The sequence below is a fragment of the Diplotaxodon limnothrissa genome, linkage group LG23 (assembly GCF_057381915.1).
Source record: "Diplotaxodon limnothrissa isolate DT_005_m linkage group LG23, D_limnothrissa_male_GT1.1, whole genome shotgun sequence".
NCBI lineage: Eukaryota > Metazoa > Chordata > Actinopteri > Cichliformes > Cichlidae > Diplotaxodon > Diplotaxodon limnothrissa.
In genome coordinates, this window is record NC_140617.1 from 28,609 (window position 1) to 89,883 (window position 61,275).

Genomic DNA, 61,275 nt, shown 5'->3' on the forward strand with positions numbered 1-61,275 from the left:
CTACTGATGATGTGTCCTAAATATTACTTTAAAATCAAATTAATGAGACTATAAAAAGATAATACAATAAAAAGCCGTGGGGGACCTTGCCGCCTGGGACGGGAGCAGGCATGGCCAGTGCATTGGAGCCCGGCCCCCTTCGGGGACCGGACTCCCAACTTATTTCTCCCCTATCCAGCCCGTGCCGCCTGTCCACCCACCTGGGTAGCGTGAGGTTCCCTGGGGGCTTTCTTCACTGGGCTGGGGGTGTCCCGACCCCCTCCCAATCCTAAACCTAACCACTTACAAAGAAAACCAAAAAAGGAATGTGAGATGGGGGTGCCATTAAAACAATAAAAACAATAAAAACAAAGAAAGCTAGAGTGCTAAGCCAGTGCTAACAAGAAAGCCAAGGTGCTTAGCTGATGCTGGAAAGGAAATATGATGAGGGGGTGCCATTGAAACAATAACAACAAAGAAAGCTAGAGTGCTAAGCCAGTGCTAACAAGAAAGCCAAGGCGCTTAGCTGATGCTGGAAAGGAAATATGATGAGGGGGTGCCATTAAAACAATAAAAACAAAGAAAACCAAAAAAGGAATGTGAGAAGGGGGTGCCATTAAAACAATAAAAACAAAGAAAACTAAAATGCTAAACTAATGCTAACAAGAAAGCATATTGAGTTTCATGGATGCTAATATGGAAGCTAACATTATGCTATGGCTAAAGCTAATGATGACAGTTCAAGGACACAACAGTGGTTGCCCTGGAGATCGATCAAGTGCATGATGGGAACCAGGAAGTCAGACCAGGCAGAGCACATGGAGCACAGGGAGCAGGTGGCAGACAGACCAGGGAGGAAACCTCATTCGAAGGACAAGGTGCAGGTATGTGAGAATACATGATTACAAATATAGGAAACGACTGAAGGAGAAGCATTTATGAGATGATATTAATACTCTAAACTTACAGAAGCTAAAAGTCAATAATTGTGAGTTAATGAGTGAAATTTTCAAAGTCACGGACATACGTTAAATTTCCATAAACCCAAATAGGGCCTCATTAGCTCTCTAAAATGCGATTGAACCTGATGATATTAGTACTTTAAACCTGCAGAAGCTAAAAGCTAATAATTGTGAGTTGAGCAGGACTTATGGATCATGCAATCAATCGGAGACCTCCGCGTCTCCGTGGCTGGGGTAGTCGCAGGCGGCCTTCGGGCACTGCCTTCGTCCCCCCAAGTGCAGACATGCAATCAATCGGAGACCTCCACGTCTCCGCGGCTGGGGCATTCGCAGGCGACCTTTGGACACTGCCTTCGTCCCCCCAAGCGCAGACCGCCCGGGGTGGCTCTTGAGTGAAATCCTCAAAGTCACGGACATACGTTAGATTGCCATGAACCCAAATAGGGCCTAATTAACTCTCTAAAAGGCGATTGAACCTGACAGGGCCCGATTGGCCTCCTGGAAACTTTAAAAATTAAAGCCCAGAAAGGCATTACTTAATTACTATTAGGAAACTTTAAAAATTAAAGCCCAGAAAGGCATTAATTAATGACTATTGTCTTATTTAATTGATGACACACTCCAAGGCGTGATCAACCTTGGCAGGGCCTTCCTTGGAGGAGGATGTCTAGTGATAATGGCCGAAACATCCAATGATTCCAGGGTCCACTACTGATGATGTGTCCTAAATATTACTTTAAAATCAAATTAATGAGACTATAAAAAGATAATACAATAAAAAGCCGTGGGGGACCTTGCCGCCTGGGACGGGAGCAGGCATGGCCAGTGCATTGGAGCCCGGCCCCCTTCGGGGACCGGACTCCCAACTTATTTCTCCCCTATCCAGCCCGTGCCGCCTGTCCACCCACCTGGGTAGCGTGAGGTTCCCTGGGGGCTTTCTTCACTGGGCTGGGGGTGTCCCGACCCCCTCCCAATCCTAAACCTAACCACTTACAAAGAAAACCAAAAAAGGAATGTGAGATGGGGGTGCCATTAAAACAATAAAAACAATAAAAACAAAGAAAGCTAGAGTGCTAAGCCAGTGCTAACAAGAAAGCCAAGGTGCTTAGCTGATGCTGGAAAGGAAATATGATGAGGGGGTGCCATTGAAACAATAACAACAAAGAAAGCTAGAGTGCTAAGCCAGTGCTAACAAGAAAGCCAAGGCGCTTAGCTGATGCTGGAAAGGAAATATGATGAGGGGGTGCCATTAAAACAATAAAAACAAAGAAAACCAAAAAAGGAATGTGAGAAGGGGGTGCCATTAAAACAATAAAAACAAAGAAAACTAAAATGCTAAACTAATGCTAACAAGAAAGCATATTGAGTTTCATGGATGCTAATATGGAAGCTAACATTATGCTATGGCTAAAGCTAATGATGACAGTTCAAGGACACAACAGTGGTTGCCCTGGAGATCGATCAAGTGCATGATGGGAACCAGGAAGTCAGACCAGGCAGAGCACATGGAGCACAGGGAGCAGGTGGCAGACAGACCAGGGAGGAAACCTCATTCGAAGGACAAGGTGCAGGTATGTGAGAATACATGATTACAAATATAGGAAACGACTGAAGGAGAAGCATTTATGAGATGATATTAATACTCTAAACTTACAGAAGCTAAAAGTCAATAATTGTGAGTTAATGAGTGAAATTTTCAAAGTCACGGACATACGTTAAATTTCCATAAACCCAAATAGGGCCTCATTAGCTCTCTAAAATGCGATTGAACCTGATGATATTAGTACTTTAAACCTGCAGAAGCTAAAAGCTAATAATTGTGAGTTGAGCAGGACTTATGGATCATGCAATCAATCGGAGACCTCCGCGTCTCCGTGGCTGGGGTAGTCGCAGGCGGCCTTCGGGCACTGCCTTCGTCCCCCCAAGTGCAGACATGCAATCAATCGGAGACCTCCACGTCTCCGCGGCTGGGGCATTCGCAGGCGACCTTTGGACACTGCCTTCGTCCCCCCAAGCGCAGACCGCCCGGGGTGGCTCTTGAGTGAAATCCTCAAAGTCACGGACATACGTTAGATTGCCATGAACCCAAATAGGGCCTAATTAACTCTCTAAAAGGCGATTGAACCTGACAGGGCCCGATTGGCCTCCTGGAAACTTTAAAAATTAAAGCCCAGAAAGGCATTACTTAATTACTATTAGGAAACTTTAAAAATTAAAGCCCAGAAAGGCATTAATTAATGACTATTGTCTTATTTAATTGATGACACACTCCAAGGCGTGATCAACCTTGGCAGGGCCTTCCTTGGAGGAGGATGTCTAGTGATAATGGCCGAAACATCCAATGATTCCAGGGTCCACTACTGATGATGTGTCCTAAATATTACTTTAAAATCAAATTAATGAGACTATAAAAAGATAATACAATAAAAAGCCGTGGGGGACCTTGCCGCCTGGGACGGGAGCAGGCATGGCCAGTGCATTGGAGCCCGGCCCCCTTCGGGGACCGGACTCCCAACTTATTTCTCCCCTATCCAGCCCGTGCCGCCTGTCCACCCACCTGGGTAGCGTGAGGTTCCCTGGGGGCTTTCTTCACTGGGCTGGGGGTGTCCCGACCCCCTCCCAATCCTAAACCTAACCACTTACAAAGAAAACCAAAAAAGGAATGTGAGATGGGGGTGCCATTAAAACAATAAAAACAATAAAAACAAAGAAAGCTAGAGTGCTAAGCCAGTGCTAACAAGAAAGCCAAGGTGCTTAGCTGATGCTGGAAAGGAAATATGATGAGGGGGTGCCATTGAAACAATAACAACAAAGAAAGCTAGAGTGCTAAGCCAGTGCTAACAAGAAAGCCAAGGCGCTTAGCTGATGCTGGAAAGGAAATATGATGAGGGGGTGCCATTAAAACAATAAAAACAAAGAAAACCAAAAAAGGAATGTGAGAAGGGGGTGCCATTAAAACAATAAAAACAAAGAAAACTAAAATGCTAAACTAATGCTAACAAGAAAGCATATTGAGTTTCATGGATGCTAATATGGAAGCTAACATTATGCTATGGCTAAAGCTAATGATGACAGTTCAAGGACACAACAGTGGTTGCCCTGGAGATCGATCAAGTGCATGATGGGAACCAGGAAGTCAGACCAGGCAGAGCACATGGAGCACAGGGAGCAGGTGGCAGACAGACCAGGGAGGAAACCTCATTCGAAGGACAAGGTGCAGGTATGTGAGAATACATGATTACAAATATAGGAAACGACTGAAGGAGAAGCATTTATGAGATGATATTAATACTCTAAACTTACAGAAGCTAAAAGTCAATAATTGTGAGTTAATGAGTGAAATTTTCAAAGTCACGGACATACGTTAAATTTCCATAAACCCAAATAGGGCCTCATTAGCTCTCTAAAATGCGATTGAACCTGATGATATTAGTACTTTAAACCTGCAGAAGCTAAAAGCTAATAATTGTGAGTTGAGCAGGACTTATGGATCATGCAATCAATCGGAGACCTCCGCGTCTCCGTGGCTGGGGTAGTCGCAGGCGGCCTTCGGGCACTGCCTTCGTCCCCCCAAGTGCAGACATGCAATCAATCGGAGACCTCCACGTCTCCGCGGCTGGGGCATTCGCAGGCGACCTTTGGACACTGCCTTCGTCCCCCCAAGCGCAGACCGCCCGGGGTGGCTCTTGAGTGAAATCCTCAAAGTCACGGACATACGTTAGATTGCCATGAACCCAAATAGGGCCTAATTAACTCTCTAAAAGGCGATTGAACCTGACAGGGCCCGATTGGCCTCCTGGAAACTTTAAAAATTAAAGCCCAGAAAGGCATTACTTAATTACTATTAGGAAACTTTAAAAATTAAAGCCCAGAAAGGCATTAATTAATGACTATTGTCTTATTTAATTGATGACACACTCCAAGGCGTGATCAACCTTGGCAGGGCCTTCCTTGGAGGAGGATGTCTAGTGATAATGGCCGAAACATCCAATGATTCCAGGGTCCACTACTGATGATGTGTCCTAAATATTACTTTAAAATCAAATTAATGAGACTATAAAAAGATAATACAATAAAAAGCCGTGGGGGACCTTGCCGCCTGGGACGGGAGCAGGCATGGCCAGTGCATTGGAGCCCGGCCCCCTTCGGGGACCGGACTCCCAACTTATTTCTCCCCTATCCAGCCCGTGCCGCCTGTCCACCCACCTGGGTAGCGTGAGGTTCCCTGGGGGCTTTCTTCACTGGGCTGGGGGTGTCCCGACCCCCTCCCAATCCTAAACCTAACCACTTACAAAGAAAACCAAAAAAGGAATGTGAGATGGGGGTGCCATTAAAACAATAAAAACAATAAAAACAAAGAAAGCTAGAGTGCTAAGCCAGTGCTAACAAGAAAGCCAAGGTGCTTAGCTGATGCTGGAAAGGAAATATGATGAGGGGGTGCCATTGAAACAATAACAACAAAGAAAGCTAGAGTGCTAAGCCAGTGCTAACAAGAAAGCCAAGGCGCTTAGCTGATGCTGGAAAGGAAATATGATGAGGGGGTGCCATTAAAACAATAAAAACAAAGAAAACCAAAAAAGGAATGTGAGAAGGGGGTGCCATTAAAACAATAAAAACAAAGAAAACTAAAATGCTAAACTAATGCTAACAAGAAAGCATATTGAGTTTCATGGATGCTAATATGGAAGCTAACATTATGCTATGGCTAAAGCTAATGATGACAGTTCAAGGACACAACAGTGGTTGCCCTGGAGATCGATCAAGTGCATGATGGGAACCAGGAAGTCAGACCAGGCAGAGCACATGGAGCACAGGGAGCAGGTGGCAGACAGACCAGGGAGGAAACCTCATTCGAAGGACAAGGTGCAGGTATGTGAGAATACATGATTACAAATATAGGAAACGACTGAAGGAGAAGCATTTATGAGATGATATTAATACTCTAAACTTACAGAAGCTAAAAGTCAATAATTGTGAGTTAATGAGTGAAATTTTCAAAGTCACGGACATACGTTAAATTTCCATAAACCCAAATAGGGCCTCATTAGCTCTCTAAAATGCGATTGAACCTGATGATATTAGTACTTTAAACCTGCAGAAGCTAAAAGCTAATAATTGTGAGTTGAGCAGGACTTATGGATCATGCAATCAATCGGAGACCTCCGCGTCTCCGTGGCTGGGGTAGTCGCAGGCGGCCTTCGGGCACTGCCTTCGTCCCCCCAAGTGCAGACATGCAATCAATCGGAGACCTCCACGTCTCCGCGGCTGGGGCATTCGCAGGCGACCTTTGGACACTGCCTTCGTCCCCCCAAGCGCAGACCGCCCGGGGTGGCTCTTGAGTGAAATCCTCAAAGTCACGGACATACGTTAGATTGCCATGAACCCAAATAGGGCCTAATTAACTCTCTAAAAGGCGATTGAACCTGACAGGGCCCGATTGGCCTCCTGGAAACTTTAAAAATTAAAGCCCAGAAAGGCATTACTTAATTACTATTAGGAAACTTTAAAAATTAAAGCCCAGAAAGGCATTAATTAATGACTATTGTCTTATTTAATTGATGACACACTCCAAGGCGTGATCAACCTTGGCAGGGCCTTCCTTGGAGGAGGATGTCTAGTGATAATGGCCGAAACATCCAATGATTCCAGGGTCCACTACTGATGATGTGTCCTAAATATTACTTTAAAATCAAATTAATGAGACTATAAAAAGATAATACAATAAAAAGCCGTGGGGGACCTTGCCGCCTGGGACGGGAGCAGGCATGGCCAGTGCATTGGAGCCCGGCCCCCTTCGGGGACCGGACTCCCAACTTATTTCTCCCCTATCCAGCCCGTGCCGCCTGTCCACCCACCTGGGTAGCGTGAGGTTCCCTGGGGGCTTTCTTCACTGGGCTGGGGGTGTCCCGACCCCCTCCCAATCCTAAACCTAACCACTTACAAAGAAAACCAAAAAAGGAATGTGAGATGGGGGTGCCATTAAAACAATAAAAACAATAAAAACAAAGAAAGCTAGAGTGCTAAGCCAGTGCTAACAAGAAAGCCAAGGTGCTTAGCTGATGCTGGAAAGGAAATATGATGAGGGGGTGCCATTGAAACAATAACAACAAAGAAAGCTAGAGTGCTAAGCCAGTGCTAACAAGAAAGCCAAGGCGCTTAGCTGATGCTGGAAAGGAAATATGATGAGGGGGTGCCATTAAAACAATAAAAACAAAGAAAACCAAAAAAGGAATGTGAGAAGGGGGTGCCATTAAAACAATAAAAACAAAGAAAACTAAAATGCTAAACTAATGCTAACAAGAAAGCATATTGAGTTTCATGGATGCTAATATGGAAGCTAACATTATGCTATGGCTAAAGCTAATGATGACAGTTCAAGGACACAACAGTGGTTGCCCTGGAGATCGATCAAGTGCATGATGGGAACCAGGAAGTCAGACCAGGCAGAGCACATGGAGCACAGGGAGCAGGTGGCAGACAGACCAGGGAGGAAACCTCATTCGAAGGACAAGGTGCAGGTATGTGAGAATACATGATTACAAATATAGGAAACGACTGAAGGAGAAGCATTTATGAGATGATATTAATACTCTAAACTTACAGAAGCTAAAAGTCAATAATTGTGAGTTAATGAGTGAAATTTTCAAAGTCACGGACATACGTTAAATTTCCATAAACCCAAATAGGGCCTCATTAGCTCTCTAAAATGCGATTGAACCTGATGATATTAGTACTTTAAACCTGCAGAAGCTAAAAGCTAATAATTGTGAGTTGAGCAGGACTTATGGATCATGCAATCAATCGGAGACCTCCGCGTCTCCGTGGCTGGGGTAGTCGCAGGCGGCCTTCGGGCACTGCCTTCGTCCCCCCAAGTGCAGACATGCAATCAATCGGAGACCTCCACGTCTCCGCGGCTGGGGCATTCGCAGGCGACCTTTGGACACTGCCTTCGTCCCCCCAAGCGCAGACCGCCCGGGGTGGCTCTTGAGTGAAATCCTCAAAGTCACGGACATACGTTAGATTGCCATGAACCCAAATAGGGCCTAATTAACTCTCTAAAAGGCGATTGAACCTGACAGGGCCCGATTGGCCTCCTGGAAACTTTAAAAATTAAAGCCCAGAAAGGCATTACTTAATTACTATTAGGAAACTTTAAAAATTAAAGCCCAGAAAGGCATTAATTAATGACTATTGTCTTATTTAATTGATGACACACTCCAAGGCGTGATCAACCTTGGCAGGGCCTTCCTTGGAGGAGGATGTCTAGTGATAATGGCCGAAACATCCAATGATTCCAGGGTCCACTACTGATGATGTGTCCTAAATATTACTTTAAAATCAAATTAATGAGACTATAAAAAGATAATACAATAAAAAGCCGTGGGGGACCTTGCCGCCTGGGACGGGAGCAGGCATGGCCAGTGCATTGGAGCCCGGCCCCCTTCGGGGACCGGACTCCCAACTTATTTCTCCCCTATCCAGCCCGTGCCGCCTGTCCACCCACCTGGGTAGCGTGAGGTTCCCTGGGGGCTTTCTTCACTGGGCTGGGGGTGTCCCGACCCCCTCCCAATCCTAAACCTAACCACTTACAAAGAAAACCAAAAAAGGAATGTGAGATGGGGGTGCCATTAAAACAATAAAAACAATAAAAACAAAGAAAGCTAGAGTGCTAAGCCAGTGCTAACAAGAAAGCCAAGGTGCTTAGCTGATGCTGGAAAGGAAATATGATGAGGGGGTGCCATTGAAACAATAACAACAAAGAAAGCTAGAGTGCTAAGCCAGTGCTAACAAGAAAGCCAAGGCGCTTAGCTGATGCTGGAAAGGAAATATGATGAGGGGGTGCCATTAAAACAATAAAAACAAAGAAAACCAAAAAAGGAATGTGAGAAGGGGGTGCCATTAAAACAATAAAAACAAAGAAAACTAAAATGCTAAACTAATGCTAACAAGAAAGCATATTGAGTTTCATGGATGCTAATATGGAAGCTAACATTATGCTATGGCTAAAGCTAATGATGACAGTTCAAGGACACAACAGTGGTTGCCCTGGAGATCGATCAAGTGCATGATGGGAACCAGGAAGTCAGACCAGGCAGAGCACATGGAGCACAGGGAGCAGGTGGCAGACAGACCAGGGAGGAAACCTCATTCGAAGGACAAGGTGCAGGTATGTGAGAATACATGATTACAAATATAGGAAACGACTGAAGGAGAAGCATTTATGAGATGATATTAATACTCTAAACTTACAGAAGCTAAAAGTCAATAATTGTGAGTTAATGAGTGAAATTTTCAAAGTCACGGACATACGTTAAATTTCCATAAACCCAAATAGGGCCTCATTAGCTCTCTAAAATGCGATTGAACCTGATGATATTAGTACTTTAAACCTGCAGAAGCTAAAAGCTAATAATTGTGAGTTGAGCAGGACTTATGGATCATGCAATCAATCGGAGACCTCCGCGTCTCCGTGGCTGGGGTAGTCGCAGGCGGCCTTCGGGCACTGCCTTCGTCCCCCCAAGTGCAGACATGCAATCAATCGGAGACCTCCACGTCTCCGCGGCTGGGGCATTCGCAGGCGACCTTTGGACACTGCCTTCGTCCCCCCAAGCGCAGACCGCCCGGGGTGGCTCTTGAGTGAAATCCTCAAAGTCACGGACATACGTTAGATTGCCATGAACCCAAATAGGGCCTAATTAACTCTCTAAAAGGCGATTGAACCTGACAGGGCCCGATTGGCCTCCTGGAAACTTTAAAAATTAAAGCCCAGAAAGGCATTACTTAATTACTATTAGGAAACTTTAAAAATTAAAGCCCAGAAAGGCATTAATTAATGACTATTGTCTTATTTAATTGATGACACACTCCAAGGCGTGATCAACCTTGGCAGGGCCTTCCTTGGAGGAGGATGTCTAGTGATAATGGCCGAAACATCCAATGATTCCAGGGTCCACTACTGATGATGTGTCCTAAATATTACTTTAAAATCAAATTAATGAGACTATAAAAAGATAATACAATAAAAAGCCGTGGGGGACCTTGCCGCCTGGGACGGGAGCAGGCATGGCCAGTGCATTGGAGCCCGGCCCCCTTCGGGGACCGGACTCCCAACTTATTTCTCCCCTATCCAGCCCGTGCCGCCTGTCCACCCACCTGGGTAGCGTGAGGTTCCCTGGGGGCTTTCTTCACTGGGCTGGGGGTGTCCCGACCCCCTCCCAATCCTAAACCTAACCACTTACAAAGAAAACCAAAAAAGGAATGTGAGATGGGGGTGCCATTAAAACAATAAAAACAATAAAAACAAAGAAAGCTAGAGTGCTAAGCCAGTGCTAACAAGAAAGCCAAGGTGCTTAGCTGATGCTGGAAAGGAAATATGATGAGGGGGTGCCATTGAAACAATAACAACAAAGAAAGCTAGAGTGCTAAGCCAGTGCTAACAAGAAAGCCAAGGCGCTTAGCTGATGCTGGAAAGGAAATATGATGAGGGGGTGCCATTAAAACAATAAAAACAAAGAAAACCAAAAAAGGAATGTGAGAAGGGGGTGCCATTAAAACAATAAAAACAAAGAAAACTAAAATGCTAAACTAATGCTAACAAGAAAGCATATTGAGTTTCATGGATGCTAATATGGAAGCTAACATTATGCTATGGCTAAAGCTAATGATGACAGTTCAAGGACACAACAGTGGTTGCCCTGGAGATCGATCAAGTGCATGATGGGAACCAGGAAGTCAGACCAGGCAGAGCACATGGAGCACAGGGAGCAGGTGGCAGACAGACCAGGGAGGAAACCTCATTCGAAGGACAAGGTGCAGGTATGTGAGAATACATGATTACAAATATAGGAAACGACTGAAGGAGAAGCATTTATGAGATGATATTAATACTCTAAACTTACAGAAGCTAAAAGTCAATAATTGTGAGTTAATGAGTGAAATTTTCAAAGTCACGGACATACGTTAAATTTCCATAAACCCAAATAGGGCCTCATTAGCTCTCTAAAATGCGATTGAACCTGATGATATTAGTACTTTAAACCTGCAGAAGCTAAAAGCTAATAATTGTGAGTTGAGCAGGACTTATGGATCATGCAATCAATCGGAGACCTCCGCGTCTCCGTGGCTGGGGTAGTCGCAGGCGGCCTTCGGGCACTGCCTTCGTCCCCCCAAGTGCAGACATGCAATCAATCGGAGACCTCCACGTCTCCGCGGCTGGGGCATTCGCAGGCGACCTTTGGACACTGCCTTCGTCCCCCCAAGCGCAGACCGCCCGGGGTGGCTCTTGAGTGAAATCCTCAAAGTCACGGACATACGTTAGATTGCCATGAACCCAAATAGGGCCTAATTAACTCTCTAAAAGGCGATTGAACCTGACAGGGCCCGATTGGCCTCCTGGAAACTTTAAAAATTAAAGCCCAGAAAGGCATTACTTAATTACTATTAGGAAACTTTAAAAATTAAAGCCCAGAAAGGCATTAATTAATGACTATTGTCTTATTTAATTGATGACACACTCCAAGGCGTGATCAACCTTGGCAGGGCCTTCCTTGGAGGAGGATGTCTAGTGATAATGGCCGAAACATCCAATGATTCCAGGGTCCACTACTGATGATGTGTCCTAAATATTACTTTAAAATCAAATTAATGAGACTATAAAAAGATAATACAATAAAAAGCCGTGGGGGACCTTGCCGCCTGGGACGGGAGCAGGCATGGCCAGTGCATTGGAGCCCGGCCCCCTTCGGGGACCGGACTCCCAACTTATTTCTCCCCTATCCAGCCCGTGCCGCCTGTCCACCCACCTGGGTAGCGTGAGGTTCCCTGGGGGCTTTCTTCACTGGGCTGGGGGTGTCCCGACCCCCTCCCAATCCTAAACCTAACCACTTACAAAGAAAACCAAAAAAGGAATGTGAGATGGGGGTGCCATTAAAACAATAAAAACAATAAAAACAAAGAAAGCTAGAGTGCTAAGCCAGTGCTAACAAGAAAGCCAAGGTGCTTAGCTGATGCTGGAAAGGAAATATGATGAGGGGGTGCCATTGAAACAATAACAACAAAGAAAGCTAGAGTGCTAAGCCAGTGCTAACAAGAAAGCCAAGGCGCTTAGCTGATGCTGGAAAGGAAATATGATGAGGGGGTGCCATTAAAACAATAAAAACAAAGAAAACCAAAAAAGGAATGTGAGAAGGGGGTGCCATTAAAACAATAAAAACAAAGAAAACTAAAATGCTAAACTAATGCTAACAAGAAAGCATATTGAGTTTCATGGATGCTAATATGGAAGCTAACATTATGCTATGGCTAAAGCTAATGATGACAGTTCAAGGACACAACAGTGGTTGCCCTGGAGATCGATCAAGTGCATGATGGGAACCAGGAAGTCAGACCAGGCAGAGCACATGGAGCACAGGGAGCAGGTGGCAGACAGACCAGGGAGGAAACCTCATTCGAAGGACAAGGTGCAGGTATGTGAGAATACATGATTACAAATATAGGAAACGACTGAAGGAGAAGCATTTATGAGATGATATTAATACTCTAAACTTACAGAAGCTAAAAGTCAATAATTGTGAGTTAATGAGTGAAATTTTCAAAGTCACGGACATACGTTAAATTTCCATAAACCCAAATAGGGCCTCATTAGCTCTCTAAAATGCGATTGAACCTGATGATATTAGTACTTTAAACCTGCAGAAGCTAAAAGCTAATAATTGTGAGTTGAGCAGGACTTATGGATCATGCAATCAATCGGAGACCTCCGCGTCTCCGTGGCTGGGGTAGTCGCAGGCGGCCTTCGGGCACTGCCTTCGTCCCCCCAAGTGCAGACATGCAATCAATCGGAGACCTCCACGTCTCCGCGGCTGGGGCATTCGCAGGCGACCTTTGGACACTGCCTTCGTCCCCCCAAGCGCAGACCGCCCGGGGTGGCTCTTGAGTGAAATCCTCAAAGTCACGGACATACGTTAGATTGCCATGAACCCAAATAGGGCCTAATTAACTCTCTAAAAGGCGATTGAACCTGACAGGGCCCGATTGGCCTCCTGGAAACTTTAAAAATTAAAGCCCAGAAAGGCATTACTTAATTACTATTAGGAAACTTTAAAAATTAAAGCCCAGAAAGGCATTAATTAATGACTATTGTCTTATTTAATTGATGACACACTCCAAGGCGTGATCAACCTTGGCAGGGCCTTCCTTGGAGGAGGATGTCTAGTGATAATGGCCGAAACATCCAATGATTCCAGGGTCCACTACTGATGATGTGTCCTAAATATTACTTTAAAATCAAATTAATGAGACTATAAAAAGATAATACAATAAAAAGCCGTGGGGGACCTTGCCGCCTGGGACGGGAGCAGGCATGGCCAGTGCATTGGAGCCCGGCCCCCTTCGGGGACCGGACTCCCAACTTATTTCTCCCCTAACCCAATCTGAATATAAACAATTGGACATTATACAAAAATCAATAAAGACAAACACATAATTAGGACTAAACAATTTAAGGAGGAATTGGAGGACACAAACCAATTGGACATAATACAAAGGTCAATAGGACAAACACGTAATTAGGACAAAACAATAAAAGGAGGACGTGGAGGACACAAAACAATTGGACAAAACACAAAAGTCAATAGAGACATACATATAATTAGGACAAGAAATTAAAAGGAGGATTTGGAGGATACAAAACAATTGGACAAGCCAAAACGGGAAACACATAATCGGGACAGAAAAATATAAGGAGGACTTGGAGGACATAAAACAATTGGACATCACACAAAAGGTCACAGAGGAGGACATAACAAGGACAAAGGAAGGTGGGACAGGATGGTTACAAAGAAAGGAATAAAATCATAAAGTCACGTAAAAACCAAAGGAAAGGACAAATAAGAAGGGGGTGCCATAAATAACGTAAGACAAACACTGGAAAGGACATTTAAGAAGGGGGTGCCATTTAAAAACATAAAAACAAAGAAAGCCAAAGAAAAGAAAGGACAAAAACATTAAGAATATTACACAGAAAAATAATGAAACGGAAAACCCAAGAGTGGGAGGAGACAGCACACTATAAAAGCCAAGAGAGGCACACAGACACAACACACAGACACACACGTTGGGCCAGCCTGAGGAAGGCCTAAACCGGCCGAAACGTCGCGACGGCCCAATGACACAGAACCACATTATTGACACACAAAACAACAAAAAAACAATAATAATTATAATAATAACCTACTTACGGGTTGGAAACGGGACAAGGACATCATACCAGTCCGTTGGACGATCATAGCCTCTTGGGGCATGCTATGGGGGACCTTGACGCCCGGGATGGGAACAGGTATGGACAGTGCATTGGAGCCCGGCCCCCTTCGGGGACCGGACTCCCAACTTGATCTCCCCTACCCGCCAGTGCCGCCTGTCCGCCCGCTTGGGTAGCGCGGGGTTCCCTGAGGGCTCCCTCAGGAGGTTCTTTGGCCACTGGGCTGGGGTTATCCCGACCCCCTCACCAATCCTAACCCTAAGGACACAGAAAAACAATTGGACACAACACATCCTGACCCTAACCACATACAATCTGAATATAAACAATTGGACATTATACAAAAATCAATAAAGACAAACACATAATTAGGACTAAACAATTTAAGGAGGAATTGGAGGACACAAACCAATTGGACATAATACAAAGGTCAATAGGACAAACACGTAATTAGGACAAAACAATAAAAGGAGGACGTGGAGGACACAAAACAATTGGACAAAACACAAAAGTCAATAGAGACATACATATAATTAGGACAAGAAATTAAAAGGAGGATTTGGAGGATACAAAACAATTGGACAAGCCAAAACGGGAAACACATAATCGGGACAGAAAAATATAAGGAGGACTTGGAGGACATAAAACAATTGGACATCACACAAAAGGTCACAGAGGAGGACATAACAAGGACAAAGGAAGGTGGGACAGGATGGTTACAAAGAAAGGAATAAAATCATAAAGTCACGTAAAAACCAAAGGAAAGGACAAATAAGAAGGGGGTGCCATAAATAACGTAAGACAAACACTGGAAAGGACATTTAAGAAGGGGGTGCCATTTAAAAACATAAAAACAAAGAAAGCCAAAGAAAAGAAAGGACAAAAACATTAAGAATATTACACAGAAAAATAATGAAACGGAAAACCCAAGAGTGGGAGGAGACAGCACACTATAAAAGCCAAGAGAGGCACACAGACACAACACACAGACACACACGTTGGGCCAGCCTGAGGAAGGCCTAAACCGGCCGAAACGTCGCGACGGCCCAATGACACAGAACCACATTATTGACACACAAAACAACAAAAAAACAATAATAATTATAATAATAACCTACTTACGGGTTGGAAACGGGACAAGGACATCATACCAGTCCGTTGGACGATCATAGCCTCTTGGGGCATGCTATGGGGGACCTTGACGCCCGGGATGGGAACAGGTATGGACAGTGCATTGGAGCCCGGCCCCCTTCGGGGACCGGACTCCCAACTTGATCTCCCCTACCCGCCAGTGCCGCCTGTCCGCCCGCTTGGGTAGCGCGGGGTTCCCTGAGGGCTCCCTCAGGAGGTTCTTTGGCCACTGGGCTGGGGTTATCCCGACCCCCTCACCAATCCTAACCCTAAGGACACAGAAAAACAATTGGACACAACACATCCTGACCCTAACCACATACAATCTGAATATAAACAATTGGACATTATACAAAAATCAATAAAGACAAACACATAATTAGGACTAAACAATTTAAGGAGGAATTGGAGGACACAAACCAATTGGACATAATACAAAGGTCAATAGGACAAACACGTAATTAGGACAAAACAATAAAAGGAGGACGTGGAGGACACAAAACAATTGGACAAAACACAAAAGTCAATAGAGACATACATATAATTAGGACAAGAAATTAAAAGGAGGATTTGGAGGATACAAAACAATTGGACAAGCCAAAACGGGAAACACATAATCGGGACAGAAAAATATAAGGAGGACTTGGAGGACATAAAACAATTGGACATCACACAAAAGGTCACAGAGGAGGACATAACAAGGACAAAGGAAGGTGGGACAGGATGGTTACAAAGAAAGGAATAAAATCATAAAGTCACGTAAAAACCAAAGGAAAGGACAAATAAGAAGGGGGTGCCATAAATAACGTAAGACAAACACTGGAAAGGACATTTAAGAAGGGGGTGCCATTTAAAAACATAAAAACAAAGAAAGCCAAAGAAAAGAAAGGACAAAAACATTAAGAATATTACACAGAAAAATAATGAAACGGAAAACCCAAGAGTGGGAGGAGACAGCACACTATAAAAGCCAAGAGAGGCACACAGACACAACACACAGACACACACGTTGGGCCAGCCTGAGGAAGGCCTAAACCGGCCGAAACGTCGCGACGGCCCAATGACACAGAACCACATTATTGACACACAAAACAACAAAAAAACAATAATAATTATAATAATAACCTACTTACGGGTTGGAAACGGGACAAGGACATCATACCAGTCCGTTGGACGATCATAGCCTCTTGGGGCATGCTATGGGGGACCTTGACGCCCGGGATGGGAACAGGTATGGACAGTGCATTGGAGCCCGGCCCCCTTCGGGGACCGGACTCCCAACTTGATCTCCCCTACCCGCCAGTGCCGCCTGTCCGCCCGCTTGGGTAGCGCGGGGTTCCCTGAGGGCTCCCTCAGGAGGTTCTTTGGCCACTGGGCTGGGGTTATCCCGACCCCCTCACCAATCCTAACCCTAAGGACACAGAAAAACAATTGGACACAACACATCCTGACCCTAACCACATACAATCTGAATATAAACAATTGGACATTATACAAAAATCAATAAAGACAAACACATAATTAGGACTAAACAATTTAAGGAGGAATTGGAGGACACAAACCAATTGGACATAATACAAAGGTCAATAGGACAAACACGTAATTAGGACAAAACAATAAAAGGAGGACGTGGAGGACACAAAACAATTGGACAAAACACAAAAGTCAATAGAGACATACATATAATTAGGACAAGAAATTAAAAGGAGGATTTGGAGGATACAAAACAATTGGACAAGCCAAAACGGGAAACACATAATCGGGACAGAAAAATATAAGGAGGACTTGGAGGACATAAAACAATTGGACATCACACAAAAGGTCACAGAGGAGGACATAACAAGGACAAAGGAAGGTGGGACAGGATGGTTACAAAGAAAGGAATAAAATCATAAAGTCACGTAAAAACCAAAGGAAAGGACAAATAAGAAGGGGGTGCCATAAATAACGTAAGACAAACACTGGAAAGGACATTTAAGAAGGGGGTGCCATTTAAAAACATAAAAACAAAGAAAGCCAAAGAAAAGAAAGGACAAAAACATTAAGAATATTACACAGAAAAATAATGAAACGGAAAACCCAAGAGTGGGAGGAGACAGCACACTATAAAAGCCAAGAGAGGCACACAGACACAACACACAGACACACACGTTGGGCCAGCCTGAGGAAGGCCTAAACCGGCCGAAACGTCGCGACGGCCCAATGACACAGAACCACATTATTGACACACAAAACAACAAAAAAACAATAATAATTATAATAATAACCTACTTACGGGTTGGAAACGGGACAAGGACATCATACCAGTCCGTTGGACGATCATAGCCTCTTGGGGCATGCTATGGGGGACCTTGACGCCCGGGATGGGAACAGGTATGGACAGTGCATTGGAGCCCGGCCCCCTTCGGGGACCGGACTCCCAACTTGATCTCCCCTAACCCTAACCCCTAACCCTACCCTAACCCTTTTCGACTCTGGACTCTGAGGAGTGACCATCAATAGCCACAGCCTTGTGCATTACAGCCTCATTTCTGTAGCTTTTTGTGTGCCAAGCGCCTGAGGAAGACCCTTACAGGGTCGAAACGTTGCGCGTACGGCACACTGTTTTTTGTAATTAATTGAATAAAACTTTTGTTTTAATTTTTCTTTCTTTTTTTTCCTTTTTTTTCTTTTTATTTTGACATTTGTATCTCGCCACATAAAAGCTCAAATAAGAGTTATAATTATTTAGATAACAAAGGCGAACCCACATTACAAGGACCACAATAATACACAAAATAGAAAACACAACAACACAAACACAACACTTTGCCAAAGACTGAGGGCCGGATGGCCTCAGCAGGTTGGACCACCGTCCGATACGGGAAAAGGCGGAGGCTTTCCCGTAATCGTGACAACCAGCAGGGTGGGTTTCCTTCGGGAGGGATGGCCCGTGCGTTTCCTGCCTCACAGAGGTGGCAGGCTCAGTCCCCTTCCCCTAACCCTAACCCTAAATGAAAAAAGTTTTTAAAGGGACATAAAGTCCACACAATGTACATAATTGTCGTTTATTAGTGTCTTGTTGTTGCTATGCTTGTTGCCAGGTTTGTCATATTCATCATCATCATTGCTGTTACCATCATTCCACCTGTCTCTGTATATGTTTGCTGAAGCACCCTGACCATGAAGTTTATCCTAACCTTAACCGGTTCTAAACCTGCGCTGGATTTAACCTTATCTTTGATGCCCAGCCCTGAATTCAATCCTGACCCTAACCACTTTGAACCCTATATTGGTTTGACCCTTGACCCCAAAAACTTCCCCCCCCTCCCCTCTCTCCCTCTCTCTTAAACCACCCCCCCTCCCCTCTCTCCCTCTCCCTTACCCCTTTCTTTCGCTCTCCCTCCCTCCCTCCTCCCCTCCCTCCCCATCTGGAAGCCTCATGCTCAGGATGCTAAAACAATCCCTTCTCAGGGCACCAAGTCGGGGACATGGTTCCTTGAGCCGGGAGCAAGGATGGCCTGCGCATTGGGACCCGATTGCCGAAGGCAATCGAGCCCCCACCTTACCTTCTCCTAACCGGCCCGTGCCCCTTGTCCACCCACTCCTGGAGCCCTCTGTCCTTACACAAAGCACTGTATATATGTGTGTATATTCAATAACTGTACATATCATCAACATAATTCGAATTGTGATACTGTTCTTTTAACTCTCATATGGAGAGAGACTTTATGTGGAAACTGTATATTTCTATTCACAGATTACTGTCATCCGGTGTACATATTGTTTGATTGTATATATCATCAACGCCATTTTGTTTGTGATGATTTTTATTTAACTCTCATATGGAGAGTAACGTTTTGTGAAAACTGTATTCCTCTTCACAAATTACGGTGGGCCAAAATGCTCCTGAACACTGCAAACAAGTAAGCACCCAATCAATTTGAATTTTTTAAAGGGACCTCTGACTCACGGAGCAGGTGCTCCTCTCATTGGTCGAGGAGGCCCGCAAAGTTTGAATGTGGACTTGCGCAGTGTACACACGGAACATAACTGATGTCTTGTTATGCTGTATTCATTCTTCTAGTAAGCCAGCCTGAAGAAGGTTCATGCGAACCGAAACGTCGCGTTTTTGGCTTACTTTCATGTATATTTGTTCACTTTTGAACTTTTGTACTGAGCGAAAATAAAGCTCCTAGTTACTTTACCAAGCTAAACGTGAGTGTCATCAGTTTGCGCACAGCTGCTTAACATTGCTAGCACAGTCACAAGTGACCAGTTAGTTAAGTTAAAGCCACGAGTGAGACCGCAAACATGCCCACGTTTACAGCAGAGGACCAGTGGACCACCGTCCGACGACGTGGAAACCGGAGAGGAGATCGCGGCTTTACGAGCGGCCGGAGGTCACCCCGACGGACCAGCTACCCGTCCCGCAACAGACGCCGGACCTACGCATCGGTGGTGAGAGGACGTGACTACCGGGATGAGAGAGAAATCCCGCACGTATGGCAGCACAACCAGCGGAGAGAACGGCCGACTGGGGATCGCTATGCTGCCCAACACGGAGATCGGACTGAACGAGAGCAGCGGTTTGAACGGGGGCCAGCCCAGGACAAACGAGGAGATCGCTACTTCACGAGCGACCGGAGGTCACCCCGACGGACCAGCTACCCGTCCCGCAATGGACGCCGGACCTACGCATCGGTAGTGAGAGGACGGGACCACCGGGATGAGAGAGAAATCCCGCACACATGGCAGCCAAACCAGCAGAGAAGGCGAACGACTGCGGACCGCTATACTGCCCGTCACCGAGAGCGGCGTTTTGAACAGAGACCAGCCCAGAATAGACGGTATGTGAAACACGCCAGATCCGAACGATCTGAGCCTCCCACAAACAAAATACCATCTGATGACCCGGACTTTTCTACCAAAGTGCGTATTATTCATAGACTCATCAAATCAGTCCACCACCTTAAAAATGTCTCAAGGGATGCATACCCGCCCTCTTTGAATAAAATAGCCCAGAACTTGATGACTGTTATTAAGCCGGCTGTCCCCAGTGAACGGACACAGTCTCTGATTGAGGGTAATGCTCAAAACTGGGCGCACAACGCTGTTTTAATCCTCCGTGAACATTATTCTGAGGCGATGGAGGAGGAATTAAAAAGCCTTTTTGAGTTCCCCAAGCAGGACTGGAGGGGACCCTTTGAAGTGGCGACATCCTGGGCCAAACGTAACCTGGGCCGCCGCCTCCAGCCTGAGTCGTTAGAACAGACCGAGGCAGCCATCGTGGCGAGACTGGCAGACACCAGATGGGCAGGTCGGGGCCATACAGCCGGCGAGCCGAAACGACAACCAGAGGCGAGTGAGGACCTGATACAGCTCGACCCTGTCGAACCTCCGGTGGAGGTGTTGCAGCCAGCTCCTTCCCACACGCGACCTGCCGCACCACAGCCCAGCACCAGCCGGGCCATTAAAGTTACTGCACAGATCCATGCTCCACCTGCAGCGAGCGCTGTAACCATGGTGACAGCGACGACCATGACGGACCCCATCAGAGGTGACTGGTCACCCCTCATAGAGAGGCTGGTGGAAGAGGACGGTGACCTGAGGCCCACCACCACCCCTCAGGAAGATTCTCCTGAACCAGAGCCCGAACCAATGTCACCTAAAGACCAGAGAGTGAGAAGGGTCCTCGACGCTCTCCACGTGACCTCCACTGGGGAGAAGTCACCTCCACCCACTCAGCCTCCACAGCCTTCTGAGGACATGGAGATCGAGGTAATGGACCTCACACAGGGGGAATTCACCCCCACCAAATCCAAGGGAGGCAGAAGAACAGCGCCCAAACCCCCGACAGCTTCACACTCCAGCCTGCCACGCACCACTCAGGATAGACTGAAATCCTGCGTGCAGACCCGCCTCCAAACGAGGAGAATTGAGGAATCCTCCTTGTCTCCTCCCTCTTCACCAGGTTCACCTATTCAGCAAACGCACCCTCCAACGAGACACCCGAACACGCAGAAGAAACTGCAAGACTGGAGTCTTCACATCAGAGAAACATCACTCATCATGGGTGACTCGAATGTGAGTACACTCCCATCCTTTTCAGCACCAGGAATACAAATTGACAGTTTTCCCGGGGCGAAATGGTGCCACGCACAAGCCCTTTTGGAAAAAGCGACCTGCGATGAAGATTTGGAAACACTGGTGTTATCTTTTGGCCTAAACAATAGGTCACAAAGAGACAAAGACACACCGGTCACAGAGCTGAAAAAGGCACTGCAGACAGCCCAGGAAAGATTTCCTGAGGCTGACATCTACATTCCAGCTATTAACTTCTCCTCAGCTCTGCCCCGGAATGAGCAGGAAACACTGCTGCACTTGAACACTTTTATTGCAGGTCTGGACGAACACATACCCACTCTTCCTGCTTCAATGTTCCACACAGAAAAGGACAATATCCACTGGACTGATAAGACAGCGAAGTGTATGTTGGAGCATTGGAGTAACTATGTAAATGTTGTATCCCCATGAACCCAGCTAACAGGGAGGGGGTAAGTTGTGACAATTGCAACAGTGTCATTAATTTATCTAAACACTTTCAGCCTTCCACTGCTCAGCGGACCCTTTTAAGTAGGGGCCTTAATTTTATTCCCACAAAAGGCCACAATAAAAATTTCCTATTACAATGTAGATACGACATTCAACAATATCACAGAAGGGTCAAATTGGCTATACATTATGGAGATAAGTCTGATACAGAACCCCAACCCTTCACTCCCAAATCTGATTGGTCTCCTCCCTTGGGCCAGCTTCCACATGAGGTGTCCACCTTGGTGAAAGCTGATTATGAATATTTTGATAATCATTTCCATATTGACCGCATTAAACCTAACTTAAAGGGAGAAGAAACCAAAGCTCTAAAAGAACTAAGAGAAAACAAACAAATAATTATAAAACCGGCAGACAAAGGAAGTGCTGTGGTCATCCTGGACAGAGATCAATATTTACAGGAGGGCTACAGACAACTAAATGATACAACATACTACTCAAAATTGAAGAAACCCATCTATTTGGACACACTACCTATTGTGGAGAAAATAATTAATAATCTTTATCAAAAGAAATTCATTAATATGAAACAAAAAAACTATTTATTGGGCTCCTCTGAGCCAAGAGGAAGGCTGTTTTATTTGCTACCCAAAATCCACAAAGACCCGGCAAAGTGGTCTGTACCATTCCAGGTGCCTCCCGGGCGTCCCATTGTATCTGACTGTGAAAGTGAAACATACCACACAGCAGAATACCTGGACTTTTTCCTAAACCCCTTGTCCACAAAGCATGACAGTTATATTAAAGACACATATGACTTTGTGGAGAAGGTGAAACAGGCAGAGGTACCCCCAGACTCATTTCTTTTCTCGATTGACATTGACAGCCTTTATACCAATATTGACATTAAGGAGGGAATGAACTCCATTAGGAATATTTTCCACAAATATCCAGAAAAGAAAAGGCCAGAAAAAGAATTATTACAATTATTGGAAATCAATCTGACAAGAAATGACTTTGAGTTCAACGGGGACTTCTTCTTACAAATAAAAGGGACAGCCATGGGTAAGAAATTTGCCCCAGCATACGCCAACATATTCATGGCTGAATGGGAAACTGCAGCCCTGGCAAAATGTAATAAAAAACCGTTGTATTATTACAGGTTTCTTGATGACATCTGGGGAGTATGGCCTCATTCTGAACAAGATTTTGAAACGTTTCTAACCACTCTGAATGGTCACAATGACTCAATTAAACTTAAATCCACAATTAGCGACTCCACAATTGACTTCTTGGACACAACCACCTTTAAAGGCCCAAATTTTTCACAGACCCACAAATTGGACATTAAAGTGTTTTTCAAACCCACGGACACACATGCATTGTTGTTTAAAACAAGCTTCCACCCGAAACATACCTTTGCTGGTCTAATTAAGTCCCAATTATTGCGATTCCACAGAATCTGCACCCAGCGGACTGATTTCAGAGCAGCGACCAAAATTCTATTTGCAGCTCTCGCCACTAGGGGGTACTGTCGCTCTTTCCTTAGGAAATGTTTTAAATCATTCCTACAGACCAAACCCATTGATCTGACCCCTATCCTACCAGTGATTGTCACATATGCCCCATCAACATGTAAACTGATCAGAGTGATTAAGAACAACTTTCAAGATCTTGTCCAGAAAACCCAATTACTGGGTGATCATAAGGTGATAGCGGCCTTTAGGAGGAATAAAAACCTGAGGGATTTCCTCATTAAGGCAAAACTTTCACCTCTCTCTGAGCCCAAACTCAGAGACCAGGGGCAATTTTTTAAGCACCAAACATGGTTGCGCAGCTTCTCAAATGGAAATGTATTCCACTCACAATGTAACGGTACTCCACGCTCCAGGAACTGTATTTATGTGATTACTTGCAGCGAATGTGGCATCCAATATGTTGGTGAGACAGGCAACACACTTCTGACCAGATTCACCCAGCACAGGTACAATGTGTTAAGGAAAAAGAACACACACACACATTTGGTGAAACACTTCCTGTCACATGGCTGGAAATCGGTCAGAGCAACAGTGATACAGGCAAACCCCAGATGGACAGCTCAGCAGAGGAGGAAGGCTGAAAGAGGCTGGATTGCCAAATTAGACACTGTACACCCTAAGGGGTTAAATGAAAAAAGTTTTTAAAGGGACATAAAGTCCACACAATGTACATAATTGTCGTTTATTAGTGTCTTGTTGTTGCTATGCTTGTTGCCAGATTTGTCATATTCATCATCATCATTGCTGTTACCATCATTCCACCTGTCTCTGTATATGTTTGCTGAAGCACCCTGACCATGAGCTTTTATCCTAACCTTAACCGGCTCTAAACCTGCGCTGGATTTAACCTTATCTTTGATGCCCAGCCCTGAATTCAATCCTGACCCTAACCACTTTGAACCCTATATTGGTTTGACCCTTGACCCCAAAAACTTCCCCCCCCTCCCCTCTCTCCCTCTCTCTTAAACCACCCCCCCTCCCCTCTCTCCCTCTCCCTTACCCCTTTCTTTCGCTCTCCCTCCCTCCCTCCTCCCCTCCCTCCCCATCTGGAAGCCTCATGCTCAGGATGCTAAAACAATCCCTTCTCAGGGCACCAAGTCGGGGACATGGTTCCTTGAGCCGGGAGCAAGGATGGCCTGCGCATTGGGACCCGATTGCCTTCGGCAATCGAGCCCCCACCTTACCTTCTCCCCACCTAGACAGGACACAAGGGTGGATGAATTTATGTGTTTTTTGTTACAGGAGCAGAAAGATGACAGCAACATTCGAGGTTGCATGACGATTTAATCTTTTAAATGCCATTTTCTCTGTCTGTGAATTTACTATGTGTGTGTCATTCACTAACTAGTGTTGCTCACAGACATTACTGTGAGAAAGTGTACACACCAGCGCAGCGCTAACATTTACATTTCTTTTTACAGCAGATGATTAATCATGTGTTTGATCATGTGGTTTATAAGAGGATTAGTTAATGTTTTCCTACTACAGGATTTCTGGGTTTATATGTGAAGACATTCTTTCCACGGCTGGGGATGGCTAACTTTATGGTGTTTTTATGGCACCTCTGGAATGTGCATGGCCGACGCCTGCCCACCAGGATAATCAATGTGTGTTGCTAATGTTTGTTTTTCTGAGACTGCATGTAGAGGAGTCAGCGGAAGCAGACAAGTGACATGTGAAAAATATATAAGGGATTGTTTATGGAATAGTTGAAGATGGGCTATTGAGCTCATAGTGATTGATGAGTTGAGTGACTTTACTTAAGAGAAGTCACTGATTACATTAATGTTAGCTGAGCACATGGGATGATCCATGTCTGAGGCAAATTAGGGAAATAATTGTAGTTTACTGATTTGAGAAAACCTGCACATGACACTTGTCTTGCCCGTGCTGAATGCTTATTACTCTTATGATATAATTGTTTATAAGTGTGAAGTTTGATTTTATTTCCAGATCTTGTTTTCCAGGCCATGATGGTGTGTATGCAGGCTCCTGGTGGAGCCAGTTTTTAGGACAGGGATCCAGGTTTGGTGAGTTGACGCATGAGAGTGTCCATGCGTCAAGAGGTGGGGTCCAGAATTAACATTAAACAATGTTTTCTATTATTGTTGCAGTGATTTGTGTGATTAGCCGTTTATTTACAGGTATTAAACCTATGCAAGTGGTGCATCCATGTTCAGATGAGGCTTTGATGGCCTATAAGTGAAGTTCACTGAACTAAAGAATGTTGTTTGATGATTTTTGACATGCTCTCCAAATAGAAGTTTTCCCTCCTAGCAAGGAAATACAGGTGCAGCAGTAATCTCCTGAGAAATCTTAAGAGGCCCAGTGAGAAGCAAGAACCATTCCAGGCATAGCTGACAGCCCAGGCAGTGGTTGGGGTCAAAGGTCAAGCTGGTTGGGGCCCATCATGAGATCAGACTTTGGAGCCACAGCAAGGACCATGAAACTGCGTTGGAATGAGAGCTGTGCCACGGGGGGTTTCCAGAGGCCAACAGAGGAGATTGTGGACAACGGACGGGCACCTGAAGGATGAGGGGAGCGTGCCAAGCTCCATCGACAACGCAGAGGGAGTCTAAGGATGACATCATGATTCTGTGAAAAGCACAGGAACCAGAAGCTATGGTGGTGATAACAGCAGTTTCCTATGAGGTCTGCAGCTTTGGAAATAGCTGAGACCCATGTTGACAAACAACAAAACTAACTGGTATGTTTGAATGTTTATTCTATATACATTTGGACTCTGGTCCTATGGACAGTGATGGAAACAACTGGAAGAGGCATTAATGGCGCCCTGCAGAGCTTAAACCACTCTGCAGAGAGACATGTGATGTGCACACCCGGAGGAAGCACCACCAAGCTGAGATGTTTTTGAAAATGTTACTTTCTTATTTCAACTATTACATTAACAATTTCTTTGTTTGCTCGTAGGATGCAGTTTGCCATTGGATGAGATCAATGAGGAATGGGATAACTGCTGATACATTTGTTAAACTGTGTACTTTTTCAGTAATTTAGGGTGATTTGACATATGCTGAGTATAAAAATGTTTGCATTGAAACTGTCAGACATGAAGTATTCATAACTGGGAACTTTCCAAGCATAAAGGTCAAAAAGGGGGGAAATGTTAGATTTGTATTGTTGATTGTCATTTATGCTTAGAAATATTTACTCATATATGCTTAGAAGTGTATAATCGATTGTAGATTGAAAGAATGTCTCATCCTAGGAGGTCTGTAACAGCTCTGTGTAGCATGAAGGGGGAGTGCGTTCACTCCCTCTACAGAGTGTTCTGGCGTAGATCACACCTCCTAGGAGAGGTCGTATCTTCTCTTGCTGATATATGGTATAGCAAACACACGTATATCTGTTTAAGTATAAGAGCCCTTTGTTCAGATAGATCTGCTAGACGCCTGGCACCAGCTAGCACCAGAGTCTTCACAGGGTCACACCTTGACCTCACACACACACACACACACACACATACACAGTATTCTTTGTTCACATGTATACCTATGTAGACGTCATATGTTAATGAACCTATGCATATTCATGTAACCTCAATAAAAGAACAGTGGTACGGGAGAACGGACGAGAGCAACTGGGGTCAAGCGAAGGAACGGCGCCTGTCCGGTTCTCTCCCGTGCACGAGAAACATGAAGAACTTTGCCTACTTGTGTCTTGCTTTGCAGTGTAATTATATTGTCCTCAACGTTCCAGCAGATAGGTTCAAGCTACAAACCTATCAGAGGTTACTACTAAAAGTAATATGTTAGTCTTAAATATATACAGTGCACTCACTATATTTTTTTATATATGTATATATATATATATATATATATATATATATATATATATATATATAAAAAAAAACACCCAGCACGCCCCTGCGGGCGGTTTATCCTTCAAGCTCGGGTCCTCTACCAGATGCCTGGGAGCTTGAGGGTCCTGCGCAGTATCTTAGCTGTTCCCAGGACTGCGCTCTTCTGGACAGAGATCTCCGATGTTGTTCCCGGGATCTGCTGGCGCCACTCGCCTAGCTTGGGAGTCACCGCACCTAGTGCTCCGATTACCACGGGGACCACTGTTACCATCACCCTCCACATCCTCTCGAGCTCTTCTCTGAGTCCTTGGTATTTCTCCAGCTTCTCGTGTTCTTTCTTCCTGATATTGCTGTCATTCGGAACCGCTAGATCGATCACTACGGCCGTCTTCTTCTGTTTGTCTGCCACTACTATGTCCGGTTGGTTAGCCACCACCATTTTGTCCGTCTGTATCCAGAAGTCCCACAGGATCTTAGCTCGGTCATTCTCCACCACCCTTGGGGGCATCTCCCATTTTGACCTCGGGACTTCCAGGTTATACTTGGCACTAGGGATGGGTATCGTTTAGGTTTTATCCGATACCGGTGCCAAATCGGTACTTTTGAAACGGTGCCGGTGCTCAAACGGTGCTCAAACCGGTGCTTAAAGAATGGAGAACACAAAATTGGTCCAAAAACCTCTCATGCTCAGCTGTTTTTTGTAAAAAGATAACAATGTTAGCCTTTTCTGCAGCTATGGGGCATATATGGTATCACTCTTGGCTGGAAGCAGTGCTTAAACAATGGAAAAAACACAAACTTTGTCCAAAAACCTCTCATGTTTAACTGTTTTCCACTTTTTCTTTGGTCATTTTAGCCTTTTTGGCCAGGGTGAAGGGAGTATCTGCCATCAAACAAGAAGACAGCCGCATGTAGCTATGATGATGTTTGCTAGTTCACCTTACATGCATTCATGTAATAACGTGGTTAGCCTACTCAATGTAAATTACACACGAACAACATTTAGCTACTCACGCAGAGAAGAACGGCTGCTGCTGCCATCATCATCCGTCATCATTTCTGCTACACTGGCAGGGCTAGGGGCCAGGACTCTCCTCTTCGTGTTTTTGGGGGATGTTGCATAACAGGCAACCCACCCGCAGTAGATGCGCTCGGTGTGAGGTCTCGCAGCAAGCTATCAAATACGGCGCATTTCTGGGCTTTTAAAAAAAACGCCTGGTGTGATAGACCCCAGCCTCTATGGATCTTCTACAGCTTGATGTCATCCATGTACAGGAAGTGGCTGACAACTGCTCCGTTCCGTAGTCGGTATCCGTAGCCAGTCTTGTTAATGATCTCACTGAGGGGGTTCAGGCCTATGCAGAACAGCAGTGGGGACAGAGCATCTCCTTGGTAGATCCCGCACTTGATGGTGACTTGTGCTATGGGCTTGGAGTTGGCCTCTAGTGTTGTACGCCACATCCCCATTGAGTTCCTGATGAAGGCTCTTAGGGTCCTGTTGATCTTGTACAATTCTAAGCATTCCAGTATCCAGCTGTGGGGCATTGAGTCATAGGCCTTCTTGTAATCAATCCAGGCAGTGCACAGGTTGGTCAGTCTGGTCTTGCAGTCTTCAGCCAGTAGGCGTGATGGTGCTGTCCAACTCTTCATACTGGAGACCCTTTCTTGGATATCTGCCACTGTGATGGTTACTGGACCCTGTTCAGGGAGGTCGCTATGGTCTGCCCTCAGATCCACTAGCCACTGAGCATTGCCGTTATGGGTTGCGTCCTTCTCCCATATGCTCTTCCAGTATTGCTCCGTCTCCAGCCTTGGTGGTGCTGTTCTCTTATTGTTCCCTTGCCACTGAGAGTACACCTTTGCTGGTTCTGTGGAGAACAGCTGGTTTATTCTCCTGCCTTCTATCTCTTTGGTGTACCTCCTCAAGCGTCCTGACTCCTCCTTGCCATAGCATTTAGGTTGTACCTTGTCAATCTCTAGCTGTGATAGCAGTCCCTTCTTTCGAATGTTGGAACACTGAGCTACTAGTTGTTTCGCCGTCATTGTGGATGTTGGGTATCGAAGAATCCATAGGTCCCCTCATCCTATTCATGTAGCCTCTTCCGCCAGGGTTACTTGCGTAGTAGCATTCCAACAACGCCTTGTTTTCGTCTCTTGCCCACCGATGCCTTCTTGTTCAAAATCAAACCAAATCAAATCAAATCACTTTTATTGTCACATCACATGTGCAGGTACATTGGTACAGCACATGTGAGTGAAATTCTTGTGTGCGAGCTTCACAAGCAGCAGAGTTGTGCAAAATACAATAATGTAAACAAGCAAAATACAAGAATGGCTACATCTTCCAGTAGCCCAGTTGTCGTCAGGGTGCCCTGGTTCCTCAACACCTGACGCGGACCTTGTTGATCCGGGCGACGTCCGAGCCGGCATGTCTGCGGTAGGCTCGCTTAGCATAGGGGGTCTAGCCTTAGGACACTTACTGGATACAGACGCCCCAGGCAGGAATCGAACTTGCGTGTAGTCTAACCACTACGCTATCCAGCTCTCTCTCTCTCTCTCTCTCTCTCTCTCTATATATATATATATATATATATATATATATATATATATATATATATATAAGGAAGGACAGGCCCCTGCACGGTATGTACCACCGGCAGATAGAGGAGGTGGCTGATATCCAGAAATCCTACCAGTGGCTGGACAAAGCTGGACTGAAAGACAGCACAGAGGCACTAATCATGGCAGCACAAGAACAAGCTCTGAGTACAAGATCCATAGAGGCTGGGGTCTATCACACCAGGCAAGACCCCAGGTGCAGGCTGTGGAAAGATGCCCCGGAGACAATCCAGCACATAACAGCAGGGTGCAAGTTGCTAGCAGGCAAGGCATACATGGAACGCCATAACCAAGTGGCCGGCATAGTGTACAGGAACATTGTGCGGAGTATAACCTGGAAGTCCCGAGGTCAAAATGGGAGATGCCCCCAAGGGTGGTGGAGAATGACCGAGCTAAGATCCTGTGGGACTTCCGGATACAGACGGACAAAATGGTGGTGGCTAACCAACCGGACATAGTGGTGGTAGACAAACAGAAGAAGACGGCCGTAGTGATCGATCTAGCGGTTCCGAATGACAGCAACATCAGGAAGAAGGAACACGAGAAGCTGGAGAAATACCAAGGGCTCAGAGAAGAGCTCGAGAGGATGTGGAGGGTGAAGGTAACGGTGGTCCCCGTGGTAATCGGAGCACTAGGTGCGGTGACTCCCAAGCTAGGCGAGTGGCTCCAGCAGATCCCGGGAATAACATCGGAGATCTCTGTCCAGAAGAGCGCAGTCCTGGGAACAGCTAAGATACTGCGCAGGACCCTCAAGCTCCCAGGCCTCTGGTAGAGGACCCGAGCTTGAAGGATAAACCGCCCGCAGGGGCGTGCTGGGTGTATAAAAACTCAGTCAATTACTATACATTCACTACGGCAGCTCAAGACTTTATTTATAGCCCTCTAATAAACATAAATGGCGTCTTAAACACACATTCAACGATGTTTGCAGCAGTACTTGTAAAACCAACTGTGGTTTAAACAGTTCACTGCTTACTAATTTGCATTTTCACACACCATCTAAAAATAGCAGCAGACAGTCAGTGCATTACTGACTCGACAACTCTTATTTTATATTACAAAGACGTCTTATATTTACAACCACTGTCAGATCTGTCAGCTTTAGCGCCTAAACAATTTCGACAAATTTAAGTTAACGGTCCATCCGATAAAGTCCAACTTTCTAGTGATCAATTAACCAGTATCTGTCCAACAGTTTCTGGCCTCATCTCTAAAAGCCCTAACTCAATTTAAAAGCGTCAACCAACCCAAACTTTGCCTGAAGCTCTATTTTTGGCATTTCACAGCCAAGGCTTACCCCAAAGTTTTAAGTTAAAGTTACACGCCCGAAGTCCAACTTCTGCTGGCCAAAAAAGCGCAGACTACCGTTCCAAACGGTAAGGAGACTCTAACTCCTAGTTATTCTGGAGTGCCCCAAGCTCCACAGTGACCAACTGACTATCCCTCTTCGAGGACAATGCCTAAGTGTCCTTGGCATTGGCAAGCGTTACCTCTGAGCACTACGCTTCCTATCAGTCCAACTGACGTTCTTGAATAATTTATAATACTTTGGAACAACAGTAAAACACCCAAAAAAGTGAAAGACTGAAGCAGGTCCAACCTTATAACCAATAGAGGCTCCAACCCCAAACAATAACCAAATTCCCTAATATACTAAAAGCAGTCCAACTGCTTTCCACGGTCCAACCGTATTAAATCCTTTAGCGGTCCAACCGCATTCAATCATTTAAATCCTCAGTACTCTCATGAGATTTTCATCAAAATCAAACCAGACATTCACCAGTAATTTCAGTGAGTAGACTTTAATTTGTAATGTCCAATTTGGCACACTTTGGAAATAATTCAACAGGTAGTGCCTTACCTTTGGATAAGCCGGCTTATGCCCACTCACTTCGAGCACTGGCACTCATGTCTGCCCGTCCGACCACCTCAGACCACTGAATTTCTCCATCTACACCTTCTAATTCTCTCCCTCCTCAACCACCGGACGAAGCCCCCAAATGTTAAGGTTCAAATATTGAGGAAGGAGAGTACAAACAACCAGGTCCAGAAGAGCTTGGTCAGACAATTGATTTTAATGAAATACACGCGTGGGAAGACCAGCTCCGTTTGCAGACAGGGCTGATCTCCAACTTAATCAAAGCATAAACAGATATTTTATACCATCAGGGCTTGAATTTAATGACGCCCCCTCAACGTCAGATTCATTTCATACATAGGTCAGATCAAAACCACAATGACTTTTAACACAGTTTAAAAAGAACATTGTCTTCATCTTCATGGCAGGTACTTCCTGTCACTGCCGGATGCTCGCTTATCATCTTGACACATCAGCAGCAGTTCTGCAACAAACTGCTCTTTTGCAACCCCGAGCAAAACATGATTAAACTTTCACCTATAAATGATTCTCTCTGAGTGTGTGTGTGCTAACCACAATTGTACCCTATTTCACCTCGCCGACTAGCTCCTGACCTCTCACCAGACAGAGACAGAAGCCACTCTCATATATGTAATAACCGAATTGAAACTATGTATATGTTGAATAAATGTTTTAATCAGGAACCTCTACTAAAAGCTTAATCAAAGAATATAAAAGTATAGAAGACAATTTGAATAACCTAGTTATTCACATAGCCTCGTCCAAACAGCTCCTCAGAATAACCTGCACTTAGACTCTGCTTTCGGTTTCACTTCTGTAAAAGGCACACTCTGCAAACCTGCAATTACCTGTCAGCCTGCAACTTAAGTCTTTCTGAAAGACACACACACTGTTTAAACATCTGAATGCAATATCAATACTGTAGATTATATTATTAATGCAATGGTAATGATGATGATTATTAACAATAGCAGCAAAATAATTTCCCTGATCTCCACAGCTACAAAAATATCCGTTCGGAAAGACGGAGTGCGCACGACCATACCCAGCTGATGGCACTCCCGCCCCGCCGCATCATCGGGTTAAACCAGCACCGCCGACAGAACGAGTGAGAGCGCAGCTGGCACAAAACACGGATCGCTGGATGGCCAGTTATTCATCAATAATATTTAGCAAAACCAAAATGTGTGGTAGCATTTCTTCAAAAGAATAAACATAAAAATATCGTAAAGCCCAGTAACAAACAACATTAGTAATAGTGTATTTATTTCCACATATTCAGAACTTTTTATTCCTTAAAAGTCCCCAACAGTTCCAAAAATGTGGCCTCAGTCAGGCTCTAGTTAAAAATTCAAAACATCTTTTTTAATTTGCAGCACCGACTTATTATACAGCTCGTCAAATATAGTTCCAATTTTAACAACGATTTGAAAGACACCAAAAAGCACACAGGAACACCAAACTGAGTAAACAACACTGTTCCAGCCTGGTGCTGCATGATTTCCCAAACGTTTTGCCAGCGGGAAATCAGAATTCACCAGGAAAACACAATTATCCCGAGCAGTTGTTCCTCATGGATAGCCACATACGGGTGACCGCACAGCAGCAAACAACCACACTGCGTGGTGGTAATCCCGTCATCCTGTTAATTCACTTTAACACCATCTGTAAATCTGTCAGTCAGATGTATTCATTATTTCCACCAGTCTCCTGGACGGGAGCTTTAAAATTTACAGAGCGTCGCAGTGAGGAGTCTTCAAGTGAGGCTTCTGGGCGCTGCAGAGAAACAGAACAGAAATGCATTACAAATTAATTACATATTAAAAAGTACCTTTTAGCAGCAAATAATACACTCATAAACCAAAGTTTAAAATTTAGCCATTAAGAGATTTTCAACTACATAAAGATAATAATAATCACAAAACGTTAAACACATTTGGAGTTCAAAGTTATCATTTTAGTTACCACAGCGGGTAGCTCCATGCTTAATTTGATACAGCTGTTTACCCATCAGCATCAAATGTGTCTCCTCCTTGGATCAAACCAGGGAACTTGCAAATGTGTAAACTATACTATGAAGCCACTAATTATTTGCTGCAAAACGTCCTCAAATGAAAATAACAAAACAATGTAATGAAGATACAGTCGCTGACATGCACTTTATTGCTGCGTATACTGAGAGAGCTCCATCAAGCTCACCAGGATTGAAATCCACTGTTGTTGAACAAACGTCAGTGGTGTGGTAGCAACAGAAATCTAACATATACAAGGCAGAAAAAAAAGCAGTAATGATAACGCATTACTGGCTCTACATTAACAAAACTAAGACAAACTCAGCAGGTATAAAAAATAAAAAAAAAGAAAAGAACAAAAGACAAAAATGCAGGAAAAATGAAATGTTAATGTCATTAAATACTTTGTTACCAATTTATGTTGCATGTGAATATTCACCTTCCCGTCCATGAGTGCATTAAAAAAATAAGAACAACATTAGTCTCTGTTAAAAACCACTGCTGTGTGTCTAATTTGGTTGGATGAATATTAGGGCTGCCACGATTAGTCGACTAGTCACGATTACGTCGACTATCAAAATCGTTGACGACTAATTTAATAGTCGACGCGTTGTTTGAAGCTTTGTAAGATCCCAAAAGACGCAGGAATAAGTAGTAGGATTTAAGAGTGTAATAACGGACTGAAACAGAAGATGGCAGCACTGCAAGTACAAGGATGCCAGCTGCCGTTAAACCCCGAAGAAGAAGAAACTGTGTCCCAGAATTCATAGCGCGGCCCAGCTCAGTTTCCAACAATGGCGGCAGCTACTTAGTTTTAATATTACTCTTATTATTCTTTCTGGGTCACAAAATAAACGTTTACCATATTTTCAGGCGAGAATGTAGCTGTGTAAACCTCAAATATCTGCTCAGTTTATCAAGACACCACATATTTTCAAAAGCGCTCCGACGTTTTCGGAGACATCTGTTACCCACTAGCTCGATAGCTAGCCGGGGGCAAGGCTAACTAGAGCCGTGAGAACACCAGACTCCCGGCAAATCGTTTTCAAACCCACCGCCGTCTTTTGCTACTCAGGTTAAACATGATATATGAGTCACTTTGATAACTTAAAAATGTTATTGTTTGGCTTTTTTCAGTATTTTATTTGTTCCTGAGTAAATCGGTTTGGCTGAGATTAAAGTTATAGTTTTTACACAGCTGAGTAAAGTCAAGCAGACAGCTGATTATCAGAAGTGTGAGATGCTCGAGAATATACTGCGGTGAGTTTATTAAACTCCACCGAAACAATCTACAAATTTCATTAAAATTTAATAAACTATCATCTTCTCTTTCTTTTTAGTTAGCACATACCTGAAACACTTAAAGCTGTAAGCTAATGATATATATGAGCAGATGCATGCTGGTGCAATAAGCTGCAGGTTTTACGTCCAATGGATGATGATCTGATTAGTTGACTAATCGCAAAAATAATCGGTGACTAGTCGACTATCAAAATAATCGTTTGTGGCAGCCCTAATGAATATAAACAAAAATCTAAAAAAAAAAAAAAAAAAAAAAAAAAAAAGGGGGGGGGGGGGGGGGGGCTCACCTCATTGACAGGCTGCACGTCTGGGAGCTCAGGTCTGAGCAGTGCAACATCTCTGTCTGGTTGATCTTGAGAAAGGTTCTCATTCCCTTTTGAAGTTTTATTCTTCGACTCAGACGAATCTGACCGAGCAGCTTTTGGCTCCGATTTGGCTTTGTTTTCACCAACGCTGTTATCCTTTGCTGCTGGTGGCCGTTCTTCTGCTCCCCGCTGGTTTTCTGAATCTGGCTCAACAGACGGATTCTGGTCTGCCTCAGGAACTTCCTTGGCCCGCTCAGCGTCCGGCTCATCCTCAGCAGTTCCTAGAGTCTCAACCCACTGCCTGTTGGGTCTCCTCTGATGCAAGTCATTCCTGTTTAATCTGGCTTCATCAGCTCTGTACCTTAGGGCATGTTGCTGTTGAGGTGCATCCCCTCCTGCAAAATGATTGCGGTCCTCAATCCTGAGGCGAGGTTGAGCTTGCGGTTGTTCCAGCTCTGGTGGTGGTGGATCCCTTCGAGGGCGGCGTAAAGGTGCCATGATGCCATGCTGGAAGGCTGCTTGCACACTTCCATACATGAACACCTGTAGAAGAGTCAAACATATATTTATTTATACAAAGCAAAGACATACAATGTATTGCTTTATTAATGCAAATAATGCTGTGTATACAACGCAAGCTCCATAATGTGAATTAATGTGAAAAAGGGGACAATTTGTACCACAACGGCGATCACGATAGTGAGCAGGACTGGGATCTGCAGGGTAACTGGTAGATCTTTGAGGAGCGCTCGAAGAAATTCACTGATTCCCTGTCCGAAGTGCTTCAGTGGCTCTGTGATGAAGGTCGTAATGGTAACAGAGATTGCCTAAAAAGGGAAGGATGTCTAGGTCATAACAAAGTCCAAGCGCATACCAAGGAACACAGTTTGGCATGGTAAAAATATATAGCAGTTAGAACAAGGTAGACTGGTTGCTGGGTAAAATCGGTGTAAAGAAGGTGCTGTACCAAAATCCTCCTGGTGACAACTTTGGTTTTTGCCACAGTGGCTGTTTTTTTTCACGTTTTGTCTGCAACAACTTGCCAACTAATAGCCAAGCAGTTGCACAACTTGAAAAAGTGTGACACAAACTGGACATGGAAGCAAAAGTTGTGCTTCAGTGCTGCAGCCAAGATGTTTCGAAATGCAATTTCAAAATTTGTACTTTTTACTTCACAACTGGAGGTTGTCGTATGGTCGTGGGCAGTGTGTGACTGGCAACTTGCTCGCTCACTTCTACGCTGTCAACATATTTGTCACATGTCCAAAATGGCAGCCAAATTAAAACCATGTGTTTAGTGGTGATGTGTCCGCAAAACCTCAATAACCCTTAACAGACATTCCAAAGAGTGGCCTACCTTGGTTGGAGGTACCAACAGGATGGGATTAACCATGAGAACTTCATAGTATCTCTTACAAGGGTCATCTTGAAGAGTCCAGGTGCTTCTAAACCACTCTGCAGGATACCAAATACAGGTCCAAGCTTAGGCAGACGTTATGAGCCAAATACGCTTAATATATGCAAAACAGCAATGCTGGAGTCTAAAACTGTTAAAGCAGCTGAGACTTCAGAGTTTGCACAATGACTCCACAAGGACTTAAATTCCTCTCCATCTCATGGCTGTGCAGTGAAACATATTTCAAAATGATATTTAATACGCTCTAAAAAGGAATGTTTTTCTCAGCCAGTTAATATTTTAGATGCACGAGGTTTTCACAGAATGCCGTGACTGTTCGTGCTTGGTGATCGCATACCTTTCAAACTGTCACTCCAGTCAATTTTCTTCACCCCAGTGCATTTTGCATTAAAGCCTTCCATCTTCACTATATTATTTTGATGCTCAGCAAAGGCAATCTGAACAAAATATACATATTTATTAAAAACATTGTATTTTACAATCAAAGCACTGAAATACAGCTAAACTGAAACCACTGAAAGCTGCAGGAGCTCCTATTTACCTTGTACAGGTAGAACCAGTTCCAGATAATACTAACGAAGAAGCAGACGGCAAACAGTCGTCGGAACTGCACAAACCAGGAGATCGTTGTCCACAGTTCGGTGCTGATAATGGCTACTATAATCAGGACAAATGACCCGATCTGGAGGAGAGAGCAGAGTACAGTTTGAGTGGTTACAGAAAATAGAAACCATTAAAGCACAGTAGAAGCATTAAGAAGAGTCAGAATAGAAGGAAGCCAGAGGTAAAAGCTACTAAAAACTTACTTTTAATACTGTGTCCAGCTCCACCCCAAAGGTGTCTTCAAATCGCCACTTCCAGGCCTCATAATCATGCGGTTTAAGGTCCACGAGTATCTGACTGATGGCGTTGTCCAGAGCACCTGTTCTCCACCTGTCTTCACCCTCCAGAAGTGTCTGGATCTCTGTCATGGCTTGTTTGGACAGTTTGACTTTGGCATCAAAAAAGACATCTGTGGAGTCACTGGGCTGGGGAGAAATTAGAGCAAGTGTCTTAAAATTGCAATATTTATGACACTTGGCCAATTATTGAACCAGAGAAAAATTATGGCACAATATGTTCAACTAAAATCTCATAATTCACCATAAAACATGAGATGACCACCTACCACACCCACTCTTTGTATTTCCTTCAACAGTCTGCTCAGAAATCGCTTGAACACTGGACTGCATGTTGGCTGTTGTGAGATGAGCTTGATCGTCTTCTTTTGATCTTCATTCTGAATGAAGGAAGGTGGTGTAACGATATGAAGGATATCTTCTTGGCACACTTCGCCATAATTTAAACATCTCAGCCTACCCGAGTCTTGTTGCTGACCCACTGATGGCTGTTCTAGAAGTAGTAACAAAACTCAAATCATGTATAATTGGTTTCTTGTACATTCAGTGATGATCTCAAGCCAATAGAGCACCTTTGGGATGTGGTGGAACTGAAATGTTTGCAGAACCTTGTTGAACATAAGACCGCTCTGAATGCAAAAGAGGCTCCAACACAGGACTAACAAGGTGTACCTAAGAAAACATGCACAGCGAGTGCACATGTATACATAAAATGTGATTGAATGTGATAGGCTAACTTTGTGATGACACCATAGTAACAGCCTGACTTTTACTATGGTAATTTCCTGATACTCTTGATGGTCCAGTATCTGTAAGTCTGACTCTAGTTAATAGAAAGTGAGAGGCTTAGAGTGCGGCTAGTCCTATCCCTGATCCTCAGATCATACTTTACTTTCTTTTTAGAGGCTACATTTCAAAAGTCCCTTAGAAAAAACTTTCCAGACTCCTTAAACCTTCCACACAATTCTGTTTAAAAAGGTACATGAAATTGTTTTCTAAGCTTGAACGCAGAGCTTGACTCAGGAGTGTAAAACGTGTCAACAATTGTGCTAACAATGAGAAGAAAGTAATAAGCCTGGAGCCTAAATACTGTTAGACAAATTGGAAATTGTTTTTCAGTTCTACACCTTCAATTAACTCATTCAATTTGAATGGGGGAAAACTTATATTTTGAAAATATGAATATGCATTGTGCCTGATTTATTATTCAAAACACCAACCTGTTTCTGTAAATCCTCCACTTGCTCTTTGCAGGACGTCAGCTCGGTCTGGCTAGAGTCCTGATTGTACTCTCTTCTTTTAGTGCCCACGTTGTCATAGCTTGCTGGCTGCGATGCAAATACACACTCTTAATGAAAGAGCTGGACAACACAACGTCTTCACAGTGATCAGAACCGTGACAAATGTAGCTGGGTCAGAGTAAACAATCTCCCAACCTCAGTAGGCTTCCTCATCGTTTTGGTGCTAGCATCGTAGTTGAGCATATCGTAAGGGTCGAGCCACTCGTTGTCCTCCTGCTGGCCCACGGCAGTGAGCGACAGGCTCCACAACAAAGCAATAAAGAACATCCTGGCCGGGAGAAGACAGGCTCCTAACCAGAGTTAGATCCCTGACAGTGAAAGCAAGCACAGGTGTGCACAACTTTAGCTAGCAACGTTAGCTAAGTTTAAAGCTAATTTTTAAAGCAACTTTAGACTCACTGAATAAAACGTGACGTTTAAGGTAACATGACAGGTTGAGGCGTGGGTCACATATTAAAACTAAACCGTCTATACTGAACAAAACAACTAACAGACCTTTCCGCAAAAGGAACCGCTTTACTGTACAACCGCGTGACGCAATTTAAGTTTGAAGGCTCATGGGTAATGTAGTTTTGGGAAGAAAAAAAAACAGTCCATTTTGGTAAAGCCGTAGTATTGATATTAAAAATCAGCTCAACCACACATGCAACTTCATAAGTAAACATACAGGAGCATTTTTTACAATTACACAAACTGAAATACAGATAAAGTATCAGATACTAGAAATCCTAATAAGTGCTTGAGCAGATTTGCTTTCTTACACTTGCATTGATGCACACAATTTGGTAATAGAAATTTTAAAAATGTAGTTTATTTATTTAGGTCACAGCAGCGTTAGTGTTTCTCCAGCATGACCGAGGACACTGAGCAGATGTTTCTGTGCAGGTCAGACTTCAGGAAGTACTCGCGCCTTTTTGAAATAGAAAAGACGTCATTCATCAGGTTGAGTTCGCTTCCTGCTTGGCCTGTGCAGTCTAAGACAGATGTTTTTGCACTTTTATAGCTGTGGCTGCATTAGACAAAGGATGAAATGTTTTTTTTGTAAAATGCTTGAACAACCAATCTGAACAAAAACTTTATTGCAAAGATTGGTATTTACACGAGACAAACATTTATCAATAAACTTTTACTGCATTTTACAGTTAAGCTGTTCAGTGAATCCTCTTCCTTCCAGGGGGTTCAAGGCAAATCAGCTACATCTTCGCAGAGACGTATACATAAAACCTGGATGTCATATCTCCCAGACATGTCTGAGGTCTCCAGGGCTTTAAGAAATCCAGCAAAGGTTCCAAAACAGAGACTCATGTTTATTTTGTCTGTGATACAGGAGCCAAAACTGAACCATCGTAGTTCACCAAGCTCCACAAATGCTCAGTTATAACACGAGTCCAGGGAGTTGAATAATAATAATAATAACGACAAGCAGAAACTCAAATGCATTTTCATTTTCGCCCTTTACCACTCTTCACCCCTCCTTTGCCACCCTTAGCCTGTCGTCCCTTTCCGCGCTTTCCTTTGCCTCCTTTAGCACGTTGTTCTTTTCTCTGCATTCCCCGCAAATCTTTCTTCATGCGCCCGTCCACCACCTTGAAGACTCCTTTGACACCAGGAGGCCGTCTCACCTTCTTCCCAGCGCCCTTTTTGCTCACAACGTATGTTACTTCTCTCTTTTCTTTCCCCAAGCCGGCTTTCTTGTATATACTGAAAGAAACACAAACAGTATTGAAATTTTCTCCTGGGTAAAACAGCCAGTTAGTTTTGTCTTCACAGCCCCACAGATGTGACAACATACCTCTTCAGCTGAGCCATCTTCTCCCTCTCAGAGATGTCCACTGTGTTGACAACCGCTTCTGCTTTCTTCTTGGCCTGCTCCATTTTTTTCAACGTCTTGAAAAGAAACAGCGGAATTAATACATTCAGAAATACACCGATTACTTCGAAAAGCTCCTCGGGCTACAAGTGTTTTACCCTTCTCTTCTTCCTGGCCTTGGCCTCAGCAACTCGTTTGATTGGCCGAGCATTGATCTCCTTCCATTTTTGTTTGTATTCCTCCACCATCTCCTTGGTGACCGGCACCGGCCTCTTCCGGTGTTTCCGTTCATCATCGAGGAACCACTCCGGTACTTCCCACGGTTCGTCAGAGGTGGCGAACCTGAAACGGCATACACAAGGTGTTATTCGCGATCTTCACTTATTCCAGCAGGTTTAAGCCTTATTTGTCGAAAACAAATGTTAACCCGAGTATACGCATCGTTAGATGCAATCAGCAATCTGAAAGGCAGATTCTTTTCCATTAGTACCTATTGGGATTGACTCAGCAAAGTTTTAGGTCATAGTACCTGGTACCACTGCTCGACTGGGGTTCCAAGCAATCCGAGCAGGTACTAAAATGTGACGCCGTCAGAGTGCGTGCCACCGATTAGCTGGTCAGTGGCGTCACTCGATGAGTCGCAAGAGCGTCTCCTTCCAAAAAATCAAAACTGCCCTTTTTGAAACCCGAAATGGCTACAACCCCCCCCCAAAAAAAAAAAAAAAAAAACAACGCCATGGTCCCAGAGTCTGCCGAAAAGCCACAGATGGAGCACCAGGTATTAGGGCTGTGCCATTTGACCAAAATCTCCATATAACAATTTCTCATCCCGACAACAATATAAATCACAAAACGGTGCATTTTCTGTAAATTCTGTGAAACTCGGGCAACTCGACCTGCGTGAAGTGTGGGCATCGTGCACCTGGAGTCGAGTGTTTTAACCGATACATAAAACTACATTTTTTTAGACATAAGTTGTAACGGCCGCCATTTTCTTCTTGAGTATTTATTACATGGCGTGCTGCAGGGAAAAGCCATGTTCTAACGTTTGAGCCTAAGGTTTATTTTGACCACCTGACGGCTCTTTTCTTCTCATCCATAAACCCTCTCCACACTCCTTCACGTGATTCTTGCGTAGGTGGTAGAAGAGAAAAACAAGATACTGCCGTATACGGGTTTTTTGTGACACCACGAAACAAACGATAGCGCGTAACATGAAGCGACAGATATTTTCCTGTCAACATCCGACATATTTCATCATATAGAACAGCCCTCCCAGGTGCATCAACACTTTGACATCCACCTTTGTTATAGCGTTCGTGTTGTATACTAATAAGGTCACAGAACGCGCAGCAGCATTAATAATAATAATAATAATACATTTTATTTGAAAGCGCCTTTCAAAACACTCAAGGTCACTGTACATAGTAGAATAAAAGCAACAAAAGCAAGAAGTTTACAGAATCATAAAAGCACAAGACATAAACAAATAAAATAGCAGAGTGGAGAGGTTATGTGGGATAAGCTACTTTGTGCAAGTGGGTTTTGAGTTTGGACTTAAAGAGAGAGAAGGAAGAGATGTTTCTTAAATCAGGAGGTCGGGAATTCCAGAGTCGTGGAGCAGAGCAGCTGAAAGCCCTGCTCCCCATGGTGGCAAGACGGGGGGGAAGGGACGGAGAGTGAAAGGGAAGAAGAAGATCTGAGACAACGAGATGGGGCGATGATCTTGACCAGGTCAGAGAGATATGGAGGAGAGAGATGATGAATAGCCTTAAATGTGTACAAGAGTATTTTGAAATTGATGCGATATTTGACCGGGAGCCAATGAAGCTGCTGCAGGACAGGAGTGATGTGGTGGACAGAAGGGGTCCTGGAGATGATACGGGCAGCAGAGTTCATCGCTATGATGACAACCACGGACATTTGCTAGTTCTGGATTGTAATGGAAAAAGATCCAAAGCACACACACCTGTGGAAGGAGCTGTCCACCAGGTCCCTTGCCCTCTTCTTAGATGTAGCGATCTGAGTGCCGAGTGCCAGGCCTTCTGGACTCAGGATTCTAGCTTTCTTACCTAAAGAAACAGTCAGTCATCCAGAGTTACACACACACAGGCTAAAAACAGAATATAAGCTCTAAAGCATGAGATAGGACATATAGACATATCAAATATTGCTGAGATGCAATGGTGCATGTTATTTAACTTAAGAGCACTTTTATTGGAAACCATGCGGGTTATTCAAATGAGTTTTCAACCCAGCTGTGGCAGCAGCAGTGCAATACTTCAGGTTACAAAAGAGTTGAGAGGTGCAACACCAAAATGGATGGGTGCCAGCACGCAGCACCGTGCAACAGGGGGCGCTCACCAAGCATGAAAACTGACTGACTCTTCCTGAAGATGGCAGACTAAAGGTTCACCACTGAGTGCAAAGATGCACTGAGGAAGAGTTTCAGCACTCGAAAACTGACAAGCAAACAATTTAGAAGATCGGAGAATTATGTGCTGCCTGGCAAAAGCATAGTTTCTTTGTAGGGCTTCAAACGTAGGGTATAAGATGAGCTCTGTCAATTGTTCTGGAGCCCAAATGTGCATAAATAAAGAAATGTCTATATGCGACATTTAGATGATGACGAGAAGTGTTTGGGGATGCTGACGACCTCACTGTCATACTCACTGGTACTTTCGACAGGAACAACCTGGAAGTCGTCGTCATCATCGACCTCTCCTGATACTCCACCAGCCCCCCGGGCCTGCTTCATTCTGGTAATCTCCCTAAAAGGAAACCGGTGAACATGTTACCTGTATATTAGCATTAATGTTAAGAACAGTTTTAAGAAATTGGAAATATTGCAGATTTCTTTTCAGTTACGCAATCAAACTAAGCTTATTAATTATGTAACACACTGGACTAAAGAGAGCCACACTTAATGTGCTTTTACGTTTCATCATTGCTGCTGTCATCCGAGTCACTGTCACTCTCCTCTGCAGCTTCCAGTGATGGTCCTGCCTTTTCCTCCTCTGGCAGAGCAGCTTCTTGCTGCTCCTCCTCCTCCTTTATGTCTTCCTCAGCTTTCCTCTTTTTGCCTTTTCCTAGAAGTAAGAATACATACAAGGATAGCTACTAGCCCCTCACAAACACAATTTCATTTAAAGCTGTGAAAAATAACATGTATGTGAACGTGTGAGTGTGAAGACATGAACACGAGGAGGAGAAACACTTCACACCTGACTGTTTAGTCCGGAGCCACTCGGTCTGTTTGAGCTCGCTCTCTGCGTCTCCTTCGAGGCCAATCTCAGAGAAGATGCCCTACGGGTACACAAAGCACGGTGAAAGATCAGAAATCAAGTAGGAAGCAGGTGCCACATCACACAGCGAACAGGTGCAGCAGAAGAATACCTGAGCTTTAGATGTTGTGTTACGAGTCAAACACATACCTTGCTGAACCACAGGTCGGCCTGACGCTCCATCTTCTCATCTTTTCCCTCTAGCTCCACCACCAAGCCACCATCCTGCTCTTCATCCTCCTCCTCCTCCTCTTGGTTGGTAAACTTTACTCTGAAAACCACAGAAATGAATCGTGAACTTTGAGGTCTTCTAGAAAGGTTGGGCTTTCTTTCTGGTAAAATAAATAAATAAACAGACTTGAGCTTCCAGGGAAAAACAGTAAGCATCAAACTTGTGGAATGACAATAACAATTCTAGTAAATCAGTCTAGTTTGAGACCAACTCTGCTAAAAATAAATTTGTACTCACTGAACATGTATACTAGGGGTGGGTTTTAATAATCGATTCATCGATTAAAAGTGATTCTGGCTTGGATAACGTGATATCGATTCATTAAAATCCTGAATCGATTTTTTATATAAATGTATTTTGCCCAAAATTCCAGAATCTCAGGTGAAACGTCACAAATTTTGACAACCACCAAACATTTAAAACAGTAAATGAGAGCAGGAACACGGCTTCTGCACAAAGACGTAAACACAAAGCGTGGAGCCGCCAAAACATCAGAATCAGTGAGATGTCGCCTTTCTCACCGACGACACGGTCGGGGCTGAAAGCCGACAGCTCGCTGATTCTGATGTTTCGGCGGATCTGCGCTTTGTGTTTACGTCCTTTTTGCGCTGATTCTAAAGCTGTTAGTTTTATCTCTCTCCAAACAATATTGACTGAACCAGCAGCAAAAGAAGATCCAAACTAAGCTTCACATAAAGATCGTCATGAATTCACTGACTTTTGCTGTTTTGCTTCCACCAGGATAAAATCACACTTCATGCACAGCTCTCTCTCTCTCTCTTTTTCTCAGTGTACTTCAAGAACAGTTTCCCGTCTATCCCCGAAATCTGTTTTCTGCATTATTCGCTTGCTTGTTACGCACAAGTCTACCGTTGTTCGCAGGCTGTCGGCCGATGTTTTTTTCCTTTTACTTACTTCCGAAAAGAAAACCTAATTTCTGCCGTTCAACAGGCTTCTGAACAAATTTAAACTTTTTAAAATTATACAAAATGCAAAACGCCGTGTCTGTAATAAAACCGCTGTAACTTCAGAGGTAATGTTCATGTGTTGATTAATGGTTTTCTTTCGTTTCTGATGTACTGCAGAATATTTTTATAAAATCCAGGCCAGGAAAATCACCTTCATGTTTTTCTGTTTTATCTTCAGCTACTTTGACACAAAGGCCTCTGCTGTGATGCTCACACCTTTGATAAAGTCTGGAAAGCGTCAGCTTCCTTTAGATACAAAAATATGTAAATGTACTGATCTGAATTATAATATTTCTGACTGTCAAAATTTCCCAGATTTAAATCGAATTGAATCGAATCGATTCAGGACCTTGTGAATCGGAATAGAATCGATTCTAGAAATCAGTGACGATACCCAGCCCTAATGTATACATGCTATTCAGTGCTTAACACCTTTCTAAAGAGAACTCCTACAGAGCCAGGCACCACATCACCAGTACCTCAGAGTGCTTTTGCTCTGAATGGCCTCTTACTTCTTTTTTGGCGCTTTCTTTTCCAGCTCCTTTTGTCGCCGTTCCACCTCTTCCAGATCCTCGTCATCCAAATCAGATGCCAGTGACATTTTATCTGCATCATCGCCATCTTCATCGGAGAGGTGAAAATCATCGTCTTCATCTACCAGAGTGTCCGCTGCCTTCATGTCCCCCTTTGATATGTCAACAAGCACCTGAGGGACCGAGAAATTAACATGAAGCCGCTTCTCAGTGATAAAGCTCGTGGGACTTGAACTCTGTGGGAATCAGCGGTATTCTGATCTTGAGTTTGGTGCTTTAGGGAAGCAGCGTGTGACGTTTACCTTTTTCTTCTTGATGGAGACGAGAGAGAACAAGGACGAGTCCTCAGTGGAGGCGATGGACACACCCGGTAGATCCATCTTCAGCTCCACTCTCTCTCTCTGCTTCCGCTGCTCCTTCAGCAGTTTCCTCTTCTTCCTGCCAAATCAGCAAGAGACAGTTTCTTGGTTTGCCCCTACAACTGCATCCGTGGCAAAAGCTAAGAGAGGTGAAACTAAAAGTAAAGTGTTGCTTCTCTTTAAGGCAAGATGCACCTATCAAGACAAAGTAGGAAAGATGAGGAATTAATGTCACCGAAAACACAAAAAACTAAAGCGGTTCATACCGTTTGAGCTCAGCCACCTCCTCAGCTTTCAGCTCTGCCAGCTTTTTCACCATTTCTTCCTCCTCGTTGTCCTCACCCTCCTCCTCTTCATCCTCCTTCTTCTTTCCTGCTTCTTCCTCTGAATTGCTCCCTTCTTCATCTGAGCTTAAGCTAAAAACAATGTAGAGATGATTTATGTGTGACACACTTTAACAAAGATTTAATATTTAAATTGCTTTTTCTTTTCTTTTTTTAAACCTGATCTCCTGGTCGAGCTGCTTAGCCTCGTCTTTCAGTTTCTTAGCTAGGTATCTCCTCAGCTTGGACCTCCAGTTCAGCAGCAGGCTGCAAACGTGAGAAAAGACATGCAAACACGGCCCGTGTTAACAACACTTCATGCTATCTGGGACTCAGCTCATCTATGTGTCAGTGGATCTCCAACTTCCTAACTGGCAGACCACAGGCAGTAAGGATGGGCGGACATGTCTCAGCCTCCACCACTCTCAGCACTGGAGCCCCCCAGGGGTGTGTTCTGAGCCCCCTGCTGTACTCTTTGTACACATATGACTGTGTGGCCACTACCAGCTCCACCACCATCATCAAGTTTGCTGACGACACCGTCGTGGTGGGCCTGACCTCTGATAACAACGAGACGGCCTACCTGAAGGAGATTAGGAATCTGGAGAACTGGTGCCAGAGGAACAACCTCCTTCTAAACGTCAGTAAGACAAAGGAGCTGATAGTGGACTTCAGCACTAAGCAGGAGAGGAACTACCAGACCCCCGTCATCAACGAGTGCCCAGTGGAGAGAGTGGACAGCTTCAAATACCTCGGAGTTCACATCACGCAGGACCTGTCATGGTCCTGTCACATCAACACTGTGGTGAAAAAGGCCCGACAGCGTCTCTACCACCTCAGACGCTTGAGAGACTTCCAACTGCCCTCCAAGGTGCTCAGGAACTTTTACTCGTGCACCATAGAGAGCATCCTGACGGGAAACATCTTAACCTGGTTCGGGAACAGCACCATGCAGGACAGACGAGCTCTACAGAGGGTTGTGCGGTCAGCTGAGCGCACCATCCGCTCCGAGCTCCCTGACCTGCACTCAATCTACAGCAGGCGGTGCTGGACCAAGGCCAGGAAGATGGTGAAGGACCTCAGCCATCCCAACAACAGACTGTTCTCTCTGTTGAGGTCAGGAAAGCGATTCCGCTCCCTGAAGACCAACACAGAGAGACTGAGGAGGAGCTTCTTCCCGCAGGCGATACGGTCTCTCAATCACACCACCACACAGTACTGACCCACACATACAGTTCTTACACACACACTGGACTTTCTGGACTTTGTTTTTGCACAACACTGGTCACTATATTCTTCATTTCCGGTTAATACTTGTACAGCTGCTGTTATTGTGTATATATTTATTTAGATTTCTTCATACATTCTTATATAGTTCTATATTGTGTATTTTGTTGTACAGTTATTTTATTTTCAACTTTAATTTATATATTTTATCTTATTCTCCCAGTTAAATTTACCCTTCATTCTAATTTGTGTTGTACAGTTATTTCATTTTTAACCTTAATTTATATTTTATTCCTTCCTAGTTAAATTTACCCATTTTAATTTTTCATATTTATTTCCTATCTTATTCATAGCCTTTTCCTTTTTTGTTTTCTTTAGGTCACGAGCAGTTGTCCAAGCATTTCACTACATATCGTACTGTGTATGACTGTGTACGTGACAAATAAAATTTGAATTTGAATTTGAAATTTGCTACAACACGTTCGCACACCATCTGATGTATGTGATGTGCAAGCACAGTAAAGTAGCAGCAGCTTACTAAAGCACAAACGTGGCGAGTGAGAGATGGAAAAGCTCACCGGAGTTCTTTGCGGCCCAGGACTTTGATGTCACGACAACACTCCTTTATTTCATTGCTGGTTGCTGAGTGAAACTCCAGATCAGGATTGTTGAAGGTGATCTGAATGAGACAGAGCAAGAAAAGCACGAGTTTTCTTCTTAGTTCTTATTCTTAACAGGACTGTCTCAAAGCCCCCCCCCAACACACACACACACACACACACACACAAACAAAAAAAGCTCACCTCACTGGCTTTTCCCAGAAAGTCGACTGGGTTCTCGGCTTTCAGAAAATCGGTCACCATGAAACTGTGGTAGAGCGTCAGATCTCCATCTGTATATCCCTCCGCCTGCAACAGAAGAAGAGCTGCTTCATCACTGATGGTTCATTTCTGGGCTCAAATGTGCCTTAAAGTAAGTCTTAAACCTTGTGACTGATAAATAAAACAAAGTGTTTAAAAGCCAAAAATTTCATAACAGGCAATCACAGCCAGATCTGACATGCTTATCGTGACCAAACACTTGTCAGTATACATGCCTTTGGCTTCTTTACAGGGATCAGCTCCTTCACAGTTTTGGCCTGCACCTCCACCTCTTTGAATGCATACTTGGGGTCAAAGAACTTGCTGTCGATTTTGTCCGGGGCAACAAAACCTGATGATGACGACAATGGGGGAGGTTTAGGTGAGGTTTAGTCAAGAACAAGGTCAAAATTAAGATCATTATTTATTGTCTTCAAAAAGCGAATGAAATAATAAAGGTTGTGCTAATGACACCGACCCTGACAGATGACAAAGATCTCAGCAGACTCATTCCTGGATGCCTGCGGTTTGGTGGCCTGCACCTTCTTGAAGAACTGCTGGAAGATCCAAAGCAGAGGCTGGTAGTCTTTGGAGCGAAACACCTTGGTGACAAAGGTGCCTCCTTTGGTAAGAAACTCACAGGCCAACTTCAGAGCCATGAGAGTCAGGTGAGCTGTGGGTGAAAAAGGGAGGATTTCAAAATTAGATTTAAATACCAAATACTGTGGAAAATGGACATGAACTAGTTTAGGCACAACAGAGACACAAAATCAAAGAGTGGAAAGGATGTATCAAAAAAGAACCCCTTACAATCCTCTTCAACCAAATTAAATCATTTTGGACATATTGTGCGAATGCTGTTTTACTGCAGTCTGATCTCTAGACGTTTTGTCTCGACTCACCTTGGGAAAAGGCATCGTGCTGCCAGTTAGCTCCCACATTTGGGGCTCCATCGTTTAACACAACATCCACTTTCCAAGTCTGAAGCTCCTTTCTGAGAGACTGTACAACGGAAAGAGTGTCTCATCAGTTAAAACCATGTCACAAACATAGCGTTGGCTGTCCACATCTGTACTGTTGAAATATCATCTCTGATTTTATGTTTTTTCAGTGATGTTGTGAACAGCAGCAGCTTTCTCACCTGTCTGCATTTCTCAGTGGTGATGTCTTCTTGAAGTGTCACCACGTTGGGGATGGGTTTAATGGGGACCAAGTCAACACCTGAGAAGAAGAAACCACTCATATGGGGAAGTATTGTCACACGCGTTACAGCTGCTTTAGAAGCATAACAGAAACAGAGCCACTTATCATTGGAGAAATTTGCACTCACCGATTATCAGACTTGAAACAGGCATAAACTTAGACGCTACCTGCAACCTGGAAAAGGAGATTTTGAATTCAACTTTGATTATTTTGCATAGTACAAATCACTCATTTATCCGTTTTCGCTTCCGTCATGACGTATTGTACCGTAATGTCATTTCTGTAAGGCTCGTGCATTTTATCTTGTAATCACAGCAAAAGAAAGTCTGTGATTATAGTGAACCAGAGTCATGCTCACCAGAGAGGAGGTCGAGGTTGGTCACACACGGTCCTAAGTTAATGCAACTTTACACAAACTGCAACTGTACAATCACCAGTCAGCTCCTCTTCCCTGACTTTCACCCCCTACTTTCTCCCCTCTCCCCCATACTGTCATTATATTAATGCTGCTATCCTGTATATATCGTACTTACTATTGTTTGAGTACTTGCGATTATTTTATTGTACTTTTTATATTTTACATTTATATTTATTATTTATCTTGCACCAAGGGAGTGGCACTCCAATTTCGTTGTACTCTGTACAATGACAATAAAGGCTATTCTATTCTAACACTTCTGTCAACGTGGTCGCTGTTTTCTCTTCTCTCTGTCCCTGACTCAGCTGCCACTTGTTATAACAAAGACCTTTGGTGATCGTTCAAATGTGACAGAAGCGAATGACCAAAGACTGCAAAGTGGTCAACTGGCCAGCTTCCCCCCCGAGGGGTTATTTCTTTTCCTTTTGTTACCACACACGACGGCATGTCTGGTGACGGGATGCTTACCACCCTCCAGGTGCAGCGCACAGATCCACCAGAGCTCGGGCTTTCTGCAGAAACTGGAACTTACGGTTAAGCTGGATCAGTTTGAAGGAGGAACGAGAGCGATAACCTAAAAATTACACAAAAGAGGAGATTTAAAAGATTGCCAGCAGTCTGCAACCCACACTTTATATCGATCGGAGCTTTAGCCTGCTAATGCTAATATCACGACAGTCTCGAGCTCGTGTTGTTTTCCGGTACTCTACCTGTTTCTTTGGCCAGGTGGTAGAATTTATCTTTCCGGGTCTTTCCGACCTTAAGTTTCTTCCCCATATTTGCTGCTTTACTTTTACGCCGGACCTTAACACACAGATATGTCACACACTCAAAACACCCCTCTGCCTATGAAAACAGCACGTGTACACGTGCCGGCGCAGGACTACGACGTCACACTTCTTCTTCTTCTTCGGATTTGTTTGTTAGTTTCGCGCATGTTTCGCCACCTGCTGTTAACAACACATTACTACGATATCTTAAATAAAATGCATTATTATTATTATTATTATTATTATTAATGCCGTTGCTGCTATAAATATATCCAGTTATATGGACAAGATTAGTACTAGACACACAAAAATAGCTCATGTTTATGAATTGCTATTGAGGGAGAAGGACTGTTCTTGTCATGCATACAGGCGATCGTGGCTCAAGAGTTGGGAGTTCGTCTTGCAATCAGAAGGTTGCCGGTTCGAGCCCCGACTCCGACAGTCTCGGTCGGTGTGTCCTTGGGCAAGACACTTCATCTGTTGCCCACTGGTGGTGGTCAAAGGGCGCCAGTGTCCGGCAGCCTCACCTCTGTCAGTGAGCCCCAGGGCAGCTGTGGCTACAATGTAGCTGCCATCACCTGTGGGTGGATGACTGGATGTAGTGTAAAGCACTTTGGGGTCCTTAGGGACTAAGTAAAGTGCTATACACATACAGGCCATTTACCATGGCAGTCTGAGCAACGTAAAATAAGACTGTAATTAATTCATTCAACAACTCTCCATTACCCATTAATTGCTTTCATCTAATGGCATCACTCTTTACAGATCAAAAATTAATTAAGTGAAAATAACACACCATGCTTGGTTTGCTGAAATTACAGAAAACAGGGATCCACAGTATTTACTCTGGCCTATACTGGTGTCCGGCGTGCTTATAGTTTTTCAGTTACAAAGGTGATGATACATTTCTGTCCATCCATCTCTTTAGGAGCTAATCCCAGCTGCTATAGGGCAAGGAGCGGGGTACACCCTGGACAGGTCACCCATCTGTCGCAAAGAGACAGACAACTATTCACACCTACAGGCAATTTAGATTCACCAACCTAACCCCATCAAACTATGATTAATGCTCCATGGGTTAAAAAAAAATTTGGTCAAATAATTCACAACTCCTGCCTACAACAAAGACTGGATCAACAAACAACTGCGGCCATATTGTAATAGTATATGGGGTCTGTTAATAAACATAACATCATTTTTTAAATCTTTATCAATGTTTATTTTGTTATTTTTTATCACAGCCAAATGAATTTAGGGAAAACACTTTAGTGAAGACTACAGCTGTCAGAAAGGCCTGTTTCTGGACCGTGTGTTGATCAGTCCCAGGACAGAGAAGGCACTGGCTGCTGCCGTCACCAAACTGATGGCCCCAATGGCTCGTGAAGCCTGTGGAGACAAGAAGGAGGGGCAGGGCGTGGACTGCAAGTTAGAATAGGAGCAGCAGAGGCTGATTGATTTTATTGCATATTTACAATACAGCATGATTCCAAACTTAACAAGACTAACTCATTAGTCTGTAACTCAGATTTGTCTAACTTATAAGAGGAAGCAGGCAACAACACATTCATTTACAGTAAACCTTTTTTTCCCGTAAACTCTTTTGAGCTGATTATTTAATTCAAAGCTGATTTGTTGTGTAAAGATTAAGGCTTTGGCAGGATGTATTTGGCTCTTAAACATAGCTTTAAAGTAGATTTGGATGTCGTTGTTTTCAATACAGAACATGGTCATAATTAAAGCAATTATAAGATTATATGTGGGTGAAAAATAGAATTATAAATTATATTTTGGGACAAAGTATCATGTTTTCATTTTAGTGGTATAGTAGAGCCCTAGGATGGATAAATCCCTGATGTTAAGGTTCACTCTGATTTGCCACTTTGGTCAATGTTTTTAAATGTCTGACAATGTGAGACTATGACAGGGACAATGTTTTGGATTTATTAGTCGCTTTTAGTGACAGAAGCAGAACAAACAGTGAGAGACCTGCTCAGACACCCCCTCCCCGTAACGAAGAAGGGTAACGAAGTGCTCGCAGTTGCTCCCCAGCAAGTCATAAGAGACCTCCTGGCCAATGAGGACTTGTGCCCGCTGGATGATTTCACAGACAGGGAGGGGTGTGTGGTTGTGGTCATACTTGTTGTTGACACGGTAGGAATCACTTCCCACTACCTCCTTCAGTAGCTGCATGCGTACCACTGCCTTCCTGCTGAAGACAGACTTCACACTGGACATGGCGGCTGCCTGGCTCTCATCTGTGGGAAAGGAGGAGATGATTTAAATTGTCAAAGGGAAGAGAAGAAAGACTCTTCTGTAGGCTAAGGCTAATGACGCCAGACTTAAAGACCAGATATAAACACATTAGCACAATGAAGCTGGAGAATGAATGCTAACCTTTTTTCCACTCGATAAAAGTTAACGTGAGGGTTCCCGATGTTTAGAGACAAATGCAATCACAGGATGCTGTAAATGGACCAAACTTCAGTCAAGAGAACAACTGAGCTGTACGTTTTCATTTTTTTTAAAATCTCTCAGTCAGAACATACTCTATCATGTTTAGGTGGAAACTAGCGAGCTAACCTCCTGCTAACTTCAAACTCAGTTAAATTTCATAACTTCTGTTTTCATGGATGCCTGGATGTTAAACTGAATTGTTACACCTGGTAAAGCAGCAACGCTGATCATTTTATTAAGATGAAAGAATTTAGACAGTTTGTAACGCTCAGTTATACCGCAGTGTTCATTTGACTTTGGGACCTGAAGCGGAGTTTGGACCCAGAAACAGCTAATGCCATCAGACTAAAAGACCGGATAGAAATGGGGACGTTTTCAAGTATGAAACAGGGGGAGGGGATGCCAACATCTGCAGATAACAGGGGCCACACGCTTGTCAAAAAAGGGTAAAAACAAGTTTTGGTTAAAAGGGGGTGAAAATTGTGATATGTTATCCCAGCCCGTTTCACAGTGAATGCAGTTCACTATGAAAAAGGACATTTTTACAGGACTCTGGGTGTATTTGTGAAAAAGTAAGAACATCCTCTCTCTTTCCCTGGAAAATGCACATAATCATCAAAAAGTGTGAGCACCTCTATAAAGTTTCTGCAGTTTGCTGGCCTGGAGCATTCAGACGTGTGTAAACACGATCCTACAATATTCCCAGGAGTGCACATCATAGCCCCACGATGACCCAAGAGCTACATCTCAGACTAAAGGCTTCAGTTGGCATGTTGAATGTTAAAATTCATGACAGCTAGAAAAATACTGAACCAGTATGAATAGTTTGCCAAGATAAAGCCTCTTTTCTCTAAAAATGAGCACGACAGGAGAGTTTAGGTTTGCAAAGCTGCATCTGGAACAATGGCCCTCACTTACTAACAGTGCATACACAAAAATGTGTGCATGATTTATGGATACAAACATTTCATGCACAAATCAGTGATTTATCAGTATTTTCATACCTGAATTTGTTTACATGTTACATGTTACTAGTCACTGCACAGTGGCGTCAGAGTGGGTATTTCAGTTTAACAGGTCAACGAAGTTGTATTGTATTAATTTTTAACCTCCTTTCACTCTTCCTTCAATTATTTGATAAACGACATCTCAGGAGTTATGAAGTGCCCAGACCTTAGTGAAATAAACAAAGCTAAAATTAATTTGAATTCAAATCAATTCAATTCAATAAAACTTTATTGATCCTGAAGGTTGACCCCGAAAGAAATTGGGTTAAGGCTGCCGACCTTTGCCAGCGCCATCTTACCCTCCGACCATACATACATTAGACAAACATCACATGGGGAAGACAGGTCAGAGAGGTATAACAATGGAAAATGCACAACATGAGGAAAGACAAGGAGAAAAAATAACTCCCCCCAGACTGAGCTCCAACAGGAAGATCAGTTTGAGAACAGAAAAAAACACCTCAGCACATAAATCATCACATCTCACAACATAAAGACATGAGCTTCGAAGGCGTTTGGAGGGGGTGGGGGGTGAGTGTAGGTCTGTGTCAGTGTACATGCGTGTGTGTGCGTTTTCCATGTTCAACCGAGAGAAAGTGTCCCTTCACCCGGTTATGCAAAAGTCAACAATCTTCAATCAGCGCGGATGGCCTTGAAGGAAGGTTGTTGTTCCAGTCAGCTTCAACCTTGGCAGGCCTTCAGCTGGTGCCAGTGGGATGGCCGTATGAGTGAAGATGGTGAATGTTTAGGTTTAGTGAGAACAACTGCATCCAATTTTACAATTGGTCTAATGTCCGTCACTGGTCACCAATTCTCTCAATTCCCGTTGTTCTTCTCCAAGATCGTATCCATATTGAGTTCAAAACACAGTCTGAGTACTCACAGCCCTGCCCATCGTCTATCATGCCGGCCAGCCTTGTGGGATTTTGAACAGCTGTAGCCGCTTCTTGTACTTCGATAAGCCAGGTCTGAGCCAGCTCCAATCAGCCAGAACTCTGTTATCGTGGTTCCGAATTGGTAGATGTCGTTCATTGTCCTCCATCGAGAGTGTCGCCAGACAAACGATGCAACCGACCATCGAGTATCCGGCAGCAAATGTCTCCGCAGGACAATCGGGCTCTCCCAAGCCCAGGAAGGTGTCAATTCCGCTACGGGACCAGTTGATCAAATCCATAATTCTTTCGGTTTTAGAGAAGAAGACTGAGAAACTCTTTGAGGGTTAGAAAGCGAGACTATACAAAAGACATGAGAAGCCAAGCAGGAAAGATAAGGGAGAGGGAGAAGAATGCGACCGCCTCCGTCAAGAGCCAAGAGAGAACTATTCTCTAATTTAATTAAGCATCAGGATGTAGTTTGTAATGTGAGCCTTTTAACCTCAGTCTAAAACATGACAGGTTTATGTCAGATTTGTGAGGATAGCCGCAAGTTTTACGTTAGAAACTCTTTTACTGACCAACAGGAGTTAAGTTGATGATGTAACCATCTCCCAGGTAGAGAGCCCAATGCTGATAGGCTGGTCTGAAAATCTCAATGAGGTCACCAGGCTGGGGGTCACCGGAGAGGGCAGGAAGGTCCAGCTCATTAGAGGCCATCTACACAGAGAGCCACAGAGAGACATACATGCTTAAAAGGACATTTAAATAACAAAAATAACAGAAATATTTAGTTGATAGAACATTTGTCATTTTAGAAAATGTGAAATCTGTAACACACTTGCAAAATGTGAAGCCTTTCTCACTAGATTTGAGAAATCTTATCGCTGCTACATGCTTACAGATTATATAATTATTATTGATAAGGAAAACTGCTGCTAGAGTGACCGCTCACTCATATGTGTATCCCTCTCTGCTGTCATTCAATCCCCAAAACACACATGGCTAATGCACATTATCCAGCAAACTTACATTAGAGTTTTGTAGTTGTTTATCCATCCCACATCATGCTTCCACAAATTCTAAGAAGAGAGGAAGAACAGAGAGAAAATCCTTTCAATTCAGCTGATAAATACAAACTGCTTTTGCACCAATAGATGGAGAAATTCCACTTTCCTTTCCTAGTCTGATAAGATTCGAAAGGGAAAATAACAAAATTCCCAGAGCAAGAAAATGCTAGATAAAACACAATGTAAAGGTCACCCATACATACACGCACGCACAATACACACCAGCTCGCACAGACAATACGCACATGAGCTCTTGTTTCACCTGTGCTGCCACAATAGCAGCAGCACAAAAGGGAAGCTGACAGAAAATAGTTTGAGCACAGGTTATTTCACACAGGAAAAAAATATTTCACCTGTCATTTCATGTCTTTAATTCCCTCTCTCTCTTATTTTTCTTTCCTGGACGATAATGATTACAGTGTGAATATTTCCCAAGGTCAGAGTTTAATGTTGAATAAAATTTCACTTGGATGGCATGAAATCAATATCTGCCTGGGAGAGCAGCTGCTATATCCATCTCATTATTAATGTATGTATGTATTAAGACACGTTGAAAATAAGTGTCCATACATTATTCACCAAATCAAAACCGCATCAGCATCTGAGAGCTGCCACAAATACAGAAACATACATGTATAAAGTCATGTGACAGAAGTATATTGTAATAACTAAATCGAGGTTACAGACCAAATAGGCAACACTGAGCAAACATTTTAAAGAGAAAAGGCGTCCAAGAGTAGTACTTACTCAAACACCAGCAGCTTTTTCTTCCTCACCATTTTAATTCCCCATCATAAATTCACACAAAACCATAAAGAAATTCAAGAGAAGAGAAAAAAAGAGGTTCGAACACGAGTTCCTGAGAGGATGAGCAGATTTTGAATATCTCAAAACAAAACGAGAGGCTGGAGGTCCTGGTGGAGGTATTTCACTGTCCGCTGTGCTGACTGATAGCAGTTTGTCCCAGCTGTCAAAGTGACACACACATATAAACACGCACACACAGGCATTTCCTACCTGCTTTTGTCCCATTCAGAAGGAGCTGTTTGCAGATATATAGCTGGTTTCAGATTAACTCTGTCTGATCACTGTTCCTGGAAACTGACAGATGCACAAAATATCTTACATCGTGGAGTTTAGGTACAACACCTGGTGGACTGGTGTCAGAATAACAACCTGTCTCTAAATGTTCAGAAGACTTAAGAGATGGTTGTTAACTTCAGGAAGAGCTCAATGGCCCACACCCCACTGCACATCAACGGATCTGCCGTTGAGATGGTCATCAGTGTCAAGTTCCTGGGTGTGCACATATCAGCTGACCTCTCCTGGAACCTGAACACAACCACCATCATGAGGAAAGCCCAACAACGTCTTTCAGAATACTTTATTAATCCCGAAGGAAATTAGGGTTACAGCAAGCAGCACGCTAATGGCGCATGCGCACTTACAAAGGAACCTTCTGACCAACTTTACACAAACATCACATTGGGGAAACATGTCAGAGAGGTAGGCTGATAGGAAAAAAACAACGAAAATACATAACATGAGGTAAGAGGAGGAGAAAAAAAAACTCCACTCAGACTGAGCTCCTAGTGGGAGAACAGTTTGATAACAGAAAAAACACCTCAGCACAAAAAGCACATGACTATCAATACACCATAGAAACACAAGACAAGCAACAGGGGCGGGTAAAGGGTGAGAGAGAGCCGGTGTAGACAGCGCATCCGGTCCTGCAGCATGTCTGCGCTGGTCCAGTCGACTGCCATCTTCCTCGGCACAAGCATCGAAGGCGTTTGGAAAGGGAGGGGGGATCAGTGTGTGCATATCAGTGTATGTGTGTGTGTGTCCAGAGTTCAGCTGAGACAGTGTCCTTCATCCTGCCAGGCTAAGTAAACAGTCTTCCAGCCAACCCAGGTGGCCTTACATGGAATGGGGGGAACAGTCTAAACACAGTCGTTATCATTAAGAAACTGAAGAAGGCCAGTCTCCCTCCTCTTATCCTCACATTATTTTACCGGGGAACCATTGAGAGCGTCCTCTGCTGCTACATCATTATCTGGTACGGGAACTGCACCCTCGCTGAAAAGAAGTCTCCGCAGCGGATCGTGAGGACAGCAAAGAGGATCATTGGAGGCCCTCTCACATCCATCTCCCAACTCTGTGACAGACACATCATTCGACATGCGAACAGCATAGTGAAGGACACTTTCCACCCCTCACATGCACTATTCTCCCTCCTTCCATCTGGCAGACGGTTTCGCAGCATTAAAACTGTAACGACCAGACACTGCAAGAGCTTCTTCCCCCAAGCAGGCAGGGCCCTCAACTCACTACCACAAAAGGACTGATATAAACATACACCTCTACAAACACCTTGCAATAATCATCAAAAGACTCAAAAACAACAAATACTACCACAAATCCACTACAAACTGGTCCTGGGAACACTATGCTTTGCACACTCAGTCACAGAGTTCTGAACACACACCGAAATTATATTATATTTGCACATTTTGCACGTCTTTGTCTTGTCTCGTTAATATCCTGACAATAACTTGAAACTGGTATTCAATACCTACTGCACATTCCACTTTGTATTGTCTCTGTCCTGTCTTTGTTTATCTTTGTTTATCGTACAGTTAATATTTTATAGTTACCATTATAGTATTGTATAGAATTGTATAGTTAGTAATTACACTGAACAAAAATATAAACGCAACACCTTTGTTACTGCTCCCATTCCCCATGGGATGGACGTAGAGACCTAAAATTCATTCCAGATACACAATATAACCATCCCTCCCAAACAGTGGTCACAAATCAGTCCAAATGTGTGGTAGTGGGCACATCTGCTATATTGAGATAATCCATCCCACCTCACAGGTGTGCCACATCAGGATGCTGATCTGACATCATGAGTAGTGCACAGGTGTACCTCAGACTGCCCACAACAAAAGGCCACCCTGGAATGTGCAGTTTTTTGCGCTATTGGGGGTCTGGGGACCCAGAACCTTCCCAAATCAAAAACCCTGGATTAACGGAGATGTTCGCGCGGCACTGGCGGCACGGAGCACCGCCTTTGCCTCCGCGAACACATCGGACTACAAACACGCACATTACCAACTCCGGAAGACGATCAAAGCAGCCAAACGTGAGTACAGGGACAGGGTGGAGCAACAGTTTGACAACCCTCGGAGTATGTGGCAGGGACTAAACACGATCACAGACTTTAGAGGGAAAACCAGCACACCGCAGACCACGGCCTCTCTGTGTGAGGATCTAAACGTATTCTACGCTAGATTCGACACAGCGAACACCATGAGACCGGACAGTGTGCGCACCGCGGATGACGTCAGTGCGCACACTGTGTCTGAGGAGGATGTGCGGAGGTGCTTCAGGAAGGTGAACACACGCAAAGCTACTGGTCCGGACGGGATTCCCGGCCGCGTCCTCAAGTCATGCGCGGCTCAGCTAGCTGGAGTGTTCACGCACATCTTCAACCTTTCCCTCTCTCTGTCTGTAGTCCCAGCCTGCTTCAAAATGGCCACCATCGTCCCTGTACCCAAATCCTCCACCATCTCCTCATTGAACGACTGGCGACCTGTAGCCCTGACCCCCATCGTAAGCAAATGCTTCGAGAAGCTGGTCAGGGACTTCATCTGCTCTGCACTGCCCGACTCACTGGACCCTCTACAGTTCGCATACCACCACAACAGGTCCACTGATGATGCCATAGCCCTGACACTACACACTGCCCTGTCACACCTGGAGAAGAGAGACACGTATGTGAGAATGCTGTTTGTAGATTACAGCTCAGCATTCAATACCATCGTTCCCTCGAAGCTGGACAGGAAACTGCAGGATCTAGGACTGAGCAGCTCCCTCTGCAGCTGGATCCTTAGCTTCCTGTCTGACAGACGCCAAGTGGTCAGACTGGGCAGCATCACCTCATCCCCCATCACACTGAACACTGGTGCTCCACAGGGGTGTGTACTGAGCCCTCTCCTGTACTCACTCTACACCTACGACTGCACGGCCACTGACAACTCCAACATCATTGTGAAGTTTGCGGACGACACTACAGTGGTGGGTCTTATCACCAACGGTGATGAGACGGCTTACAGGGAGGAGGTCAGCGCCCTGACCCACTGGTGTCAAGACAACCATCTCACCCTCAATGTCGCAAAGACAAAGGAGTTGATAGTGGACTTCCGGAGGTGCAGAGAAGTACACACCCCCATCACCATCAACGACGCTGCTGTGGAGAGAGTGAGCAGCTTCCGGTTCCTTGGCGTACATCTGGCTGAGGATCTTACGTGGTCAGTACACACAAACAAAACAGTGAAGAAGGCGCAGCAGCGCCTCTTCTTTCTCAGGAGACTGAAAAGATTCGGCATGAGCCCCCGCATCCTCAGGACCTTCTATCACTGTGCCATTGAGAGCATCCTCACTGGATGCATCACCACCTGGTATGGCAACAGCACCGCCTACAACTGCAAAGCTCTCCAGCGAGTAGTGCGGTGCTCTGAACGGATAATTGGAGGTGAGCTTCCCTCCCTCCAAGACATCTACAGGAAGCGGTGCCTGAGGAAAGCGGGGAGGATCATCAAGGACTCCAGTCACCCCAGCCATAAACTGTTCAGACTGCTTCCATCAGGAAGGAGGTTCTGCAGCATCCGGTCCCGTACCAGCAGACTGAGAGACAGCTTCTTCCACCAGGCCATCAGACTGCTGAACACGTCATAGACACCTCAGCTTCACTACTGGAACTTCAACATTATGCACTCCATACTGTACAGTAACGCCACTGTTTTGCACATGTCTCACTCTGTATATTTTATTTTATATATTTTATTTATTGTTTACTCTATTTAATTTGTAAAATATGTGTACACACACACACACGTAGAAAAATATTTAGTATAC

At 44.2% G+C, this 61,275-nt stretch overlaps 3 protein-coding genes across 3 annotated transcripts; all 3 read right to left on the minus strand.

The window, feature by feature from the left end:
- Positions 1 to 32,992: 32,992 nt before the first annotated feature.
- Positions 32,993 to 39,473, minus strand: LOC146607115 (chloride channel CLIC-like protein 1). Its single transcript, XM_085347733.1, has 11 exons — positions 39,359 to 39,473; positions 39,095 to 39,267; positions 38,879 to 38,986; positions 37,928 to 38,038; positions 37,566 to 37,787; positions 37,301 to 37,441; positions 37,097 to 37,196; positions 36,700 to 36,797; positions 36,023 to 36,169; positions 35,325 to 35,885; positions 32,993 to 33,499 (listed from the first exon to the last, which is right to left on the minus strand). Exons 2-11 carry the CDS (start codon positions 39,224 to 39,226, stop codon positions 33,404 to 33,406), a joined length of 1,716 nt encoding a protein of 571 aa, XP_085203859.1. The 5' UTR covers positions 39,227 to 39,267; positions 39,359 to 39,473; the 3' UTR covers positions 32,993 to 33,403.
- Positions 39,474 to 40,401: 928 nt separating this feature from the next.
- ftsj3 (FtsJ RNA 2'-O-methyltransferase 3) lies at positions 40,402 to 51,042 on the minus strand. The gene is made up of 21 exons (XM_085347654.1): positions 50,887 to 51,042; positions 50,645 to 50,750; positions 49,886 to 49,932; positions 49,697 to 49,776; positions 49,458 to 49,557; positions 49,034 to 49,228; positions 48,792 to 48,907; positions 48,499 to 48,603; positions 48,274 to 48,374; positions 46,649 to 46,735; positions 46,412 to 46,561; positions 46,089 to 46,224; positions 45,766 to 45,959; positions 44,204 to 44,324; positions 43,994 to 44,075; positions 43,708 to 43,858; positions 43,443 to 43,540; positions 42,739 to 42,841; positions 40,928 to 41,111; positions 40,752 to 40,846; positions 40,402 to 40,660 (listed from the first exon to the last, which is right to left on the minus strand). Exons 1-21 carry the CDS (start codon positions 50,951 to 50,953, stop codon positions 40,402 to 40,404), a joined length of 2,577 nt encoding a protein of 858 aa, XP_085203780.1. The 5' UTR covers positions 50,954 to 51,042.
- A 1,188-nt stretch (positions 51,043 to 52,230) lies between these two features.
- Positions 52,231 to 56,338, minus strand: plaat1 (phospholipase A and acyltransferase 1). Its single transcript, XM_085348331.1, has 4 exons — positions 56,312 to 56,338; positions 55,861 to 55,999; positions 52,933 to 53,201; positions 52,231 to 52,332 (listed from the first exon to the last, which is right to left on the minus strand). Exons 1-4 carry the CDS (start codon positions 56,336 to 56,338, stop codon positions 52,231 to 52,233), a joined length of 537 nt encoding a protein of 178 aa, XP_085204457.1.
- Positions 56,339 to 61,275: the final 4,937 nt, after the last annotated feature.

What these genes read in the sequence shown, in the direction of transcription:
- plaat1 (XM_085348331.1), bottom strand. Translation starts at nt 56,338, where the DNA reads ATGGATAAACAACTACAAAACTCTAAT. An exon ending in CATCAACTTAACTCCTGTTG is followed by an intron (nt 53,202 to 55,860) that starts GTCAGTAAAAGA and finishes CCTTTCCCACAG; the next exon opens with ATGAGAGCCAGGCAGCCGCC. An exon ending in GGGAGGGGGTGTCTGAGCAG is followed by an intron (nt 52,333 to 52,932) that starts GTCTCTCACTGT and finishes TTGTCTCCACAG; the next exon opens with GCTTCACGAGCCATTGGGGC.
- LOC146607115 (XM_085347733.1), bottom strand. Translation starts at nt 39,226, where the DNA reads ATGTTCTTTATTGCTTTGTTGTGGAGCCTGTCGCTCACTGCCGTGGGC. An exon ending in ACTGGTTCTACCTGTACAAG is followed by an intron (nt 37,197 to 37,300) that starts GTAAATAGGAGC and finishes TATTTTGTTCAG; the next exon opens with ATTGCCTTTGCTGAGCATCA. An exon ending in TGTTGGTACCTCCAACCAAG is followed by an intron (nt 36,170 to 36,699) that starts GTAGGCCACTCT and finishes TTCCCTTTTTAG; the next exon opens with GCAATCTCTGTTACCATTAC.
- ftsj3 (XM_085347654.1), bottom strand. Translation starts at nt 50,953, where the DNA reads ATGGGGAAGAAACTTAAGGTCGGAAAGACCCGGAAAGATAAATTCTAC. An exon ending in GCACGATGCCTTTTCCCAAG is followed by an intron (nt 49,229 to 49,457) that starts GTGAGTCGAGAC and finishes TTTCACCCACAG; the next exon opens with CTCACCTGACTCTCATGGCT. An exon ending in TCCCTGTAAAGAAGCCAAAG is followed by an intron (nt 48,604 to 48,791) that starts GCATGTATACTG and finishes CTTCTGTTGCAG; the next exon opens with GCGGAGGGATATACAGATGG.